The sequence below is a fragment of the Candoia aspera genome, chromosome 1 (assembly GCF_035149785.1).
Source record: "Candoia aspera isolate rCanAsp1 chromosome 1, rCanAsp1.hap2, whole genome shotgun sequence".
NCBI classification, from domain to species: Eukaryota; Metazoa; Chordata; class Lepidosauria; order Squamata; family Boidae; genus Candoia; species Candoia aspera.
In genome coordinates this window covers 50,806,860-50,878,948 of record NC_086153.1, presented here as the reverse complement: position 1 = coordinate 50,878,948, position 72,089 = coordinate 50,806,860, and the positions used below count along the sequence as shown (strand labels likewise).

The window sequence follows — 72,089 nt, the reverse complement described above, 5'->3', positions numbered from 1 at the left end:
TGACAGTTATTCATGCCCCCATCACTCTGCTGATGGATTATTATGTGTTCTATTTGGGGCTGCCTTTGAAAGCATCTGGAAATTTATTTATTTATTTTGTCAAATTTTTATCACTGCCAATCTCCCCCCTAAGGATTACTTTAGTAATGGTAATTACCAAATTACCATTGGTCTAAAGCACCTGCTAATGGGTTGGACCTGCTTTAGCAGAATCAGGCTTGTTTTGTGGGAGTGGCACTGGCTACTAAGAGTTTCAGTTCAGAGTGTAAGCCACCATCTGAAAAGCCCTTAGTGGCTCAAGTCCTCATTTTCTGAAGACTATCCTCTCTGTATTGAGTCTTCCCATCCAGTGTGCTCTACCTGGAAGGATATTGACTCTTCCTGGGTGGTTCTAGTGTTGGCTGGTGACCACTGTGGCCCTGTGGAAAGTTCTTTCTAAGCTTTGGGTGGCTCCCTCCTTTCTCCTCTTATCAGCAACAAGTTAAGACCATGCTCCCACCGAGGATAAGTTGGTATTGATCATGGCTGTTGTATACTGCCTCTGGTGCTTAGGGTGGTCAGGCTTATATCTGATTTATTAAGAATGTTTTATTATTTTGTGGTTTATGATATTATGTTTTATGGCTTGTTTTTTGGAGCAGGGTAGCTACCCAGAATCTTTTGACTTGATGGCATACAAATATTGTAACTTAAGACATCACTAATCTCTCCCAATGATTAGTATTCATTATCTAAATTTTCAGAATTTTCATGTTCAAGAACTTACTAGTGCATAATGCTTAAATAGAAATCCAAGTAATATTAAGAAAGTACATTCATTTGATTGTATTCTGCAGAGAGCAAGGGGTTATATAGCCATCCAGGAAAAGAAAACAGCACAACACAGAACCAATCACACTGCCATTTGTGGTTAATAATTTTTTAATAAAATGGTAGGCACTCATTATCTGGACATATTTCTTGGTTTGGGCTTAAGGGAATATCACTCTTACTGCATCATCTCCAGTTATTAGTGTCTTGTTTTGTTGGATCTATCCCTTTAGGGAGTGAGAGACAAGATACATGTGGGGTAAATGACCATAAATAAGCAAATACATTTTTGTACAATCCACAGTGCATGGCATATTGAACAAATCATGTTTCTTATTTCTCATCTTGCTATATTAGCAGGCAGTGATGTGTAACATTTCATGTTCTGTGTTCCATGAACCTTTCTGTTTTTTCCCCAGAATGTCCCAGTCTAGCCCCTTATCATTTCTAGAAGTTAATCCTCCAGAACAGGAAGTGGTTCACCATGTTCTGGACCATGCCTACTAACTAGAGTTCTGGAGCAAGATTTTGTTTCATCAGTCCAGTAGCCAATACTATGACCATAACACTGGTTATATTCTCTGGGAATAATGACAGTGGCCCTACACATCTGGAAGGCACCAGATTGAAGGATGATGATATACTGCATAGTTTTGGTTTGTGTATATGTCTTTCTGTGTGAACATAATCATAGAAGAATCCATACTTCACTGGTGATATAACTTGTAACAATGAGTTGGCATGGAATAAAGCAACATGTTTAGGGAAAAGCTTATCCTAAATTTTCTTATTCAATATTTGTTGAATTCATATGATGTTACTGTTTATTTTCTTGAGTTTATGTTATCCTTAGCACATTCCTGAAGAGGCCACAGTGTAAGAAATAGTTTCTTGATTCTTTGCTGGAGGCCCATTTTAAAGGAAGATATTGTTCTAAATTTCAGCACTCTGACAAATCACAGATATGCATGTTTACTCAGCAGTAATCCTCACAACGTTCCTTGATGCTTGTCCCCAGGAAAGGAACTATGTTAAACCCATTTTCTGAAGCTCTGAAGGCAAGTCTGAATCAGATCATATCATCAGCATAACACTTAGCAATAATTATGTTCTATTCAATATGCATTTTCGTTTATAATTCCTTAGGAAAATCCCAAAGTAGCTTCATGCTCAGTGTGGTAAAGAAAGCCATAAACTGAACTGTAAAGATCAGACGTTGAAGTGGCAGAATTGTGTCCTAAATCATACAATTTTAATTGTCTTGCTTACTGTTTTATGCAAAGTTGTAGGACTTCATCATAGTTGCTGTTTCTCATGACAGCATTAGGGCTAGTTTACTTCGTAGTGGTTTTCTAAAAGCTTATGCATGTTTGTAGTTCTCAATGTGAGATTTGTCATTTTTAGTTAAGATTAGCAAATTTCATGTTAAGCTGAAAAAACAAACAAATTCTATTAACAGCATTCTATAAGCCATCAAAGCTGATTTTAAGAATGGAACCAATCTAGGTATCCTTCCTACAATCATTTGCCTGCCCCCTCCAACCAAGACACAAGGTGGCTTGCAACACGATAAAACAATAAAACACGACAACCCAAACATCATACAATCTTGTGAGGTTTTAGCCGGCTTCTCACTCAGAAAATGAAACCTATTCTGAGTCAGGAGGAGAAACAGAAACTTAACCAGGCAGAATTCAGGAAAACAAAACTCAGAAGTGACTCATCAGAGCAAGGGAAGCTTGAGATGCTGATTGGCCAGACTTCGGAGGAGACTTTGAATCTGCCAATCAGCGCACAAGAAAGGCGTGCAGAAAAGCATGCAAAGGAAAAGGCAGCCCGATTGGCTGCAGAAGGAAACAGGTGTGCAAAGGATTGAATAAAAAGGCAAACACACTGACAGCAAGTTGTCAGAGACAACTGATCCTTCGAGCTCGCAGCCCTTACCTGCATTGGAAGCCTCACCTGTAGCCAGAGTGGAATCAGTGCCAGCATCTTCTACCTCCGAAGAACTGCCTTCTGCACAAGCTGCTTCAGAGGATTTTTTAGATCCTTTCCCTGCCATCCCTGACGAGCACAGCCTCGCATCCAGCTCTGGACTCATCGCCATGTTCCAGCCTGATCCAGGTTTGCACCCAGCCTTGCTCCTAGCTCCCAGTAGTGCCTAGGATTTCCAGTCCAATCCAGTCATGCTTCAGGTTCTCAGCCTCGCCCAGAATCTCCAGTCCAGTCGTGCTTCAAGCTGTCAGCGTTGCCTAGCATCTCCAGTCCAGTCTAGTAATGCCTCAAGTCCTCAGCCTCGCATAGGAACTCCAGTCCAGTCGTGTTCCAAGTGCTCAGCCTCGTCCAGGATCTCCAGTTCAGCCCAGCCTCATTTCAAGCTCTCAGCCTTGCCTGGAGTCTCCAGTACAGTTCAGCCTTGCCTCCAGTTCCCAGCCTTGCCTAGAGTGTCCAGTCCAGCCTAGCCTCCAGAGCCAAGCCTAGCCCAGTGGTTCCAGTTTGGTCTCGCCTAGCCTCCACGTGCCAGCCCAGTTTTTTCTGTGTGCCAGCTTGCAGGCTCCTGCCTTCAGTTCCTGCCTTGCCATGCACTCTCGCTTCATCAGGCCCAACAGCTTCGATCAGCAAGTTACTTGAATTCTGCCCTGATGTTCTGCCACAGCCTTACCTGTTCTTCCGTCATTGCCTGGGTGGTCTTGATTGAAACAGTCTTGCCTTATTATTCACCAGGACTTTATTACTGTAAATAGTTGCTTTAAATAAAGAGTTTTAATAATAATTCTGCCTGGCGGCCTCATAGTCTGAACAGGACAAATCTCAATATCCATATTTCAGCCATTTACAACAGTAAAACTGACCCTAAAAGCAGACAGCCTATGGACAACTGTTCCCAATTACATGGCATGTTATGCCCTGAAATCTGTACAAAAAGGGACTGTCTTAATGGTGTTTCTGAATGCGGGTAGGGAGGGAACCACTCTGACCTGGGGGTAGCAAGTTGTTTCAGAATGAGGCTACAGCTGGGAAGATCTGCCTCTGAACCCCTCCCCCCTCCAATATCTCAGGAATGGTATTCTCAGTATGTCCTCTCACCAGTACATATTGGATGGGGAGGTTCTTCTTGGAGCAGATGGTGTCAAATGTAACCAGGACCTGAGTCAGCAAGGACTTTATAGGTAATTACCTGCACCTTGAACTGAACCCAGAAGCATACTGGCAACCAGTGCAGCTCACACAATATAGGTATTACCTTGCAATAACAACTCATACCACCAGCAGGCAGATAGCTGCATTTTGAACCAGCAGTGGTTTCTGGATTGGTTTCAAGAACAGCTCCATGGCAAGCAAATAATAGTAGTCTCACTGTGAGATGATAAGAACATAAATAAGCCGCCCAGAGTCCCCCCCGTCGGGGAGAGATGGGCAGTGAATAAATTTATAAATAAACAAACAAACAAAAAATAAATCTATATTCTTATGTTAGAGCCTCCCACTCCAGAAAGGCCTGCATCAGCTGAAGCTGAGTAAAGCTCTCCTGGCCACGTTCCCCACCTACTTTTCCAGGAGGAGTTGTGAGTCTAGGAGCATCCTCAGATTGGCCACCTATTCCTTCAGGGTGGTATAATCCCAACTAGAGCTTCTGACAGAAATAACCTAGAAGACGACTTCCAGACAAACAGCAACTCTATCTTTCTGGAATTCAGTTGAATTCAAGAAGCAATGGTAACAAAGAGAAGAAACAATATTTTGAAACCCTCCAACATTTAGAACTAGAAAAAAAAAGTTGTAAAACCTGTATTCTCACCATGGAAAAGGAGGAGTCCCCATTCCATGCAATCCATTCCCGAAGCTCAGGACTCCTCATGTAAGGAAAATATAGCTGTTCTTGTCTTGTCCTGTACACTTTTCATTCTCTTTTAATATCCAGGCCAGTCCAGCCCCCAAATTGTAGTTTAATAAATGTATCCTTCATTATCCCAGTGACCATCCTGCTTCTGATCTGAACCTAATTCTAAATCTTCTTAACTACAATTCCCATCTCTTCAAAAATGGCATAAGATTTTTTTTAATAGTCCCAGAAGACTATTCCCAAATGGTCTGCATCATCAATGTTGATTATGCATTCCTACTCATATTGCAAGGTATTGCCTATTTTTATTTTGTTTGTTTTAGAGGGAACATTGATGTATCCTGGCATATAAGTTTGTGAATCATTGTCTTTGTTAGGTATAAAGTCATTATTTCCCTGAGTCAAGAGAAAACACAGTCCTTCTTCCAGAATGGCCCCACTTTCCTTTCACTATCCTTAATACTAATACGACTGCAAATGCATTTCTAGCGAGCAAGGATTTTCTTTTACAGGAGCCAAGTCTTAACAGTGCTGTAGGGGGAACGAAGGAATCTATATGACAAATCTTGTACTACAAGTTTTTGTGGTTAACCAGGAAACATGCTATGAGTCAATCCTTTGGAAAGAGTTTAGTAATTAAAGACAAATGCTATGACATAATCATTTACACACAGCAGAAAGGTTTTTAGATTAAATCTGCCCTGACCCCATTGCTCAGCAAGTGTTATCTGGTTTTCTGGAGAGTCACCCATTTATTGACGTTCTAATTTGGCCCACATGTTTTATTATAAACGCGAGCTTGTCTTTGCTCAATGGAACCTGCTCCAGAGTGCAGACCAATTCTTGTTAATGAGCTCAGCTGACCTAGATCTGTTCCAGTGGAGAAATCTATAAAATAACAGCTCCAGAATTAGGCTCTTTCCAACAACCAACGCTTGTATTCTCTCTGAAGGTGAGGTTAGTCAGCATGCATTATTCCAGATAAACAAAGCTGAAATTTAGCTCTTGTGTTTAATAAGACCAACTACTTCATCAGCTGCTTCTATTTTCACTGGCCTTTGATATGGCCTTATGCTTTTAATGGCTGAGGATTTGCTCCTGGAATATACCCCTACCTCCCTATATCACAGGCCTAGAAGAAAATGAAGTTGTCTAATGTCAGAATACTGTAGTCAAAATGCTAAGCATGACTTGAACCATTCATGAATCTGTGTTGTTTTGACATAATCTGTCAAAGGGAATCCTTCCCAACAATCCCCAAGATGATTACAAGAGCAGAATGTTAGGATTTTTATTGGACTCAATTCAGAACCCCTGAAATTAGAAGGGATTTTTGTTCATTATTGTAATTTTTAAACTCAATGTAGAATAACCATTATACTCATGGCTGGCCTTTGACAAATATGGCTCTTTTTTTATTAAAAAATGACATGATCGATTAACCTCCCACTTGTCATGCAAGATTCTGGGAAGCATTATTTCTCCAGTTTTCAGCAGAAAATGAACTTTTCAAGGAAATTCTGTGTTGGCCTGGAATAGGGCAACATTCAATATTCCTGTTGTCTATACCTGTTGGATCTCAAGGAGCCATGTATCTTCACAGGGAAATCTATAGCTTATCCATTATCTCATCTTAGATATGGAATGAGGTAGCACTGAAAGAAGAAAATGGGACCCCTTTAATGCTTTGTGTTTTCTTCCGCCATCCCCACCTACCTACCTGCCATACCATCCTGAAGGTATCCTGCCAGTTCTGCAAGGTAAATTTTGAATATGAATAATAGAGTGGAACAACAATACTGTATGTACTATACTGTATATGTTGACAGTAATGGTAAAGCTAAGTGCAGCAGGGACCATGCTACTGAAAAAGTGGTAATGTGATAGCATAGACTGAGCCTGTTTCAGTCTTGCTTTGTACCAGATCAGGCTCTTTGCTTATGTAGATCATAGATGCTACTGGTTCTTCTATCTCAGGCAGGCTCTGCTATATGTATCCCTCCTGATCAGAAACAATCTGGGACTTTCTGTGTGAAAAAAGCAAGACTTCTGACAATGAATTATGTTCTTCCTCACAGCTGAGTACTTCTCTTCAGCAACAACTTTGCACAGGATAATCCATCAGCCATGCCAATATATTCTCCTCTTTCTTGCCCCCAGCAGTATGCGCACAGTAGACCAAGGATGATTAGTCAAAGTATGGCATGGTATCTACTTAAACTACTTTTTCCCCTATTTCTGGTTCCCTCAAGTCAGTCTTGATTCCTGGCCTGGATAAGTTCATGAAGTTCTCTTGGCAACATTTTTCAGAAGTGGTTTGCCACTGCCTTCTTCTTAGGACTGAGAGTGATTGGCCAAAGTCCCCCGGCTGGCTTCATGCCTAAGATACGACTAGAACTCTCCTAGTTTCTAGCCTGGTACCTTTAACTGTTACACCCAACAGGGTCTCCTACTTAACTGTACACGTGAATATGGGTACTGAAGGAACTAGACATTACATCTATTGCCTTTCATTTTCAAAAACAGCTTCAACCACAATAGAACATTTTTCATTCCATCCAACAGTCAAGCAATAAAAGGATGTTGTCATGGATCTTACTAGAAGCGCATTTGATTCCTGCTACTCCCACCCCCCACAAGGATCTGTGGTGGAACGGACAGTAGCAGTTACCCTTTTTCTCTTCCCCAAATGTTGTTGTTTATTCGTTTAGTCACTTCCGACTCTTCATGACTTCATGGACCAGCCCACTCCAGAGCTTCCTGTTGGTCGTCAACACCCCCAGCTCCCCCAGGGACAAATCCATCACCTCTAGAATATCATCCATCCATCTTGCCCTTGGTCGGCCCCTCTTCCTTTTGCCTTCCACTATCCCTAGCATCAACATCTTCTCCAGGCTGTCCTGTCTTCTCATTATGTGCCAAAGTATTTCAGTTTTGCCTTTAATATCATTCCCTCAAGTGAGCAGTCTGGCTTTATTTCCTGGAGGATGGACTGGTTTGATCTTCTGGCAGTCCAAGGCACTCTCAGAATTTTCCTCCAACACCACAGTTCAAAAGCATCGATCTTCCTTCTCTCAGCCTTCCTTATGGTCCAGCTCTCGCAGCCATATGTTACTATGGGGAACACCATTGCTTTAACTATGCAGGCCTTTGTTGTCAGTGTGATGTCTCTGCTCTTAACTATTTGATCGAGATTTGTCATTGCTCTTCTCCCAAGGATTAAGCGTCTTCTGATTTCCTGACTGCAGTCAGCATCTGCAGTAATCTTCGCACCTAGAAATACAAAGTCTTTCACTGCTTCTACATTTTCTCCCTCTATTTGTCAGTTATCAATCAAGCTGGTTGCCATAATCTTGGTTTTTTTGAGGTTTAGCTGCAAACCAGCTTTTGCACTTTCTTCTTTCACCTTCATCATAAGGCTCCTCAGTTCCTCTTTGCTTTCAGCCATCAAAGTGGTATCATCTGCATATCTGAGATTGTTAATGTTTCTTCCAGCGATTTTAACTCCAGCCTTGGATTCCTCAAGCCCAGCATGTCGCATGATGTGTTCTGCGTACAAGTTGAATAGGTAGGGTGAGAGTATACAGCCCTGCCGTACTCCTTTCCCAATCTTAAACCAGTCTGTTGTTCCGTGGTCTGTTCTTACTGTTGCTACTTGGTCGTTATACAGATTCTTCAGGAGGCAGACAAGATGACTTGGTATCCCCATACCACGAAGAACTTGCCACAATTTGTTATGGTCCACACAGTCAAAGGCTTTAGAATAGTCAATAAAACAGAAATAGATGTTTTTCTGAAACTCCCTGGCTTTTTCCATTATCCAGCGGATATTGGCAATTTGGTCTCTAGTTCCTCTGCCTTTTCTAAACCCAGCTTGTACATCTGGCAATTCTCGCTCCATGAATTGCTGAAGTCTACCTTGCAGGATCTTGAGCATTACCTTACTGGCATGTGAAATGAGTGCCACTGTTCGATAGTTTGAACATTCTTTAGTGTTTCCCTTTTTTGGTATGGGGATATAAGTTGCTTTTTTTCCTATCTGATGGCCATTCTTGTGTTTTCTAAATTTGCTGGCATATAGCATGCATCACCTTGACAGCATCATCTTGCAAGATTTTGAACAGTTCAGCTGGGATGCCGTTGTCTCCTGCTGCCTTGTTATTAGCAATGCTTCTTAAGGCCCACTCAACCTCACTCTTCAGGATGTCTGGCTCTAGCTCACTGACCACACCGTCAAAGCTATCCCCGATATTGTTATCCTTCCTATGCAGGTCTTCCGTATATTCTTGGCACCTTTTCTTGATCTCTTCTTCTGTTAGGTCCTTGCCATCTTTTTGATCATACCCATTTTTGCCTGGAATTTACCTCCAATGTTTCTAATTTTCTGGAAGAGGTCTCTTGTCCTTCCTATTCTATGTCCTCTTCCACTTCTGTGCATTGCTTGTTTAAAAATAATTCCTTACTTCCCCAAATAATCTGACTCATTTTAAAAGAAGAAGCTAGAGCTCTTGCTATTCTTGATTCTCAGCAAAAGCATATTTTGTGTTCAGCGTAGTGTGAGATTTTCCACCAAGCTAATTTATTCTTTACAGTTCTCCTACAGTGGCCATCACCCACACAAATGTGCTGAAATTATCATCCCCTGAGGTACGACAAAAGAGAAATCTAGCCTGCAAAATGAGAGTTAAAATGGATTCAATTTACAGTGACCCAGTTCATTCCAACCTGACCTGCAGTTGTTTCAAAGTTCCCAATGCGTAGCTGTTCCAGTAGTCTTAACTACTTTAAGGAGTTTCTTTGAACTGACATATCATTAAGTAGCTACTGCTCACCCAGGCTTGATCATAGCTACTATGTATGCAAATGGCAGAGATGCAGCAGACAGGGCCGCATCCTTGGTAAAGCCTTTTGCAGTGCTCCCAGTATTAAGGCTGCACAGATACGTGTCCCCCTCGCTCTTGCAGCTGCACAAGGGTGACTTTTTGAGGACTTTGGTTGGCTCCAGTGGAGAACCCTTCGGGATCATCTCCATATGTAAGTCAGATCAGCTAAGATTTGGTGGGCAGGGATCAGATGGAGGAGACCAGCTTTACTGGTGCAAACTTTGGTTACTTCATGCTTAAATGACTGCAGTAGGGCTTATCTGTACTACCAGGTTGCCCTGTCACCAGTACTGTTTTTGGACAGCAGGAACAGATGATGTTGTCCTCTACTCACCCCTCCAGGCAAATTTCCTGCTCCATTTTCCTTCTGGTGGAAAGGAAGTACTAATTTCCTCTTTGTGTCTCCTCTGGCACTGCTGTTTGGCCTGCAAAACATTATTTTCTTCTAGGTCAGTTCCTGCCCTTTGATTAGCTACTTCCCAAAGGGATAATGCCTCCTCCACTGAGTTAATACTTACCATGGTCTCTAATGTCTTTTCGAGCTACATTTACTACCAGTCCTGTAGTAATACAGTGTCTGTAACCCTGGCTTAGCCAATAGAATATTGCTGCTTTGAAGCCTGGTAGAAATGGCCTTGACTGGTTTTTAGATTGCTCTTTTTCTTTCCCTACCTACTTTTCCACTGTTGGATGTTTTCTTTTTTTATATAAGTCCAGCAGCACATCATTGGATCATTTCTCCAGTCACATGAGCAAAAAGGGTGTGTGTGTATGAATACACACAGAGACATATATGTTTAGTGAAACCCTCCAGGAAGGAAGGCCATTGCTTTCCTGGAAAAGAAAGGTTAGTACTGTTCTGGAGCTTCTCTGTTATTCCCAGGTTTCATTATATTACAGCAGTGTTTTTCAACCTTGGCAACTTCAATGATGTGTGGACTTCAGCTCCCAGAATTTCCCCAGCCAGAATTCTGGGAGTTGAAGTCCACACAAGTTGCCAAGGTTGAAAACCACTGCATCTCAGGGTTCTTCACTGGCTTCTGACCCGATCCAGAGCCAGGTAAAACTCCTGGTGCTTGTATTCAGAGCCCTCTAGTCAGCCCTGTCTCCCTACAAGTCTGCTCGTTCCTTACATTTCATTAGGTGAGGTCTTATTTTTTTTTCCCCTACTCCAGGCTCATAATTTCCAGGCTTTAAAAGAATCTGGCCCTGCAACTCTGGAATCAGCTGCCTGTTTTCCTTTGCCTCTGTGAAAGTTTGGTGTCTTTTAAAAGGGGTTTAAAGACCATTATATTTGACTGGTATCTTAGTGCAGGGCCTGCTTATTTCATCCTATTCCCCCAAAGGTGGGCAATTTTCAGCTCAGTATTTGTTTTGTATTATTTATAGTTGTATGCATGCTTTGCAATATGTAAAGTGTTCCTTTAAGCATGTATGGTGAGTGTGTTAAATTTGTTTTAGTTCTACATGTTGGTTTTACTGGTTGGTATTAAGTTGCAAATTCATTTTATTGAATGGAACTGTGCAAGCATTGTTTTTCTTTTAATCTGTACCTTACTTTGGTAAAGGTGTATAGTATGATGATGATGATAAGGTAGTCCTTTGCTAGCGATTGTCTCAGGACCGTTTGCAGTTCCTACAGTGATGGAAAAGTAACTTTGCAACCAATGCCTGCATTTATGACCTTTGCAGCATCTCTCCCTCAGTCATGTGTTCGCCATTACAGTCAGTGAGTACACACTGTCCTGTGCCTGACCCATTTCTTTCTTTGCCCCCTGCCACAAAGCAGAGAGATTGCCTAACATGCTATCTCTTCCTGAGTGGCTTTTCACCACAGCACATCCCTAAAAAGTGCTAACTGCAAGTTAACAAGCTCAGCTTTGTGATCTTAATTAGTTGATTAGAATCCACTGGCAGCAGCTGCCTGAAATTGAACAGACCTTAATCAGTTTCACACTGTGGGCTTCTGTTTGCCTCCTAAGTGGCTGGTGGCTCACAGCCCCAAGCACCTAAGTAAACAGCAGGTGCTAGCACAGTCCTTTTGATGTACATTCCCCACTGTGTTCCTGCGTACTTCGTTGTAATCTCTTTCTCTCCAAACATTAATTCTCTTCTTAGTAATTATCCCAGCACCCAATTCCAAAGGGTGGGGGAGCGGGTGAAAAGGGCTAAAAGATTTGCCCTTTTACCTGGCTTTCCTGTGAGTCCAGTTCCAGAAACCTTCCTCATCTGTTTGGGGTTGTATCCTTCTGACACTGTAAAGCAAAGGAAAGCTGAAGTAAAATCATAAGCACAGTCACAGTGACATGATTTTTCACTTAGCGACTGCCTCACTTAATGACCAAGTTGCTTGTCCCAACAGCAGTTGTTAAACAAGGACTACCTGTAATAATAATGCGGAATATCACCCATTCTCTACAATTTTTCCCAAAGGAATGATAAATGAATAAGTATATGTACCTGAAACAGCCAGGATGCATCTAGATGGCCAAATTCTCTCTCTTGACATGGCCAGGATCTAAATGGCCAAAGCACGCAGCCAGAATTCCCTTCTGGCTTAGAGGAACGAGTTTTGTGTTTATTGCTGAAGGCAATGGGAATTTGCATGCCAGGGGCAACCTCATTTAAGTTGAATGTGAGCCAAAACAACTGAAACTAAAGCAGCACCAACTAAATTCTCAGTTGTCTTGTTTAAAAATATATCTGCTTAGGCCTGAATCAAAGACAGCAGTTGTTTGGGCGCTTATACGTACATAACACAATACCGATCTCTTCTGTCTCTGGCCATATTCACCTTTTCCGTAAACCTGTCAAGGCACAAGATTTACAAGGTAATCTGCTTCAAACAATCTGCAGAGGATGCCCATTGCACCATGTATTGCCGTTTTGGTGTATGGAATAACTCAACTCCTGCAGAGATTACACTCTTAAGCTGTCTGAAGGCAGGTTATCTGTTGAAATACTTACTCTTCTTTATGAGGGTGAATCCAGAGTGCATTATGTAATGTATAATAAAATTAGGGGGTAGGGGTGGGGGAAGAGGAAGGGAGCTGAACGACAGGAAAAGATAACGCAGTAAAATAAGCTCCAAATGACTTCACTATTCAGTAATGGCTCCTACCAAATAACAGCCCCGAAACTTTATCTTTCAAAACCAAGATTGTGTTAATGCTCTAAAATTAAATCTCTTGTGAAGTTATCTGGAATTTCTCAACAAGTTTAAAAGGGGGATTATTTTTTCATCCGAGGTCATGCCTCAAGAATTTGTAGGAATTCCGCCTGGAAAGTAATAATCAGTGGAAACTGGCAGTCAAAGCTAATTTATATTACTCTTCCAGATAAAAATTCCTTCCATCTTAGACCTGCATTTCAGAAGAAAAAGGGAAAGAAAGAAAAAGAAAAGATTATCATCACTCAGGAGAGAATACATCGATGAAAAAAATAGAAGAGAATGATTTAAGAGAAGGCTATGCTGCATTTGTAGCATTTAAAATAAAATAACATAAAGAACAGTCCTCCTGAAATGTTTGAGTAATGAATAGATTTGGCATGGGAAAGGGAACAATAAGTAGTGGGAGAAGAAAATGAGTCCTACATCAACCACAAGGCTACTTACATTGTACAATGTAAGGCTTACAGACAAACTCTGGGCCTGAAGTAATGAAATTATTTGAGTGTGTTGCAATGGCAAAGGAAAAAAAAAGTCTGTTAACTACAAATTGATCTCCTTTTCTGCATGGAGCCAGTTCACATAGGTACATTATGATGTTAAATTTATTACTTACTACTGAATATGTAATGGCATTTGCAACCTCATTCTGAGTCTGAGAGCAAAGTTTAAAAAGTCAGTTATAAATTAATAAAAATTGAGGGATTTATCCATTCAGTCATTCAGTGACTTTTCTTACATCTTGCATTTGTTCTATCATGGAACACCAAGTAGACACTCCAAAATTCCAAAAGGTTTCCAGGCATCCACCAAATATGGACAATAGCTTTCTTCACATGTTACTTTTGGGACGGTCACTGTTCTTGCCCTACCTGTTACAGTTCCCTACATCCCATCCCTACCATCCATGCCAACATGAGGATCCAAGAGATAGGAAGGCCTTTAGACAAAGGTCTTCATGCAGGCAGCTTCCATAGATTCCAAAACTCTGCATTATTTTTGTTAGCATCAGTCTTCCCAATTCAGAATTAAGGTGATAAAGGCCACCATAATGTCAGTCAATTAAGGAGAATAGATGGATTAATTCCTGAAGATGATAATTCTTTTTCACACAGATGATACATTACAGCATTTGGTAACATATTCCAATGATATTTTATAGCATCTAAAGCTGCTACATAGCTGACTTTAGACAGTCCTGGTGGAGGCCACATCTAATTTCCTGAACTGTTGATGATGTCATGAGCTGCCACCTGTATGTTTGGAACTGAAACTGATTTTAAAGAATAACATTGCTGAAGTTGCAACTACTTAAAGAACCACTGTGGACACCAACAGATTATTGATCTAAAACTTAGTTATTTGTTATCCCTAAACTGTTCAACCTGGAATTCGTGATCAAAATGTGACTTGTTCTAAAATCAGTAGTGTTTCAGATGTTTTTTCCTAGAAGCTAAAATGGCGTGATTTTTCATTATACTGATATTCTGCTGCAACTACACTAAGTAAATAAAAAGATAGGTAAATCACTCAATCAAATATTAGCAAATCACAGTTGCTACAAAGCACCTACAGAATTGTTTTGCATTTGTATATCTCCATTGATTCTACATATGCACAAAGGTTTCTGTGCATTTGAATGTACAGATAAGTATTCAGAATAAATATGCAATTACAGCTTCAGCAAAGGATTGTTACCTTGTTGTGCTGGAGCTTGAGCACCTCAGTGATGCCATGAGCTAAACCGTGAAGGGCCACCCAAGACGGGAAGGTCATGACAGAGAGGTCAGACTAAATGTGATCCCTGGGGAATGTAATGGCAACCCACCCCAATATTCTTGCCGTGAAAACTAAGTGGATCGGTACAACCAGAGATATGTTGGTAGATGAGATCCCCAGGTCGGAAGATGGTCAAAATGCTACTGGGGAGGGACAGGGATGAGTTCAATTAGCCCCAGACATGATGACGCAGCTAGCTCAAAGCCGAAAGGACGGATAGCGGCTGACGGTGCTGGTGGTGAACGGCAAATCCGATGTTCTAAGGATCAACACACCATTGGAACCTGGAATGTAAGATCTATGAGCCAGGGCAAATTGGATGTGGTTATTGGTGATATGTCAAGATTAAAGATAGACATTTTGGGCGTCAGTGAACTGAAATGGACTTGAATGGGCCACTTCACATCAAATGACCACCAGAACTACTACTGCGGACAAGAGAACCACAGAAGAAATGGAGTAGCCTTTATAATTAATAGTAAAGTGGCTAAAGCAGTGCTTGGATACAATACAAAAAACGACAGAATGATCTCAATTCGAATTCAGGGCAAGCCATCTAACATCACAGTGATCCAAATATATGCCCCAACCACAGATGCTGAAGAAGCTGAAGTAGAGCAGTTCTGTGAGGATCTGCAGCACCCTCTGGACAACACGCCTAAAAGAGATGTTATTTTCATCATGGGAGACTGGAATGCTAAGGTGGGCAGTCAAATGACACCTGGAATTACAGGTAAGCATGGCCTGGGAGAACAAAACGAAGCAGGACATAGGCTGATAGAATTTTGCCAAGACAACTCACTCTGCATAACAAACACTCTCTTCCAACAACCTAAGAGACGGCTTTATACATGGACTTCCCCAGATGGACAACACCGAAATCAGATTGACTACATCCTTCGCAGCCAAAGGTGGCGGACATCTATACAGTCGGTAAAAACAAGACCTGGAGCTGGCTGTAGTTCAGATCACGAACTTCTTATTGCACAATTTAGGATCAGACTCAAGAGATTAGGGAAGACTCACAGATCAGCTAGATATGAGCTCACTAATATTCCTAAGGAATATGCAGTGGAGGTGAAGAATAGATTTAAGGGACTGGACTTAGTAGATAGGGTCCCGGAAGAACTATGGACAGAAGTTCGCAACATTGTTCAGGAGGCGGCAACAAAATACATCCCAAAGAAAGAGAAAACCAAGAAGGCAAAATGGCTGTCTGCTGAGACACTAGAAGTAGCCCAAGAAAGAAGGAAAGCAAAAGGCAACAATGATAGGGGGAGATATGCCCAATTAAATGCAAAATTCCAGAGGTTAGCCAGAAGAGATAAGGAATTATTTTTAAACAAGCAATGGGCAGAAGTGGAAGAAGACAATAGAATAGGAAGGACAAGAGACCTCTTCCAGAAAATTAGGAACATTGGAGGTAAATTCCTGGCAAAAATGGGTATGATCAAAAACAAAGATGGCAAGGACCTAACAGAAGAAGAAGAGATCAAGAAAAGGTGGCAAGAATATACAGAAGACCTGTATAGGAAGGATAACAATATCGGGGATAGCTTTGACGGTGTGGTCAGTGAGCTAGAGCCAGACATCCTGAAGAGTGAGGTTGAGTGGGCCTTAAGAAGCATTGCTAATAACAAGGCAGCAGGAGACGACGGCATCCCAGCTCAACTGTTCAAAATCTTGCAAGATGATGCTGTCAAGGTAATGCATGCTATATGCCAGCAAATTTGGAAAACACAAGAATGGCTATCAGATGGAAAAAATCAACTTATATCCCTATACCAAAAAAGGGAAACACTAAAGAATGTTCAAACTATCAAACAGTGGCACTCATTTCACATGCCACTAAGGTAATGCTCAAGATCCTGCAAGGTAGACTTCAGCAGTTCATGGAGCGAGAATTGCCAGGCGTACAAGCTGGGTTTAGAAAAGGCAGAGGAACTAGGGACCAAATTGCCAATATCCGCTGGATAATGGAAAAAGCCAGGGAGTTTCAGAAAAACATCTATTTCTGTTTTATTGACTATTCTAAAGCCTTTGACTGTGTGGACCATAACAAATTGTGGCAAGTTCTTCGTGGTATGGGGATACCAAGTCATCGTGTATGCCTCCTGAAGAATCTGTATAAGGACCAAGTAGCAACAGTAAGAACAGACCACGGAACAATGGACTGGTTTATGATTGGGAAAGGAGTACGGCAGGGCTGTATATTCTCACCCTACCTATTCAACTTGTACGCAGAACACATCATGTGACGTGCTGGGCTTGAGGAATCCAAGACTGGAGTTAAAATCGCTGGAAGAAACATTAACAATCTCAGATATGCAGATGATACCACTTTGATGGCTGAAAGCGAAGAGGAACTCAGGAGCCTTATGATGAAGGTGAAAGAAGAAAGTGCAAAAGCTGGCTTGCAGCTAAACCTCAAAAAAAAGCAAGATTATGGCAACCAGCTTGATTGATAACTGGCAAATAGAGGGAGAAAACATAGAGGCAGTGAAAGACTTTGTATTTCCAGCTGCGAAGATTACTGCAGATGCTGACTGCAGTCAGGAAATCAGAAGACGCTTAATCCTTGGGAGAAGAGCAATGACAAATCTCGATCAAATAGTTAAGAGCAGAGACATCACACTGACAACAAAGGTCCACATAGTTAAAGCAATGGTGTTACCCGTAGTAACATATGACTGCGAGAGCTGGACCATAAGGAAGGCTGAGAGAAGGAAGATCGATGCTTTGGAACTGTGGTGTTGGAGCAAAATTCTGAGAGTGCCTTGGACTGCAAGAAGATCAAACCAGTCCGTCCTCCAGGAAATAAAGCCAGACTGCTCACTTGAGGGAATGATATTAAAGGCAAAACTGAAATACTTTGGCCACATAATGAGAAGACAGGACACCCTGGAGAAGATGTTGATGCTAGGGAGAGTGGAAGGCAAAAGGAAGAGGGGCCGACCAAGGGCAAGATGGATGGATGATACTCTAGAGGTGACGTACTTGTCCTTGGGGAGCTGGGTGTGGCCACGACCGACAGGAAGCTCTGGCGTGGGCTGGTCCATGAAGTCACGAAGAGTCGGAAGCGACTAAACGAATAAACAACAAGACATGCAATTACAGATAGAAACACAAACGCAGTTATACTGTATCATTTACTGCTAAGAGATTAACAATAGAAATGTATAAGGGGGGAGGGGGCAGTTTGCTAAACGTGTAAAAACTAGCCAGACTGAAACATATATATTGAAGTGTATGAAATTCTCTTCCCAGAAATGTTGCTAGTCTTGATATCAAAACGCCTCTGCAGGATACATCAATTAACACTAAATTTTGCTTTTAGCAGCTTATTTTAAATTAAAAAAATATTTTTCAATTACTCCAGAGTTACAGATATACACATAATATGTTCTATTTTTAATCACTGACTGATATTAAATACCCTAGAAGGTATATCCTCCCTTCTGCCTTATCCAAGAGGGAATGACTTTTTAAAGATTATGTCTGTTGTGACAAATGAACTTTATCCCATCTAAAGTGAATCCAGATCTTCCAAACTGGGAGCCTGAACTCAATATTGCCTTTTGTTTTCCTTAGTTCTTGCAAATAAAGACCATAAAAATTGAAGGGTGATTAAGGCATGCCACATATACTGTATATCAAAGCAAGCACCAACAAATCCAGAAGGAGACGAGACATGAATACAGAATCTTAAGCAATACATTCCAGGTTCAGAAGCTGAACAATTCCTATGCCTTCATCTGTGGATAGCCAGCAAGTTTACGATACTCAGAGACTGGGAAGAGCTGTAACTCAGATAGAAGTGCTATTGTAAAATTCTTCACCTGTACAATAGAGCTAAAAACTAAAGTGTCTTGCTAATCAGGGTCATGGTTGGCAGGATTCCCACTATTTGCTATGCCAAAAACTAAACAAATCATGTTACTAGCATGCTGTATGACCCAATCAGTATAAACTATATTAGTGGAGTAATGGTCTATTTCAGGGTAAGGTAGCTTTCTTGTTCCTAGAAAATATGAAATCATTTGTTGTGTTACTCAACAACTGGGGTCATAACTCATTAAGATTACAAATGTATTGATCATTGGATGTTTATGTAACATTAAAATTAAGTAAAAAACCCAAATTCATGCAACTAAGCAGTAATGTGGTTTACTTAGTTTTGGCTTAGTATGTTGTATGAATCCAGTCGTTGTGGTTTATAAACCACTGTTCAAGTTTCAGTATAATGTATAGATTGGCAAATTATGGTTCAGTTAATCAAACATTTTTAATCAAAACATGACTTAATACTAATTTATTAGTATTGCTATGCCACCCAATTCCTGAAGGCTCTGAGTGGTTTACATCAACCAATAACATAGATTTAAAAGTCAACAACAAAACCACAAATAGTAATCATTGCAATGTAACATCAACCAGATGTGCTATCAATTTGGGGATGACAAATCATCATTTTGCCTCAGACAGTTTCCCAGGACTCCTGGATTGAAAGCCAGCTCTGTTTGGGGGACCACAACCCAACCAGAGCTAAAGCTGGCCTAACTCCAGAGTCCACCACTCTTTGAATCCCCAGCTACCACATCTTCTTAGGATTCAGCCAAAGTCTAATTTTCTCCATCCATACCCTGACAGCCTCCACAAATATCTACCTTCAGCCTGGGATGGAGATATGTATAACTGGTATCAATTGCATGTAGGAATCCATCCACTTTCATATGGAACCTTTAATGCATCTGCAATTATTTGGGATTGTGATATTTAATCATCTGATATCAGATTTCAATTAAAATATGTGTGTATTTGCTTAATTTGAATCATTAATATAAAGTTTTGTTTTTTGAAATGTTAGTGTTTTGTAACTAGAGGCCTGCAGGCTATCTGGTCACTTTCTATCTGGTGGCTTGTTGCCTTGCTGACAATTCAATAGCCATTATCCTCTTTCAGAGAGAGACAGGGGGTGGAATTTATGGGGAAAGGAAGCTAGACATTCCTTTGTCTCCAGGTAGTCTGGTAAAAAAATCAAAAGCCTAGAGAGAGGCATTTTCCTAACTGGGCCTGGAGTGCAAATCCAGTACCCCAAAATGCCAAGACAACCAATAAGGTAAAATTGTCAGGGAAATCAGGAGCAGAAATACAATGGATCTTTTCTTTCTTTTCAGTACTGCTTTACACATAGTCTAAGCCAGTGTTTCTCAACCTTGGCCACTTGGAGATGTGTGGATTTCAACTCCCAGAATTCCCCAAGCACCCAATTCTGGGAGTTGAAGTCTACACATCTTCAAGTGGCTCAGGCTGAGAAACACCGTTCTAAGCTCTACATGGCATAGGGCCTGGTTACTTGAGGGACTGCCTGTCTGACCCTAGTGACCACTTTGATCTGGCAGGGTTAGCATGCTCCAGGTTCCTTTGATCAAACAATGGTGCCTACTGGGACCCTGGAAGCGCATCTTCCCTGTAGCAGGGCCTCCCCCCGGAACGAGGTTTCCCAGAGATGCAGATGGCCCTCACTCTGTTGTAGTTCAGAAGAGTGATAAAGACCTGGCTCTTCACCCAGGCCTTTGGTGAGAGAGAGTGAGACCCCTCACTTCATTCTATCTGGTTTGCTGCACTTGCCATCTTTTATCTTTCATTGATTTTATTGTAATTTCTTTGAATGTTATGAGCCACCCAGAGTCATTGGGAGTCAGGCAACATACAAACTTGATTAATAATAATTCAGTTTTACATTTTCATTTCCTCAGTTTGTGTTTGTTCAAGTTAATGAATGTTAGCTTCAGTATGCAGATCTCAGTCTAACGTACCTTGATGCAACTAACCTTTTTTAAAAACATCCTTATTTATTGCCTCTATTAAAATAAAAACAGTTCACACTTTATTACTCTAGTACTAGATTTACCATACATCAACTCCATTTGGTCCTAGTAAACAAAGGAAAATTGGAGCCATGTATTAAGGTTCATCCAGATTCCAAGTTGGGGACATCTGCCAATTTAAGAAAAGATGGTGGCAGCATAATTGCCTGTCTGGGTAGAAGTCTTTCACCTGGGGGAAAGCTATGCTGAGACACCTGGAACTCAGAGAGGTGGAGCTTTTGGGACAGGATCTGGCAGGCTTGTATGGATGTTGGTGACAGATACATTGCCTCCTCCCTGCTATAAGTCGCTCTTGAAGAAACAGTGGTATTTTACTTGGCATAAGATCCAAACTGTAGGGAACAAAATGTGCATTTCCCCCTTGATGGAAAAGAAAAAGAAAATACTTCAGAGGCTGGAAATATGATGGAGAGTGGGATTATCTAAGATAAAATCCTCCCCAGTTGCTTCTCACTGCAGATCCTTCTCTTTATGGATGAGCAACTGCAGCTTGGAGGATATCACATGGATGAAGTTCTTTAAACAAACCCTTTCATGCTCTTATCTCCTCCACAGCTGCTTTTTTGAAAGATTAGAGGGAAAATACTATTGTCAGAGAAGCTTGAGAAGGCCACCAGCAGCGTGAGGGAAGAACCATTATTTGAGGTGGGAAGGAGATCTTCCACCCATTGTTGGTCTTGTTCTTCTGCATCTCTTTCTTCCCCAAACACACTTGTCTAATTGGAAGCAGAGCTGCCATTCATCTCCCATCTCTTAGTCAGTGGCCAAGTGGCTTCCCTGCACATTGTGAGCTCACATTGTGCTGCATTGTGAGCTGGCCACAACAATTGTGTCAGGCATCCATAGTAGCCACCTCACCATGTATTGCTCTGGGGTCCACTCAGATAGCTGGTGGGAGAGCAAGTCCTTCAGAAGAGCAGCATGCTTTAGGTGCAATGTCACAGCTGGTCTGGAGCAAACTGGAAAGGCAGGGAGTTTGGGGTTGGCTGTTTTTGTGCATCACCCAGAAGCTGCTTCAAAACTGTCTAACAGTAGGGCTCTGACAATTCAATAACAAATATTGTTTGGCCTTCAAAACGTTCAGTTCGGTTTGCTGTTTTCTCACTTGTGTGTCTGTTTATTGTGATTCATGCCATAGCTCTGTATACTTGCACCTTATCTCTACCTCAATCCCACAGTGTTCCACATTGTTATTTTGATGAGCATCTACCTCTAAAACCAGGATTTTTCCAAGAGTGGGTATTAATTTGCTTCCAGTTGTGAGCTCATTCCTAGGCCAGTCTTGAGAACAGAAGAAAAGCAGAAAAGCTGGTTCAATTCAAGGATTCCTTCTTCCCCCATATCCTTGTTTTATTTTGCCATAGAGTCCCCCTCTTTAGATTAAGCTTTTTTCCCCCCAAGCTCAGGTTAGCAATTTGCACTTCTCCCAAGGACCCTTTCAGATGTTATATTTAGATGGCACACTAGTTTTGTGGTGATGCTCAAGGACAATTGCCTGGGTTCAGATTTACGCCAGTCCTCCTGCAATTTCATATTCTGATCTTATTCTGTGAAGTAGTTTAAACAGGTTTAAACAATCTCCCATAAAAATATTGTTAAGTCAAGACAAAGAGACAGATTAAACCCCTGATAATGCCACAATCTTTACTTTGCTTGTAATTTAGGATTCTGTGACATTATTAATGTTAACTAATGAATGAGCTAAGCATACAGTCCCTACCCTAAGCTTCTCTTTAAACAATTAACTGAAAGAAAACAAAGCAGAATAACAAACTCTTTCTAGGCAAAAATACTTAGCTGCTTTCTGATATTGTCATTACTAATAGCACTGAGTGTTGCACATATTTCTCTCACAAACTTCCTCAGTGATATTTCTGTTCCACTCATCCTAAGGAGAAAACACTCAAGTTGCTAAGTATGAGATAGATCTGCCTTTTCTTTTACATTTGTTTAATTCTATCCTGCCTTCTTCCAAGGAATTCAAGGTGATCCACAATGTCACGTTTCTATTTTACCCTCACAAGGATCCTGGGAAGGTTTGGTTGAGAGGCAGAGCTGTGTGCCCATTAAGAGCTAAGAACTCTTCATCCACACACATCATGTATTCTGCTGTTAATTTGGGTTCGTGTATCTTTTTTAACGTGATGCTTTTATCATATCGTGAGTCATTTCATGATTAAAGTAGCATATAAGGAGACAACAGACAGGCAGACACACTTGGGTTCTCGGGTCTTATAGTAAACTAATGTAAGACCCAACATATTGCTGTAACAATTACACCATCAAGACACATTCTAAAATTATGCAAGGCATATATTTTAACAAACTAGTAAATTATTCAAAATGGCATAGGGATGTGTGATAAATGTCAGAATGAAGTCATACTCACCAGTTGTTTCTTTCTTTTTGATAAACTAGAACAACGTGGGATGGATGCTTCTATTACTAGGTGGATTCACAGTTGGCTGAACAACCATAGCCAATGTGTGGTCCTTAATGGGTCTATGTACACAGGGAAGGAGGTATGCAGTGGGGTACCTCAAGGTTCTGTCCTGGGCCCAGTACTCTTCAACATATTTGTAAATCTTAGATGAGGGAACAGAAAGGATGCTCATAAAATTTGTGGATGACACAAAACTTCGGGGTGGGTGGGGAGAGATTGCTAATATCTCAGAAGACAGGATCAAAGTTCAGGAGGATCTTGATAGACTTGAACATTGGGCCCTGTCCAACAAAATATTGTTCAGTGGTGAGAAATGCAAGGAAAAACCAGATGCACAAGTACAAGATGGACAGAACCTGGCTCTGTAATAGTACATGTGAAAAGGATCTGGGTATCCTGGCAGACCACAGATTAAGGACAAGCCAGCATTGTGCTACAGCTGCCAAAAAAGCCAGTGCAGTTTTGGTTTACATCAATAGAGGTATAGTGTCAAGATCTTGAGAACTGATAGTACCACTCTGTGCTACACTAGTCAGGCCACACCTGGAATACTGTGTCCGGTTCTGGTCATCACAATACAGAAAGGTCACTGAGGAAGCAGGCAATGGCAAACCATTCTGAAATCTTGCCAAGAAAACTGAAGGGACTAGTCCAGGCCGTCTCCAGGAGTCAAAAACTGTTACCCCCCCAAAAAAAACCTGTATTAAGTATAAATGATATTATTTTACAGAGGTAATTACATGATTAGTCAATTCATTGGCTTTGTGCCCTACCATACATACAATAATTGCAAACATAAGTGAGTTGTATAATAGTAATTATATTAAACCAATTTAGTGGCTACATTAAATAAAAATTGGAGCCCCAAAGGCTTTTACCATCATAAACGGGCTCAAAAGCACATTTGTATATATGTGCTTGATGAGTTTTTATGGTATAGCTACTCAAGTTTCAGTAAATGTGTTACATGCATTTTTTACATCCTTTCCACCTTTAGGAGAAAAGGTTATTTCCATGGGCCCATGAAGTATGGCAGATTAATAAAAGATGACTATATGTACACACACACACACACACACACACAAACATTCATACAAGCTGATAATCAACATACTGAGCATGATCTTTGGAAAAAAAATTATTGTGTGGGTGCTTGAACATTTGCAAGGATGGACAATGGTAATAAAAGGTGCCATTTTTAAAATTTTAGTTAATTCAGTCTGTCTTACTGCATCCTCTGGCAAATGGGAACATTTTACAATCTCAAAAACAGAAATCAAGGCATAGAGTTTTTTGTTTTACAAACCAGACACACAATTGGGAAATTATTAAATGTAATTCATATCTTAACAAAAACTGACAACACAGAAGGAGAGAGACCTCTATTGGCAAACTTAGAGATCAGAACCATGCAGGCAATGATTTTGCCTATGACTCTATGGAAACAAAAGATGGATTTTGAAGAAGGATATAAACAGTATTGATACTTTTTTAACTTCAGTATTGGAGCAAACTCCAGAGAATATCATGGCTAGCCAAATGGATGATGGAACAAATTAATCCATAGTTTTCACTCGAGACATAAATGATGTGATAATATGATTTATAATCATATATTGAACACGTTATGGGAAGACCTAGAGAAGATGATAATGCTGGGAAAGGTGGAAGGAAGAAGAGGATGACTAACAGGAAAGATTCAGTTACAGTGGCAATGGACCCACCATTCCAAGACCTGAAGGGCAAGACTGGAGATGGATCATCCTAGAGAAGGTTCTACCTAATGTAGTCATTAAGAGTTAGCATGACTTGGTAGCAACAATCAGATCTTTTTTGAATTTTCCCTCTACTACAAGTCACTCACTGACTGACTTATTTAAAACATTTATATAGCTGCCCATCTTAAAACAGGCTTTGGGTGGCTTACAACCAGTAAAACAGCATGAAACAGTATAAAACCAACAGCAATAAAACTAAAAACAGAAAAACCTGGCGCCATAGCCACCTAATGCACCCACATTCTCATCCCACCCTGACCTTGCCCTATCCCAATGCTTGGGGGAAGAGCCAGGTTTTAAGTGCTCTTGGGAAGAAGGGAAGGGTAGAGGCCTGTCGAATATCAAGGGGGAGGGTTTGCCACAGGGCAGGGCCTGCAAAAGAAAAGGCAAGCTTCCAAGGACCCACAAGGTGTCAATGTTTAAGGGAAGGGACCTGGAGCATACCCATCCTATCTCCTCTGGTGGGATGGACAGATATCCTCAGGGAGAGGTGGTCCTGCAGATAACCTAGTCTCATACCATCTAGGGCTTTAAAGATAATAACCAGCACCTTGAACTGCACCTGGAAGAAAACTGGGAGCGGACTTCCAGGGGAGGTATGGCGAACTGACAACTGTGGCAAAGACCAAGTAACTAGTGAGTAGACTAGTTAAGGAGAGGATGGGAGAGGATGGGAGATTGCTGCTTCTTGCAAGGAGACTGCAGGGCAATGATTTTCCACAAGTTTGAGCACCGGGAGATGTAAGGATTAGCCATCTTGCTTGCAACCGCAGCAAAGACTTTTAAAGGACAGTAAGTTCACAAACCTCACTTTCAAATCACTTTTGTAAATTGCTCATTAACTACTTCTAAGCTATTAGAGACCTTTGGGACAAGTTTGGAAATGCCAGGGGAGTCTGCCTTGAATCCTGAACAAAAGAAAATTTTAATCATAAGCTTAAGAATTTAATCTGAAATAAACAGCAAAAAGCTAAATAAGATTTTGATCTTAGAAGTTATCAATGGATTAAGGGTCCAAATAAAATTGGAATATTGAAACTTTTACAGTAAGATTTTGGAATTAATTATAAAGAACAAACAGCTTCTCATGGGAAATAGATTCTGTTTTGGTTTTTACAAGACATAACAGAGATAAGCAATTTCATGATTTCAAAAACTGGACATTAGTGGGGATTAAAGTTTTCAGGTAGAGGAAAGATTTGCAAGCCTGCAAAATGTTGCAAAACATCGTAACAATAAAAATATTGAAGGAAACTTTTGAAGAATGGAATCATAAAATAGTAGCCATAATATCAACAAAGTTAGTAATGATGTCTGCTCCTATGGATAGACTACATCCAAAATATGTTATTGAAGAAATGACAGATGTAGAACAAATTTTATCTGACAAGATATAGATGGTATCAAAAGTGGATTTACAACTGACAGGCCAAGAGAATGACTTAGAAAAGGATGTTTCACTGGATTTACAAAAGAAACTGGCTAAATTTTTAAAATTTAAAAGGGAAATAAAAATGACAAACCAAGAGAGTGACCTGGATAATTTTTTCCTATTGGATTTACAAAAGAGGCTTGTTAAAGCCTTGAAGAACTCTGTGTGATGGGACAAAGAAGAAATGAAATTAAATTCTACAACAATATTTAAATGAACTAAAGATTAAGACTGTTAGAAGTAAAAGGAAGGAATATAAAATTGGTTTATTTGATCAAGGTTAAAACAAGGTATGTTGTCACTTCTGGCAACCCTTTACGGGCTTTCTCCTGACGCCAGGACTAAAAAAGTCATGTTTTATGGTTTTGTTTATAGATAAGAGATGGAATATGGGATGAAGAGATAAATGTCTGTAACCTTAGAGGGGGTGAAGAATCACTAAATTTGTTTATACTTGTGATGCAGGTTGGAAGGCACTTCTTTATATATTTTTCTTATTCTTTATTATATTCTTTTTTCTTCTCTTTTTTCTTGCACTTTTTACTCCTTTCTATTCTTTCTTTTGAGTTTACTATTATAATCAAAATTCTTAATAAAAATTATATTAAAAAAACTGGGAACTAGTGCAGCTCACACAACGGGGGTGTAATATGGGCGAACCTAGGGACGCCCAACGCTACACGTGCCACTGCATTCTGGACCAGTTGTAACTTCCAGATGGTCTTCAAGGGCAGCCCCATGTAGAGCATGTTGCAGTAATCCAAACAAGAAGTGACCAAGACTTCTTTGAAATTCTTCCCATTCCACTCACCAACCATTATTATTCATTCATGGCTGCCCAACTCCAGTTCTCCATACTATTCAAGAGTGTGCAAGCAATAAGAGGTCCACATATTTATTTAAGGTATGTTTTATACATACTGGTCTCTTGCAGGGCCTTTCCTAAGACTACAATGGACAAGACGAATGGTTTGCCTTGGTCTTATCATTCGTTCAGGAAATGTATTTTCCGCAAAAGGACAGATGCAAATCCTGGGGGAATTTTCTATAAAACAAGAAATAAAGAAATTTTTCTTTCCATCATTTTCAAGCCTTTCTGTCTGTGCATTTCACAGAATTTGGATGCTTTACAATATGAAGCATTAACATCTTTGTTTTTTGTTTTAGTGCGTTATTTAAGTGTGATCCATCAGCAGCAGACATTTAGATTTAAGCTTCTGCCAAATCTATCATGGTTGCCTCGCCAACTTGTCACAACTGCCATGGCACATGTCTACAAAAGCAGGCTTGTTGCAGGGGAGCAAAACCAGATTTGAGCACAGGAGTGTGCTCTTAGAGAATCTGACAGGTTGTCAAAGCTCCTGATTTTTTGGCTCTGAAGAAGATGACTATCTGTATTTCCAAGAGCCATGTAACATTGCTGATGGAAGGCAGGTTTACCTGGTGATTGAAGCACAAGCATGGAGCAATGTAGCAGTGTGAACCTTTCTTTCAAACCTTTTGTAGAGGAGACAGCCTTGACAAAGGAATGCAGGACTTGTTAGGAGAACTGGTAAGAGAAAATAAACAGCTTAGTCCTGGCAAAGGAGGGGGTGTGAGAAAGAGACTCAAAATAACCCTGCCTTGATTCTGTTTGGTATAAGAGGGAGCAGAGGTAAACTTTGGCAGACGTTCAAGATTCTGTTATTAAAATCTACAATAAAGCAGAATTCCTGTAATCCTTGTAGTGCCTGTTTTCTGACCTGGCCTACCACAAAGGGCTGACTTCTTTAATCTCTTGCACATTTCCTTGGCAGGCAGAGTGAAATGGAATAATACTATGCAAGACCATGGTTTATGTCCTCAAGGCCGCTTTCTGAATAATTTCAAAATCAGGGCTTTGGAGTTGGTCATGCCTAGTATACTAGAGAAGCATGCATTCTCTAGCCCAGAGCCAGTCAGTGGATCTGAACCTGCTGAAGTTTCAGATGTTTCTCAGAAGGTAATTCGAGTGCATTATGTAAGAGATGCTGTTAAATTGCAGATCTCTGTGGTCAGCTCTGACATTGCTAAGGACAGCATAGTTGGTGTTGGGTATGTTATCCCTACCTGCCAAATCGCTTCCTTCATGGTATAGAATAGAGATCTATTTTCCTACTTCCTGTATCTATTCTGCTGCCATTATGTACATAAAAGAGTTAAAGTTGGAATAACCAAAGACCATCCCTTTGGGACTATCCATGCTAATTACCCACAGTATTGTTTCCAGTGGCTCTGGAAAGTTCTGTGTCCTTCTGATATAGACATATATAGATAATGTAGATGCTTGCCTGTTGTTCGTATCTCTCTCCCCCTCTGCTTTTATCCTCTTTTGCCTGATGTTGACTGATATTTAATAAATAACAAACTATATTTTTGCTAGCTGAACTGATGTAATGTATGCTCGTTCTGATCTGCATAAAGGGATTGACTGGGTGCTGGGTGCAAACTAAACCTGAAATTACACACAGTAATTTTCCAAGAGTTAGCACAGAAGTATTGGCATTGTAAAAGTATTTGTGGTTGGTGCTGAAATCAGGGCATTTTGCATTGGTTATATATGGCAGCATATTTCACTGACCTCCTAAGCATACAGATAAATTGAAAGTTTTGACGGGACTTCCGGTGTGGACAATGGCAACTTGAGCTGTTTTTTTCTGCTGTCTGTAGACTGACTTGTCAGAGTAGCTTTTTTTCTTGGGCTCAGGCAGGCTTTCTTGGAGCCCAGAAGCATTCTCCAGATTAAGGAGAACCACAGGAATCACCCCATGTATTCTCCAGACAGCTGGTAACAGTCAGAAGATCGCAAAATGGCATTTTGCGATCAACTGGTAAGCGATCAGCTGGGTGGCGGGGCTGTCATCTTCTTCCCAAGCTGCTCTGAAGCCAAAATGGACCTTAAAGCTGCCCACAGCATTTCTACAGCCTTTTTGTTTGAATTTTACCAGAGAGGCTTTCTACAATAAAGAAATGCAGAATCTCTTGGTGATGCTCATTATTTTTAAAAATTATTAATTTGATAATTTGGTTTTTTATATATAATTTGTTAAATTGAGATTTAAAGATTTTCTTTTTTTATTGCTTTTTATTAAAGTGATTTTTGAGGAACATAAAACTTTCTCTTCTTCGTTGAATCTGCAGATTGGAGTTCTGATCTATTTGCTTTCACTTTCCCATGGGAATGCTGTTTGTTATTACTTTTTATTTTCCTGATTGGCCACAGGGGAAATAAAAAGGCTGGAGAGAGTGTTCAGTTATAGCCTTAATCACTTTACCTTCCTGAGACACTAGAGGGCACCATAATCTATCTTACTGTTAAGAAATATGGAGGAAATTAATTTGATGTTTAAAGATCTCTACAATGCTGTTATTCAAGTCTTGCAGCATTTCTCAGAATTTGTGGAGTCCAAATTGTCACAAGAATGGAGAGAAACTGATAAAGCTGAAAACTACCTTAAGAGTAAAGTGGTTTCTCCAAAGAAAAAGATGAGAATTGGTGAGTTACATTTAAATAGTCAAAAGAAAATTGAGTTGTCAAAAGTTGAAGATAAGAAGACAGTGTTGCCACCACACCATGATCAAGAAAGAGAATTAAACTCTAGAAGCTGGAAGATTTGAGGCAAATATTTGGGCTTTTTAAAGCTTCCAGAATTTGAAATTGACAAGAAGAAAGCTCTGTACATAATACTGAGACATGTAAATGCCTTGGTTTACTTTGAAGTGGGATAATTGTCTAAATGTGTTCATCAGGATGGTTTCTTATAACGGCATAAATGCTTATGCCATTTTGAAAATTCTTACATTTTTGGTAAATGCCTAGGTTATTGTTTATGGTTATCAGGTTAGTTTTTTAAGGGTTTAGAGAAATGTTTATGCTGTTTGGATAATTTTTATGTGTTGTTTATTCGTTTAGTCGCTTCCGACTCTTCGTGACTTCATGGACCAGCCCACGCCAGAGCTTCCTGTCGGTCGTCAACACCCCCAGCTCCCCCAGGGACGAGTCCGTCACCTCTAGAACATCATCTATCCATCTTGCCCTTGGTCGGCCCCTCTTCCTTTTGCCCTCCACTCTCCCTAGCATCAGCACCTTCTCCAGGGTGTCCTGTCTTCTCATTATGTGGCCAAAGTATTTCAGTTTTGCCTTTAATATCATTCCCTCAAGTGAGCAGTCTGGCTTTATTTCCTGGAGGATGGACTGGTTTGATCTTCGTGCAGTCCAAGGCACTCTCAGAATTTTCCTCCAACACCACAGTTCAAAAGCATCGATCTTCCTTCGCTCAGCCTTCCTTATGGTCCAGCTCTCGCAGCCATATGTTACTACGGGGAACACCATTGCTTTAACTATGCGGGCCTTTGTTGTCAGTGTGATGTCTCTGCTCTTAACTATTTTATCGAGATTGGTCATTGCTCTTCTCCCAAGGATTAAGCGTCTTCTGATTTCCTGACTGCAGTCAGCATCTGCAGTAATCTTCGCACCTAGGAATACAAAGTCTTTCACTGCTTCTACATTTTCTCCCTCTATTTGCCAGTTATCAATCAAGCTGGTTGCCATAATCTTGGTTTTTTTGAGGTTTAGCTGCAAGCCAGCTTTTGCACTTTCTTCTTTCACCTTCATCATAAGGCTCCTCAGTTCCTCTTCGCTTTCAGCCATCAAAGTGGTATCATCTGCATATCTGAGATTGTTAATGTTTCTTCCAGAGATTTTAACTCCAGCCTTGGATTCCTCAAGGCCAGCTTGTCGCATGATGTGTTCTGCATACAAGTTGAATAGGTAGGGTGAGAGGATACAGCCCTGCCGTACTCCTTTCCCAATCTTAAACCAGTCTGTTGTTCCGTGATCTGTTCTTACTGTTGCTACTTGGTCGTTATACAGATTCTTCAGGAGGCATACACGATGACTTGGTATCCCCATACCACTAAGAACTTGCCACAATTTGTTATGGTCCACACAGTCAAAGGCTTTAGAATAGTCAATAAAACAGAAATAGATGTTTTTCTGAAACTCCCTGGCTTTTTCAATTATCCAGCGGATATTGGCAATTTGGTCTCTAGTTCCTCTGCCTTTTCTAAACCCAGCTTGTACATCTGGCAATTCTCGCTCCATGAACTGCTGAAGTCTACCTTGCAGGATCTTGAGCATTACCTTACTGGCATGTGAAATGAGTGCCACTGTTCGATAGTTTGAACATTCTTTAGTGTTTCCCTTTTTTGGTATGGGGATATAAGTTGATTTTTTCCAGTCTGATGGCCATTCTTGTGTTTTCCAAATTTGCTGGCATATAGCATGCATTACCTTGACAGCATCATCTTGCAAGATTTTGAACAGTTCAGCTGGGATGCCGTCGTCTCCTGTTGCCTTGTTATTAGCAATGCTTCTTAAGGCCCACTCAACCTCACTCTTCAGGATGTCTGGCTCTAGCTCACTGACCACACCGTCAAAGCTATCCCCGATATTGTTATCCTTCCTATACAGGTCTTCTGTATATTCTTGCCACCTTTTCTTGATCTCTTCTTCTTCTGTTAGGTCCTTGCCATCTTTGTTTTTGATCATACCCATTTTTGCTTGGAATTTACCTCCAATGTTTCTAATTTTCTGGAAGAGGTCTCTTGTCCTTCCTATTCTATTGTCTTCTTCCACTTCCGCGCATTGCTTGTTTAAAAATAATTCCTTATCTCTCCTGGCTAACCTCTGGAATTTTGCATTTAAGTGGGCATATCTCCCCCTATCACTGTTGCCTTTTGCTTTCCTTCTTTCTTGGGCTAGTTCTAGTGTCTCAGCAGACAGCCATTTTGCCTTCTTGGTTTTCTCTTTCTTTGGGATGTATTTTGTTGCTGCCTCCTGAACAATGCTGCCAATTTCTGTCCAGAGTTCTTCCGGGACCCTATCTACTAAGTCCAGTCCCTTAAATCTATTCTTCACCTCCACTGCATATTCCTTAGGAATATTAGTGAGCTCATATCTAGCTGATCTGTGGGTCTTCCCTAATCTCTTTAGTCTGATCCTAAATTGTGCAAGAAGAAGTTCATGATCTGAACTACAGTCAGCTCCAGGCCTTGTTTTTACCGACTGTACAGATGTCCGCCACCTTTGGCTGCAAAGGATGTAATCAATCTGATTTCGGTGTTGTCCATCTGGTGAAGTCCATGTATAAAGCCGTCTCTTAGGTTGTTGGAAGAGAGTGTTTGTTATGCAGAGTGAATTGTCTTGGCAAAATTCTATCAGCCTATGTCCTGCTTCATTTTGTTCTCCCAGGCCATACTTACCTGTAATTCGAGGTGTCATTTGACTGCCCACCTTAGCATTCCAGTCTCCTGTGATGAAAATAACATCTCTTTTAGGCGTGTTGTCCAGTAGGTGCTGCAGATCCTCATAGAACTGCTCTACTTCAGCTTCTTCAGCATTTGTGGTTGGGGCGTATATTTGGATCACTGTGATGTTAGATGGCTTGCCCTGAATTCGAATTGAGATCATTCTGTCGTTTTTTGGGTTGTATCCAAGCACTGCTTTAGCCACTTTACTATTAATTATGAAGGCTACTCCATTTCTTCTGTGGTCCTCTTGTCCACAGTAGTAGATCTGGTGGTCATTTGATGTGAAGTGGCCCATTCCAGTCCATTTCAGTTCACTGACGCCCAGAATGTCTATCTTTAATCTTGACATCTCACCAATAACCACATCCAATTTGCCCTGGCTCATAGATCTTACATTCCAGGTTCCAATGGTGTGTTGATCCTTAGAACATCGGATTCGCCGTTCACCACCAGCACCGTCGGCCGCTAGCCGTCCTTTCGGCTTTGAGCTAGCTGCGTCATCACGTCTGGGGCTAGTTGAGCTCATCCTCTGTTCCTCCCCAGTAGCATTTTGACCATCTTCCGACCTGGGGGTCTCACCTTCCGATGGTATACCGACATATCTCTGGTTGTACTGATCCATTTAGTTTTCACGGCAAGAATACTGGGGTGGGTTGCCATTACCTTCCCCAGGGATCGCATTTAGTCTGACCTCTCTGTCATGACCTTCCCGTCTTGGGTGGCCCTTCACGGTTTAGCTCATGGCATCACTGAGGTGCTCAAGCTCCAGCACCACGACAAGGTAACGATCCTTTGCTGAAGGGATAATTTTTATATTTTTGGTTAGTTAGTTCAGTTGGCAGACAGGAGCAAATTATAGTGAAGAAGGGTAGTGTTTGTTACTATATTAGGTTCCAAATTATGTTTGAAGGGTTTTATGTTTTTCTTGAATTGGGAGGGTAATTTTGTTTTAGAAGGGAATGTAATAATGAGAATTTAAATGCTTTATAGAAATGTTTAATATTAATTGGAGTAAGAGATTGATATTGATTTATGTATATCTTTGTTATAGAAAGTTGGAAGTCACTTTGTAGTAGTTTACTGTTTTTTCACACCTTTTTAGTTCTGTTTCTTTTTCTTTGTAGGCTTCGTTTCAATCTTTTTAGTTTTTATGTATATTTTGAAAATGCTTTAATAAAGTTTTCTAAAAAAAAAGAGAAAGTTTTGACAATATAGTCAGCATTAGAAAAGGCATGTGTGCGCATGTGTGGAAATGGTGAAGTTTGCAGTTGAGGAAGGCTGGAAGAAAATACACTTCACACACTATTTTTCCACTGTAATCTCAACAGCATTACTTCATATGGTTCTGGACATATTTTGCCATATTGTAGTACTACAGTAGCTGGAGAAAGCAGCAGTATCTACAGATCTGAGTTGCCATTTGACAATTGTGGCCCCCCATCTCTGAATAGCCTTATTTCCTTATCCCTCATGTTGATCCTTTTCATTTCTCCTGTCCCTTTGGAAGCAGTCTACACTACTCTCCTGTTACTGCTTACTCACTTGGGGATCAGGTGAAAAATAGTTACAGAAATGGTAGTTGAGTGGTATGGACATGGGCAGATACTGACACCTGACAATGGTCCTAGGAAGAAGACTTAATCTCCTCAGTTGTGTTTCACACTGTATTTTGCAGTTCTTGGGTGATGACTTATGACCATGCTAAAAATGTCCATCTATTGTGTTTCTCACATTGCAATTTGCAATTTCAATTTGCTTATAATGCTATTCCAATATCAGTTTTCTAATTTCCTGGAATTTCTCTTCCCATGTGAAAGAGGCTGCTGTTTTATTATTGTATTCTCTGGATGCTCTAGAACAGAGGTCCCCAAACTCTTCATGAAGTTTCAGATCGTTCATCGACCCCCAAACATTTATTATATGAAACTAATTCAATAAATACTTTAACTAATGCTATGAATAACAAAAACAACATCAACCTCTTGGATAGTAGTCAGTATTGACCATTTTGGAGAACCTTGCTCTAGAAGGTTTTTTGCTGAAATTTGCATTTTTAATGCAAGGGGGCAGAGTGCTATTGGTGATTCTTCTAACTCTGCAACCTCCTTACTTGCCCACCCTATGGGAGATGCTGTTCATTATTATTTTCCCTCAGCTTTAACGGAATGGTGAAGAGTCAGCTTGACTAAAATTACTGGATAAAGAACAATACTAGGAAAGAAAGGACATTACACATATTCCTTGGGTATTTTGTAAGAGTCTTGGATCCCCCAAGAGTATTTAATGAAGATTTTCTTCTCTTTTGTCATTTTCTTTTCCACAATATCAAGTAAATAGCTCTAGAGCGACTAAGAAAAATGGGTAAATCCAACCTTTTTCAAAAGAATTCATGAGACCATACTTTTAGTGAGCAATCTAAGGGGTGCCATACAGCATTTTTACCATTGATATGAACACACTCATAAATCAGACAGACATTTCCATACTATATATTTTACTTTGCTAGAATGGAGAAAAACTGTATCAGAATGAGGTTTCTGAACATGGATTAATTACACTGAAAGAGATCCATGTGAAACCATTTAAGCCAATGGTGGTTCCACATGACATCACTGCAGAGATACATAACAGATTTTTTTTGTGGCTACAACCACTATTTACTTTCACTTGTGAGAGGTATCAGAGAAGTTATGTATCTTGCCTCTTGGATGTTAAATAATGTTTACTTTTTTCCAGGCAATTAGATCATGACTGTGTGTGTCAGAAAAATGACTTCATATAGGAGGTTAACATGCATTAAGTTGATTGACATGTTGGTATAAAAATACTAATTCAACATGAAATGGAATTGAAAGAGAGGACCTTTCAGGAACGATACAAAATATTGTTAATAAAAAGCATTTATACTATTTGTTTTTCTTAGCAACATGAGAACAGCCTTTTACTGTGTAACACCACTGATCCATCAAGCCAACTTCCAAGATTTCAAATGGGGCCAGGGGGCAGCCTACCTGAAAAAGCCGAAGATTGAAGTTGTACCATATTCAACATGTCAAGTAAATATTTTCAAGTTATCTGAAGTATGTGTTGGTCAACTGAGTAGGGTAAGGCTTTTGCAGTACCCCCAATGTTATATTCAATTAGCTACAACCCAGGAATCTGTTTTATTTACAACAGGTATTCCAAACTATTCCAGTGCCATAGTGACGGGATGGTTATAACCATTTATCAAGTGGTAACTTACCTCATATTACCAGCTCACAGGAATTGGAAATGTGGAGAAAACGGAGGGGTGCAAAATATTCAATAATATTTTATTACTGAGGGTACTTTAATACTGAGGGTACTTCCAGAAAGGCTTACTGAACAATAAAAACTCTTCAGTCACACAATTTTATAGGGTGTCCCAACAGTGTCATCTTTCACTGTAACCCTCAGATTTAATGTATAATGTATAATTTAATGTATAATGTATTTAATGTATTGAAAAAAAGAAAAGAAAAATCAATTCAGAATTTGCCAGCTTTTCCATTAATTGCTAACGCTAAGAGCTGTCCATTCGAAAGCACAGAGGCGACCGTCACATACAGCTTGGTCTGTGTGGCTCAGAAGCTTGCTTACCAGGTGATGATTTGCCATGGTGGTTATCTGAATTTGCCCAAAGCTTTATGTGCATCGGCTGATTGAATCAAATTATCACCTACATAGAAAAAAATATTTCAGTGGTACTCTTGAAGAAACACCAAATCCAGCAGCTCCTACTGAAGGAGTCTGCAAGGAAAATATTACAACTTATCTTTGTTGTAGGTTCATAACTGGAAAAAGCCTGAAAATCTCCTAACATACCAGCACCATTCAGAATTTGCCAGCTTTTCCATTATGAACACCAACTTTCATGAGCTTCTAATTTTTCCGCAAAAAGCAGTTTTCAAATCAAACTTGCATTTGTTCCTTCCCATTTCTTTTGCATTTTTCATTGGTGAGAAAATTTGAATTAATGTAATAGGAGACAAACTCAGTATCTGGTGCCTGGTTCTCTACTCTCTGTGGTCTGAGCAATGTTCTATTCAGAATTTGCTTTTGAAAGTGAAGGGTTTGTTCCCACTATATTAGTGAATTTCTAGAATGCTTACCTAAAACAAAATAAATCAGATCCTGGAGACTAGACATACAAGGAAAGTGGAATGGAGAAAAAAAGCTCAATGTCGGTCATCAGCCAGGCTGGAGTACTTAATCCCCTAAAATACCTCATCAGCAATCTTCCTGGAAGGATCAAAAATTCAGATTTTGCAGCTTAACAATTATACCACTGAAGACACGCTGTGACTATTCATCCAGGGAACCAAAATCTAATGCTACTTGGGCCTAGTTTCTAAATAACACGCTGGTGGGGAAGGGCTCCAAAGTATAAGTTGAAACATTCTCACTTGTTAACAAACTTGATAGATCTCTCCTTAGGCAGAACATAAATATGGTAAATACATACACACATCCATGGCTGTCCACACCATTTCTATTAGGATTGCCACAAAAAGTGAAATAGCTTAGAATGAAAAGTAGTGGTGTATCTGAGGATAACATGCTGCTTGATTCTCAATCTACCGACACATATTGTTATTGCTTTTGACCACCTGTCCTTAAATATCTCAAATATCCAAGAAAAGAGAGGTCTATGCTTTCAAAATCTCTCTTTACTAAATATCCATTGTTGGACAGACAGCAAGACCAAACAAATCTTTCCCAAATTAGATGTCCTCTAGCTAAGTCATCATGATGGACAAAATTGAATGGCAATTTTTTTCACTTGGTCCATTTAAAAAAAAAAGCAACAGGGTGTTAATATAACGACAGTTGTATAAAAATCTATTCCTAGTGGAAGGAAATACAATAGAAACTGAAAAATTCATAAACTCAGATGAAGATAGTCACAAGGCATGTAACATACATGGATCTGAAGAATTTTCTATCCTCATCTGTGTTAAACTCTGTATCTAATAGTCTCTTGTAATGTATTGGCTGTAAGTCTTACTGCTTTGTTATTTGAACAACCAACCTGAAAATCAACCAATTCCTAACCCAAAAAGGAAGGAACCATTCACATATTTACCTACATGATCCTAACAAATTCGGTTCTGTAGTCCTGACAGCAGGATCACAAATCCTTCTCTACCCTATGAAGAAATTAGAGGTGTCAGCAGTCTGGCATTAGTCAAATGCACTTTCAGAACATTTGTTTTTGCAGGGAGAAGCTTGCCATTTTCAGAATAGCACTGCCAGCCCTATAGGCAGCTTACGTATTTTGCTTACAGAACTACCATCATTTAAAAAAAAAATGACCTGAGAAGGAGCCAAAGATGATTTCATGATACATTTACAAAAGGTTTGCCTATTTTCTTTCTTTTTAATGTCAGCATGAATGTGTTTCAACCTTCAGAACCATTCCAATATCATTGTATCATCAGTGCTGAACTAACTCCTGAAAGTAAGTCACACTAACGTCAGTCACACTAAATTATATACTGCATGTTTCTTAAAAAAAAATCTACACATGGCAGTGATTAAGTTTCCCATCTCATCATCATGCTTTGAAATATTTTTAATAAATGCAACAATTAGAAGATTCCAAGCCACATATGGGTAAGTTGTAGTGTACAAGTGACTCCGTGCAATAAAACATTGTAGCCTAAGTGTTCCCACCAGCTAGTCATGCCACCTTTCTAGGTTTTTAATTCTCTTCTCTCTATTCCTCCCCCCACAAAGCATCCAAATGAGCTTGTTCAACCTCGGTGAGCTGCTTCCTTTTTTAAAAGAGTTTTTTGTAGTTCTGAGAACCATGGTATTTCCCAACCCCATTGATACCAGCCTCTTGTTCATGGATAGAGCTATTCTGGCACGGAAGGACTGATATTTGAAAAATGTATTTACTGTTAATGCACAGGGATTGGCAGACTTGGCTAAACTTACAGAATCCTCCAGCTGTACTTTCACCTATATACATTCTCTGTTATCTGCCAATTGTATATAATCTCCTTGTTCATCAAATTATACTATGTTTGCCCCTATTCATTTCCTTTAGGAGTGCTTTTCTTCAGCTTCAGATCTATCTGCTTCTCTTCCACAAAACCCTGGTTTCCTAGGCCCATCATATCTGGGCTGCAAAAATTCAGATGGCCACTAATGGGCAGACACGTCTCTCTCTTCACTGCCTTCTAGTGGTCAGTCCTGTTCTGGTAGCCTTACTGCTTCTACCACAAACAAGAGTTAGTGGCGGCGCAATGGTTAAGTTGTTGGACAAGGACTGGGGAAGCTCACCGGAGTGACTTTGGGCTAGTTGCTCTCTTTCACCCCAACTTATTTATTTATTTATTAAATTTATATCACCACCCATCTCCCCCAATGGAGGACTCTGGGTGGTTTACAATAAATAGCATTAAAACATAGCCACATAAAAATTACATTAAAATATACATAAAAACAAACGTAAAATCCAAGTGGAGATGGATCACTAAGCGGTGCTATGGCGCCAGCCATTCCCAGGTGGAGCTATCACGCTCCCCCTCCCAAGCAAGGCGGCAGAACCAGGTCTTAAGTTTCTTCTGGAAGTCCGAGAGTGAGGAAATCTGTCTCAACTCCGGGGGCAAGATGTTCCAAAGGGCGGGCGCCACTGCAGAGAAGGCTCGCCTCCTGGACCCCGCTAGATGAAATTCCTTTGCTGATGGGGTCCGTAACATGCCCTCCCTGCCTGACCGGGTGGGACGGGTCAATGTTATGGGAACGAGACGGTCCCTCAGGTACCCTGGTCCCATGCCATGTAGGGCTTTAAAGGTGATAACCAACACCTTGAATTGGACCCAGAAGCAAACTGGTACCCAATGCAGCTCGCCTAACAGTGGTGTCACATGGGCTCACTTATATGGTTTTCAGGTGTGGAGGGAAACCTTTACCCCAGGAAAGTTAAAGCCTACTTTGATGTCATTTTCTTTTGCCTGATGAATTAGGTACTTTGCCAATGTCAAGTGGCAACTTCAGAAGGTACCATGAAATGGGTCTGAAGCCCAAGCGTTTGTTTCATTCAGATCTGCCAGATGGTTTCCCTCTCTTAGACAAATGTATAGAAGGTAAGGCTACTGGCTTATTGTCATGATAGCTTGAAACATCAGAGCTGGTGTGTCTCTTAATACCAGAGGCTGGGGAACATTATAGCTTTGTTGTTCTGCTTTTGAATTTCTCCCTGACCGTATGAGAACAGAATACTAGGCCAGATGACTCTTTGGCTTGGCTATTCTCATATTTTCAGGAACCTACCCCTCCTGCTCATCCAATGGGCTTTCAAATCAGTTTCTCTCTCTCACACACAGACAATTTAGTCATGTCAATATGTGGAGTGAACAGAGGCATGTAAAACATTTCAGATTCAAAATGTTTTTAGCTTGGAATACTAGGGATGGAACAACCTGTTTCAAACTTGAAACATTTCAAATTCAAAATGTTTTGCACCCCATTAAAAATTAGCCACTGAGTCTGAATTTCTGAAAAAGCAGCTGTCTCCCCGTACTGCAGGACAACTGCATTTCAAAATTACCTTGCAACATTGCACTGTGAAATTAAAAAAGGAACGCTATACAAAAATATTTCATGTGGACTTGATTCTAGCTTTAGTTATTCCAAGCTCGGACTACCTTTAACTCTGCCTTTTTTTTTTTTGCTTCTTGGTTCTTAAGCACTCATTATTGTGATGGTTTTAAGACATACCACCCTCCCCATCACCACACACTCTTGCAAACTGGGCTCATCCAGGAGGAAGAATGGTACAGAAACAAACAAATGCTGCAATCTCAAGTATGTATACTAAAGAGTACTGTACATTGCAAAGATGCTCATGCCTGCATAAACATAGCTAATATAAAACCATTGACTAGTGATTTTTGATGGATTGTCCCAAGTACATCAAAATGATACACGGACCTGCTGGGAAATATCTAACTTGCTGCCATTCAACACGCAATGTAGATGAAGAAAACAACCACAAAATCTATCTCATTAAAATAAAATCATACAGTAAATCCACCTCAAGTGACTGAAATGTATAGACATGTCCTGGCACATACAACTTTCTCAACATGAGAAGGAGTATTTAACATCACTTGAGATATAGAACTAAGAAATGAAGAACTGAAATACACTGCATAAAATTAACAATACCTTATTTTATATATTTTGGAGAAAATATTGCATTCCCAGACAGTGCCACTTCCATACAGTAATAAGAGATAATCCTAATTTGCTTTATTATGGCATTTCCCATTATTGTTCTTTAATCAAGGCTCTTCGGGCAATTTTCTCAAAATCCAAGATCGCAGTTTTTCCAGTTCACTTTTGCTCAGTTCATGATAAAGGTTTGGCAGACTCAGGAATGTACTTGTTACTCCAAGAGCTTTCAACATCTTGTTGGTTTCTTCTCCCCAAGAATACAGAACCAGTTCATCAGCAGTTCCATGACACTGAAACAACTCTGGAAGTTCTCTTTCCTCCTTCTCCAGTGCCTAGTGGCAGAAGAGACATCTGCCATGTTAACAATCTTAAATCAAGTACATTGTTAACAAAAGGAAAACGGATGTCCAGACTGATACCTGAATTCATTATCTCCCCCATTTAAAGGGCAGACAGTTGGGCAATGAGAGAGTATACGAAGTTTCATGCAATGAAAATGGTATGAGCAGAAGTGTACGACCTGGCCCTGCCACCTCCATTCCTAACATTTTCCACATGTAGGACAAAGGTCTGCACTGGAGGGCCTCCTATTTACATACAAGTTCTCTATGCAATGTTCATCCTGCACAATCAAAGTTCTGCATCAGGCAAGGACTCGACAAAACTGCAGCAGGCTCCTTACTACAAACTCGTTTTCCAACACACAGGGACAAGGGGACAGGACAAGTATGTGACAGAGACATACACTCAGCTAGCAAGTCCCTATTATCTCTCACACTGTATGAAACTATGAGTGTTTGAGTCAGTAGTGCTAATGAGTTTTCAAAGAACTAGGCAAAGCAATTTACTAGGCTCTGTTCCTTGAAATGTTTCAATTGGAAATGTCCAGAAACAAAGACAAGGCTTCAGCTGCATTCACTTTGCCTCTGAGCTACATCTTCTCACCAAATATCTGCTGAAGAAAAACATACTGTGGAAGAAACTAGAATATATAACTCCATTAATGGAAAGAACCCTTCTGTCCCTCCTCTACTACATCGCACAGGATTATGACCATCATTTAATTGTGGCTGACTTACTACTATGGAAGCCTCTGTTCCTGTTCTTAACTTAATTGGTCAAAGATTATGGGATAGAGAAGGAAGCAAAGAAGTCATGTAACCAAGGAAAATTTTTACACGCTTATATGATTTTAAAAAACTTTTTTTTCTTTAAGTCATTTGGATTCCATAGAAAAATATAGCACTAGCCAATCCATATTTGGACAATCTACAAGGTTTACAGGATGAAAAGTGTGGTGGGCTTCTTGTGCAAGGTTCAGGTCTTACAGATAAATCTCCACATACTCCCCCAATTATTTATTTGATTTGTATCTTGCACCCAAGGTAAAAGAAGACCCAACGAACAAAAACAAATCACAGTAGATGAAATAAATATAGCTACTTCATAATGAATTTTACAGTCTGTTGATTTGCCAGTTCTGGGAATAATTTTATGAACACAAGTTATAGGTACACAGCTGGGGATTTTTCTGAAGTTAGTGAGCATCTACCTGGTAAACAGCTGAATTCTTATTGAGGAAACTTGAAAGAGCAAACACTCCAGCCACCTCTTGGTGATGTCTGTAAGCCAAATGCAATGCCATGCCTCCACCCATTGAAAAACCACCTGTGGATATATTTTCAAGAGAAGAAAAGGGGATTAAAACTTCAAATATTCAGAACATTTCAGGACTGTTTTCTTCTCTTTCCAAACAAATGTACTGAATATATTGTATATTTTTAAACAAGAGCTTTTTTTCCCCCCCTTAAAATAATTACTAGTGAGAAGAGAATCTTGGATTCCCTGATCATGAGGGCACAGAAAAATAAGCAATGGCAAGGAGATGCAAATAATGCAAGCAAATGGCTGAGAAGCAAGCAGGAGGCAACCAAAACTGCTGCTGCTTGCTTCAAGGGAAATGAGGTCCTACCCTCTTCTTGTTGCCATCCCCCTGTCTGCAACACGAGCTTCCCCTATTCATGGAGGATCTTAACATTAAGGGGGGGTGGGGGTCAGGAAAGTAAGAATCTTCCATTGATATACATGGATAGAGGGATTTCTCCACTGCAGGCATTTATATTCTAATGCGCTAATAATTCACACCTACACATGGATACATAAAAAATTATTTTTCAAAATAGCACACTGAACAAAAGGGGAGCCAGTTCTCAGATTCTTTCCCCCTTCTGCTCCCTTGATGCTGCTTCTGCTGTGACTCCTTTTATGATTTATGGAGTTCTAACTCTGCAATAGGTTCTTCACCCAGAAGATCTACTGAGGAATTTTTTGTGTATACAAAATTAAATCCACTTTTGAAGTTTCTAAGACAGAGGCAAAAGAGGGCACATTGAAAAGTCTCTGCTTACTTGTTAATGATTTAATCCCCTCCCCTCCCGCTCGCTCTCAGCATATGCTACTTCTTAATTGGCAAAACAACCTACGTATATTCACTAGCAGTGCCTGGGAAGACAGTCACTTTCTGTGGGGTGAACATATGGAGCTTTCATGTGGCTCCTGAATTCAGGGAAAACCAAATGCCTAATCATGGAAATTCAGCTTTGGAGAGGAAAACTATGAATCATAATTCTACAGTTTCTAATGAACGTCCTGAAGACCTGAGAAACACTAGCCCTGCATATTCTTTTCTTATTCGTAATACAGAAAACACATTGCAGTCAAGGGAAATTTTAGCCAACTTTCAATATCTAAAATGAAATCTATAAAATAAAATGTATGTTACAATAATGAAGCTGGATGAAGCATTTTACCAGAGTAACAAAATATACAACAGGCAAGAGCTTGACCAATGACATCATTTAAGAGCATATCAACTGAGAAATTCTAGGTTTAGCTTTTACAGAACTAATATATTCAAAACTACATGGTTTTCTGAGATAGCTAGTGCAGCTGGTCCAAACAAAGAGGACCACAAATGCTTTAATTGAATCTACTGCCATTCAGGTGTTTTTGGCAAATTTTATTCATACTGTAACCTTTTAAAAGTTTTTAAAATCTCATTAATAGTAAGCTGATTAATAGTAAGCTGATTATCCCATTTTCAGTCCATATGTTAAAGAAAATGTTTAAGTAAGGATTATTCTAAATCTTTCCATTTCTTACAAGAACAGGGATCAAATGTTAGTTTTTTACTCAGTATTGTCCAAATGTGTTTGTCTTCAAAGGTGGAAGACTTTGCCAAACTCTTAGTTTGGCAAGGTTTCTAAGCTGCTTGATATTAGTTCTCCCATATATAAGCCCATAATAGTATATAATCAAGGTCAATTCAAAGGTTAACAAGTTATGTTCAGTGATGTAACTAAAGAATAGGAAAAATCCCCACCTCCCCTATCAAAGGTTTAGTCATTAACATCACTTTGTTTAAAATAACTAAGCCAAATTAACTTAGATATCCCTCTTAAGATATTAATCATTTGGGTAATATTCATTTTCAGAACATTTATTCCTTCCATTGGCTCACAGGTATTTTCAACCATCTATTAATATCAGCATTCCAAATATACTGGTTACCATTCAAAATCTACAAGAAATTGGATTAACAGAACATGTGGGAATATCATTTCAATAGACTTAGTACAAGGTTTTAGATCTTCAGAACAAGTTTGAAAAGTCACCTGGTGAATTTACCTTCGTTCTTGAATAAAAGAACAATTAACTATAACTATAAGCTAAAGAACTTAAAAATTAGAAATAAAAGGCAAAAAGCTTAATAATCTGAATTAAGAAAGCTATAAACAAATTAAGGGACCAAACAAACTTGGAATAATGGACTTTTGCTACAAGATTTTGGAAATAATTATATAAATGAACAGTACATTTGTGGGAACCAAGTTGTTTAGTCCATCGGCTCACAATTATGACATTGCAGTGTCCTGCTTTGCTTTGACAAGCAAAGTCAATGGGGAAGCCAGCAGGAGGTCACAAATGGCAATCACATGACCACAGGATGCTGCAACTGCATGGGATACACCTAACAATGGCAACTGGGACTGCTGGAACTGCCATCCTAAGTCAGCACGGTCATGTGATGTTGCGCCTTATGACCCGCATCTCTTAGTGATGTAGTTCCTGGTCCCAATTACCAATGGTAAGTGAGGACTACCTGTAACACCTGAAGATCCACAACGCAAAAGTTGTACCCGTGCTAACATATGGTGCCAAATTGTGGGGCCTATCAAAGGCCTCCTTACTTGAACAAAATCAAGCACACTTTTTAAGAACCATTCTGGGGACCGAAAGGAATACACCTGCAGCAGCAGTAAGAGCTGAAACAGGCACCCATTCCATTTACAGTCTATCAGTAACCAAAGTTCTCAACTACTGGTGGTGGATTCTCCCAATGGAACATGATAGACTACCAAAAATGTGCCTTGAAGAACAGATGGGCACACCTCAACCCACCACATGGATCAATCAACTCCTCCAAACTATCACATTCCTCGGCTTTTCATCACAATACTTACTTTCAGCCAGAGACCAGGCCAAGGCAATATTCAAACAAAGAGTCTTGGATGTTAATGCCCAAACAGACATTGAGTCACGTGCACACAATAGGTCGTCAAAATGGCTGGCCAAGAATAAACTGTCCTTTCAAATAGAAAAATACCTGACAATGGGTCTGACTCAATACCATAGGATAGCTCTTACTAGAGCAAGATTTGAGCAGCTAGATTCTATGGTCAAATACGGACGATTCCACCAAGTGCCTTACCTTGAGAGGGCATGTGTTTGTGGAGCACCTGAAGTAGAAGACATTGCACATGTCCTATTTAACTGCCAATTATATGCCCCAGCAAGGGCTCAGTACTTTCAGACATCACTTGGCAGAACCACATACTGGGACTGTAACAAAAGACTATGTTACTTCCTCCAGGGCACAAATACATATGTGGTCAATAGAACTGTTAAGTTTATAGTTAGGGCTGTCCAACTGAGAACGCAATTTATAGCACACACTGGGGTGGCATGTAAAGGTGATGAATTCACTTAAACTCATATTGTTTCTGTATTTTATTACTTGTTTTATTACACCTTGCATTTTTATCTTACAATTTTATCGCTATTACCCTACTGTATTTTATCGTATTTTATCTCACCATAGTATATTTTAGCTAATTTTACTGTATTTTAGCTCTTTTATGGTATCATATTTTATATTTTATATCTTATAGTGGCTGATGCCCAACTTTCTGATATGGTCATTTGACTGATCAATAAAGTTACTACTACTGTAACATCTGGTTATCTGTGTCTGAAGAGTCCCAAAAAGGATGTAACTGGTTATGCGGTGCCTCCTGGTGGTCAGTATAACTGAAATAAAGCTAAAGAACTAAGCAGTTTGTTTTTGCAAAGGTACTAATTCATTTACTATTTAGTAAAGCAACTGAGGTGCAGTAAACAAACCTGTCATTTAAAGAACTCCAAAGAAACTGGAAATTAGCACGTGTGAAAATCAGTACTTTTTTATTTCCAAGTTCACCAGTGGGGCATATGTTTTCCTTGCACCCAGTTTAACTTTTGGACAAAGTAAAGCAGTCTTATCAATGCAATCTTTGTATAGGCATAAAATTAACTGAAAAGCTAAATAAGAACATTTTCCTAAACAACATTGTCAAAATTATGGAAGAAGACGATTATGATACCTTTCTGAAGCACAGCAACACTTGGCAATAGAGCCTGTCCAGCACATTGCCTAGGACAGAACAAAATTTAGCTGCTCCTATCCTAGAACTATCTGTCTTAGTTACTAATCCACCTGGCTAAGGATTAAGCAGGAATTTTCTAACTCAGCATCCTTCAACTGTGTTGGACTGCAGGATACATCATCCACAGCACGATGTGTTATCTAGTAATGGTGAGATTTGTAATCTAACAAATCTGGAGGACACCAGGGTGGGAAAGGTAGCATTAATGGGACAAAGAAAATCTGCATGTTTTGGCTCTCCCTTCCATTTTTCATCTTGTATCGTGTCTACTAGACTATAAGCCTTCAGGCAGATAAGATGTTGTTTTCTTAAGGGCTTAGAAAACACTTAAGGTATCTTAATAAATCAGTTGCATTCTTAGGCAATCTCTATTTCCAATGGAGATTTGTACAATGTAAGAGAGTTTTCAAAACAGCAACAACTCCTCCCTGGAGAATACTGTCCCAGTCATTACTATGTTAGTGCACAGAGGTGTTGAAGTGTTAGTTTTCTATGCCATCGTTTCTCTCCAAATTAAGTCAATAATGTTTCCTCTGCAACAGAAATCCAAGGTCACCAACTCTAGTTAGAATATAGGTTATTTCTAATAATAATTAATACTTAAAAACCATTAGTGAAAATTCTAGCTAAAGACTTACAAGCTCTTTGGCTGTTGAAACTTCCATAGCCATTCACATTTTTAGGCTTGCAGGATGAGTTCTCTTATAAATGTTATATATTTCTCCTTATAGATCTTACCCAAGAGTATCCTGTTTTTCCTGATGCCATTTTTAACTTCATCATCAATCAAACCTTTAAGTGCTTGACACATCACATCAATGGTTTCAGTATGTTCTGGGCAATCGTTAGAGATCTTGTATCTGTCAAACCAGACATTGGACAAAGACCCCCTCATTGGTGTATATGGTCTGGAAGAAAGATGGATGAGAAATGCATGAGCACAAAATCTTCATACAAAAGTTTGTGTGTTTTAGGATCATTCCATTTGTACCAGGGAGACTGTGGTGTGTAAAACTGCCATTCAACCATGGAGGTAAGACAAAACTACATGAAACAGCAGATGTTTGTTTAAACAAGGCCTGACCCTTAAAAAAAAGACTATATAAGTCTATAGAACATTAAGAGCAAACAGGCTGTTCATATGCAGGGACCTAATCTTTCTTATGTTTGACATTAACCCTCCTAAAGTTGGTTGTGTGTCTTTGCCTTAGATGTTCTCTTAGCACAGCCTACATGCATGATTAAAAAATAAAGACCAGAAAAGGCTATATTTAGATCAACTACTCAGGCCCCTAGGTAAAGCAACAGACCTTTAACTTTAAACTCAGAGAGTAGTTCCCCCTGCCCCCAATCGGCCTTGCTTTACTATTTATATCATACAACTCACAGCAACTTATCCTACAAGGTGGTTGTGAGAGAAAACAAGAATATAAAGGTAATGTCGGAAGACAGCAGCTGTTGTTGAACTACAGATGTTGCTGAGCTACAACTCCCAGTGTTCCTCACTACTGGCCATAACTGGGGCAACTAAGAGTTCAGCAAAAAATCTGACAAGACATAGGTTTCTGATACTATAAAGCATGTTGTTTTAATTAGTAATTATAGAGAACCAAAATAAACACTCCCATTCAAAATTAAAGAAACACTTGATTACAGAATAGTGTAGTCATATTAATTCTCTTAAATTATTGAGATTCTTCAGTTATCAATGTAACAGTTTCAACATCATCAACCAATATTAAATGCATTAACAAAGATTTCCTAAGCCTTAAAAAAGACAACACTGTACCCAGAGATTCATCACACAGCTTATACCCATTCTAGACTATATCCATTAATAGAAGACAACCCCATCACTTTGAACAAAACGATGTTTTTATGGAATGCAGATTTTTAAAAATAAAAGGCTGTTTAGGACGAGGGTACTAATCCCTTAAAAAAAGAACCTGTCAGAAAGAAGAATGTGTAATTCCATTTCTTGCAAAATGAAGCTCTGGAATCTAGCCCTTGGTCCCAGGACTGTCAATCCAGTTTAGTAGGAAAATAAACGTATGTCAGATAAGGGATGATACACTCTGAAGAATAATGTTAATGGGAAGTAAGGGGGGGCGGCAGTCTGAACAATGCACAATACACTGGTCTTTTTAAGTTAACAGTTTTTCTTGTCAAACTACTAGCAGTAAATCTAGGTAGATGTGTGTCTATAGGAATGATGCCATTCCTTCTACATTAGAATGAGAAGCTTGTTTTTTTCTTCCTGATACTCAGTTTGGTGTAGATCAGTCCACTGGTACTAGCTCCTGATGGCTCTTGGCTCCTAGTTCACTGGCACTCAGGGTTGGCATGGGTACCAATTGCCACTCTGAAGAATAAGCTGCACATATGCATGTTTAAAAAAAAAAACATTTTCTGCAGCTCAGCTTCTTTGTTTTAATAAATGCTGCCTTGAAGTTTCTTTTAATTCCATGAACATAATCCAACAAAGCTAAGCAAAGTTTTAAGTGTCCTCAGTTTCAACACAGGAGATTTAACCACTTGGCTAGCTCTTATCCTTTTAGATTCTATCCACTGAAGATGGATGTATATGCTTAATTATTTTCCTGAATCTGAGCCTCTGGCTGTGCAATAATGTTTCTCAGGCACTATATTCAATACTGCAAGACAGCCTTTCTCCCCAAACCTCAAAATGTACTCAATTTTCTAAATAAAGAAAATCTTTGCCTAATACAACAATGGTTTTAACACTTCTTCATAATCCATAAATTCATAATTGTGAACATAAGTACATCTGGGCAAGGAGTCTGGATATAGCTAGACAGGTGAAATCAGAAGTCAAACAAAACATGAGCAGAACCCACACCTGCAGTTCTGAAGATTCGAGGAATAAGATAGAAGGGAGAGCCATTAATTAAAGCCTTTAAAATGAAGCAGGCCCTAAAAGAGACCACTCTGGGGAATATTAATAAAGTTATTTTATTTGTGTGCAAAATGTAAATGGTGCAGTGAAGAAACTTAAGACCAGGTTGCCCAACTGAAGCACCATTTTGAGAACAGTTCCTACTTTTCAGACACAGGAGGCATGTTTGAATAGGCCCGATCTTCAGATTAGGGAATTTTTGTATAGCATCATTCTCTTTTATTCTTAAGGACTATTTGATCTGGACATAACTTATAGATCAGCTTTTGAAGTTACTACCAGCATTCTTATAAATGAACAAAAATACAACTGTTATCACATGATGGTAGTTTAATGGGAAACAGATATTCCTTTTACTGTTCCACTTTTGTCAATGCATGCATTCAGTAATGCTAAACAAGCATTAGACAGACTATCACCACTGACTTGTTTTTTTGATGCATCATTCCTCAAAATGAGATTCTGATGCTGTTTACCTGCACCTCCTTCAACATCAGTGTTACTGATGTAATGGTATTCAGAAGTCTCTGATAAAAAAGTTCTAACCATGTAATGTATGACAGAAAGACCTAGTATATCATTGACTAATTCCCCTATCTTCAGCAAAGGATCGTTACCTTGTCATGGTGCTGGAGCTTGAGCACCTCAATGATGCCATGAGCTAAACCGTGAAGGGCCACCCAAGACGGGAAGGTCATGACAGAGAGGTCAGACTAAATGCGATCCCTGGGGAAGGTAATGGCAACCCACCCCAGTATTCTTGCCGTGAAAACTCAATGGATCAGTACAACCAGAGATATGTCGGTATACCATCGGAAGATGAGACCCCCAGGTCGGAAGATGGTCAAAATGCTCCTGGGGAGGAACAGAGGATGAGTTCAACTAGCCCCAGACGCGATGATGCAGCTAGCTCAAAGCCGAACGGATGGCTAGCGGCCGACGGTGCTGGTGGTGAACAGCAAATCCGATGTTCTAAGGATCAACACACCATTGGAACCTGGAATGTAAGATCTATGAGCCAGGGCAAATGGGATGTGGTTATTGATGAGATGTCAAGATTAAAGATAGACAATTTGGGCGTCAGTGAACTGAAATGGACTGGAATGGGCCACTTCACATCAAATGACCACCAGATCTACTACTGTGGACAAGAGGACCACAGAAGAAATGGAGTAGCCTTCATAATTAATAGTAAAGTGGCTAAAGCAGTGCTTGGATACAATCCAAAAAACAATAGAATGATCTCAATTCGAATTCAGGGCAAGCCATCTAACATCACAGTGATCCAAATATGCTCCCCAACCACAGATGCTGAAGAAGCTGAAGTAGAGCAGTTCTATGAGGATCTGCAGCATCTACTGGACAACACGCCTAAAAGAGATGTTATTTTCATCACGGGAGACTGGAATGCTAAGGTGGGCAGTCAAATGACACCTGGAATTACAGGTAAGCATGGCCTGGGAGAACAAAATGAAGCAGGACATAGGCTGATAGAATTCTGCCAAGACAACTCACTCTGCATAACAAACACTCTCTTCCAACAACCTAAGAGACGGCTTTATACATGGACTTCACCAGATGGACAACACCGAAATCGGATTGACTACATCCTTTGCAGCCAAAGGTGGCAGACATCTATACAGTTGGTAAAAACAAGACCTGGAGCTGACTGTAGTTCAGATCATGAACTTCTTCTTGCACAATTTAGGATCACACTCAAGAGATTAGGGAAGACCCACAGATCAGCTAGATATGAGCTCACTAATATTCCTAAGGAATATGCAGTGGAGGTGAAGGATAGATTTAAGGGACTGGACTTAGTAGACAGGGTCCCGGAAGAACTATGGAGAGAAGTTCACAACATTGTTCAGGAGGCAGCAACAAAATACATCCCAAAGAAAGAGAAAACCAAGAAGGCAAAATGGCTGTCTGCTGAGATACTAGAAGTAGCCCAAGAAAGAAGGAAAGCAAAAGGCAACAGTGATAGGGGGAGATATGCCCAATTTAATGCAAAATTCCAGAGGTTAGCCAGAAGAGATAAGGAATTATTTTTAAACAAGCAATGCGTGGAAGTGGAAGAAGACAATAGAATAGGAAGGACAAGAGACCTCTTTCAGAAAATTAGAAACATCGGAGGTAAATTCCAGGCCAAAATGGGTATGATCAAAAACAAAGATGGCAAGCACCTAACAGAAGAAGAAGAGATCAAGAAAAGGTGGCAAAAATATACGGAAGACCTGTATAGGAAGGATAACAATATCGGGGATAGCTTTGACGGTGTGGTCAGTGAGCTAGAGCCAGACAGTGAGGTTGAATGGGCCTTGAGAAGCATTGCTAATAACAAGGCAGCAGGAGACGATGACATTCCAGCTGAACTGTTCAAAATCTTGCAAGATGATGCTGTCAAGGTAATGCATGCTATATGCCAGCAAATTTGGAAAACACAAGAATGGCCATCAGATTGGAAAAAATCAACTTATATCCCCATACCAAAAAAGGGAAACACTAAAGAATGTTCAAACTATCAAACAGTGGCACTCATTTCACATGCCAGTAAGGTAATGCTCACGATCCTGCAAGGTAGACTTCAGCAATTCATGGAGCGAGAATTGCCAGATGTATAAGCTGGGTTTAGAAAAGGCAGAGGAACTAGGGACCAAATTGCCAATATCCGCTGGATAATGGAAAAAGCCAGGGAGTTTCAGAAAAACATCTATTTCTGTTTTATTGACTATTCTAAAACCTTTGACTGTGTGGACCATAACAAATTGTGGCAAGTTCTTAGCGGTATGGGATACCAAGTCATCTTGTCTACCTCCTGAAGAATCTGTATAACAACCAAATAGCAACAGTAAGAACAGACCACGGAACAATGGACTGGTTTAAGATTGGGAAAGGAGTACGGCAGGGCTGTATACTCTCACCCTACCTATTCAACTTGTACGCAGGACACATCATGCGACATGCTGGGCTTGTGGAATCCAAGGCTGGAGTTAAAATCACTGGAAGAAACATTAACAATCTCAGATATGCAGATGATACCACTTTGATGGCTGAAAGCAAAGAGGAACTGAGCAGCCTTATGATGAAGATGAAAGAAGAAAGTGCAAAAGCTGGCTTGCAGCTAAACCTCAGAAAAACCAAGATTATGGCAACCAGCTTGATTGATAACTGGCAAATAGTGGGAGAAAATGTAGAGGCAGTGACAGACTTTGTATTTCTAGGCACAAAGATTACTGCAGACGCTGACTGCAGCCAGGAAATCAGAAGATGTTTAATCCTTGGGAGGAGAGCAATGACAAATCTTGATAAAATAGTTAAGAGCAGAGACATCACACTGACAACAAAGGTCCGCACAGTTAAAGCAATGGTGTTCCCCGTAGTAACATATGGCTGCGAGAGCTGGACCATAAGGAAGGCTGAGAGAAGGAAGATCGATGCTTTGGACCTGTGGTGTTGGAGAAAAATTCTGAGAATGCCTTGGACTGCAAGAAGATCCAACCAGTCCATCCTCCAGGAAATAAAGCCAGACTGCTCACTTGAGGGAATGATATTCAAGGCAAAACTGAAGTACTTTGGCCACATAATGAGAAGACAGGACACCCTGGAGAAGGTGCTGATGCTAGGGAGAGTGGAGGGCAAAAGGAAGAGGGGCCGATCAAGGGCAAGGTGGATGGATGATATTCTAGAGGTGACGGACTCGTCCCTGGGGGAGCTGGGGGTGTTGACGACCGACAGGAAGCTCTGGCGTGGGCTGGTCCATGAAGTCATGAAGAGTCAGAAGCGACTAAACGAATAAACAACAACAATTCCCCTATCCAGCTCCCCACCAAAAGAAGTACACCATAGAGTCAGGGGCATAACCAGGTGAGAGGAAGAAGCAGGCAATGAAAAAATTGTTTGGTTTGTTTATACAACTCTGCATATGTCTAAAAACATTTTCTTTGTTGACATGATGCAGTAAGTTCAACCAGGCAACAGTTGATCAAGCACAACAGATACTGCAGGGAAATGGTTGGATCAAATGTATAATAAAAGAAGTAAGCAATAATTTTCTAGAAGAGAATACTGTTACCTTGAGACTTGGTGAATGGAACAATATGTACAATGATTCTGTCATACGTGTTGGTGGAACAATAAAAAACAGAGAATCTTCTTACTAAAGGAACAATTGATACATGAAGAACTACACATAGCGCTGAATTTTAATAAATAGCTGCGGTAAAGCTGTAGCAAGCTGCCAAAATAATTTCAAAAGCTTAGAACATGACTTTGCACAGATAATCCTCCTTTCACATTAACTGTTGTGCAGAAACCACTCTGAAAAAAGCATGGGGAATCAAATTAACTCTCCCATGTTATATTTATACATACACAAAGGGGGGGAGGGTTCCTTTGATTGCTCTTTCATGACTGCTATCTTGCCGGTTTTGACTCCCCCCACCATGTTGCTGCCGTGCAGAAATTTAGAGGGAACTGAATATAATTATGAAAGTTTCTTGTGCAGAATTAGTTGAAACTATTTTTTTTTATTTTAAGAAATTGTAGAAGTGTTACTTCAAAATGCATTTGCTTCTTTTATGTTCAATCCATTTTTATCGCTTGTTGAAGAAAGCTAGCCAGAGCAAACAAGATGGTTAGCACAATTAAAAGGTGGTGAAGGATGTATCAATGCCAAACATACTTGTCAAACATCTAGCACAGTTAATTGAACTGGGGTTCATTCAGTGCCTAATAACTTTACCAGTATATATCTACATGTTTGATATTAAGATCAACATTCTGCTTTTTTGATTAAAATTATTCTGAAAAACTTCCAAATAATTACTTTGCATGGTTATGTACAGTCTATAATAAAGAAATGAATCCTGAAGAATGTATATTCAGGTTATTTTATATAGCAAGAATGCATTTTTCCTGGAAATGATGAGTTTAGAAACTTCTGACTACTGAATAAATTATGATTTAAATAATTATGCTGGGTCTTCTTGATGAACAATTCAAATCACTATTTAAATTGCTTACTTGTTGTATGACATTGTTTTTTCTTTATCTTTGATGACTGTTCATTTTTTATGTATCTTTGACCATGGGTTAATAAGAACTATTCATTTAAAAAAAAAAAAAGATTTATTTATATTAAGTCCACCCTGATCCCTGTATCAGCTGCATACTGTGCAGAGGTTCAAAGACTAACAAGCGTTAGATATCTCTAAATCAGAGCTCCACATGTTGAGGCCCTAAAGATCCATGCAAACTTTAAATGCAAACTCTATAGACTTCCAAAAGTTAGCTCACTTCTAAAAATGTTTTTATATTCCTTTCATTAAAAAAGCCCAAAGCAGTTTACAAAAGTCACACTATTATTCCAGAAAACAAAATAAAACAGTCTAACGTGAGATTAAACTGAAGAATAGCATAAACAAGGTAAAAAAAAGAATATAGAAGGTCTCCAAGTCAGTCTTGGAACATGATGGCTACACAGACATATCCAGGTTATTTTCTTTGCAATAATACCAAAATGATTTACTATTGCCTTTTACAGGTTATTCTTTATTTTCTAGGCTAAGTCTCCAAATCTGGAACTTCCAGTGATTTCCCATTCATATACTAACTGGGTCTGATCATGTTTGTCTTTTTCAGTATGAATCAAAGACATTTAAGTGAGAAAAAAACAACCACTACAATAGAACTATTAAGAAATTTTGTGGCTGGAGAAAGCCAACATAAAATGGGGAGATTATAGCTCCTTCAACTTCTGTTAACTTCAGGGAACATTAAAAAGCAGATACCTAGAGAGCTACATTTCTAAAAAAAGGAGATTTGGAATACAATACTAATATTTAAAATTACCAACTATAACTTTATTTAGAATGGAAAAAATGAACTCTGTACAAAAAGAGCGACATTTAGGGACTACTTCAATTTGAATATCTAATGAAATTCCAGCTTTTGATTGGATTTTCATTAGATTGCTTTGTACATGTAAACAAAAATACTGTGTGTTTAGAACATCAGAAACATGTGACCATAGTTAAAGCTGGTGAAAAAGGGTAGGAATCTTCTGGAGGTATTTGTGAGAGCTGTCCATAGCAAGTCTCCCAATACAATTCTATTGATTCATCTCCACTGCTATCAACAAGGATTTTGTGGATCAAGTATCTGCCAATCTATTTAAAATAGTGCCAAACTGACTGATGATTCTGTACCATAGCCAAAGGGGAGAGAACTGCTACAAGGAACTCAGGAAAAAAAATCTGCACTGAAAGCTTACAAAACAAAAAAGTCTGCACTATTCTACAAAGCCATTTTCCAGGGCTCCATAAATATTTTCTTAAATGGAAAGAGATCAACATTCTTCACAAAACATACAATAAAAACTGCGTATGTTATCTGCCCGCAATGGAAAAGGGTGCATGTAGAGTCCATGTATTGCTAGGTTCAGTTTGGATTTACAATGGGATGGATTGTGAGAAGGAAATGCTGCATAACATAAAGATTCCTTGACCTAGATTTAGTGAAGCATAACAAGATACAGTATAGTTATTTCAGAAAGTTGGGACAACATAATTTTAACTTGAACACGTTAGCTGCTACAATGCCAATTTAAACTATCACTTTCTATTTAAGAGAAATATAAGAAATATTCTCTCCTGATTTAGGCATTCAACAGAAAACAAATGTTTAAGTTGCTCCACTAGCAGCTGTAACAGTATTTAAAGTTGCAGCCATGCCTGCTCAAAAGGGAGAAAAAGCATTTTGGAAGACGTGGCAGCAGATGCTATTTTTAAAACTCTAACCAAAGTTGCAACACATTTAATCACAATAATCAAGGACTAAGGGAATTAAAAGATGAAATTATATATCCTAAGGGAAAGCTGAATCAGTTGTTTTTTCTGCATTGTAAATAATTAAATGACCTATGCAAACAGGAAGCAGGTTTTCTACCCAATCCTTAACCAATAGATTACCTAATCTTTGCAAGATTATTACTTGGCCACAAATATGAATCTTCTAGAAACTGGCCCTTGGAAAATACATCCCTTAAGCTTATCTTTTGCATTCGCCAGTGAGCACAAAGGAAGGGGCTAACATACCGTTCTTTTTCATGAAATGAATCAGTTGCTTCACTTGGTCACAAGCTAATGCACAAAACACTCTAACACTGACAGACTGGAGAACAGTGGAGGGAAATGAATGATGAACCTAACCCTCAAATCCTCCCTCCCTCCCAGTGCTTTAATAGGCATGACCACTGGCAGTCCGATTGTAACAGGAACTCCAAGAACAGAACTGTCTGTTACTAAAACGAGTACCTCCTCTGTTCTCTACCACGATCCAAGGATTTTTCCCCTTTTTTTAAGCACAGTTGTCAGATGCTATTCACTACAGCATGCAGGAGCTCATGAGAAACTTTATTGCACCCCTATTAGAATAACTGAATGCTGACTTCTAGCCTAATCAGTACTACTTAATCTGACTGGCAGAGGCTCTATACAGTTTTAAATGGAAGAAAATATCCTGCAACAGGAGTAGCATGATCCATTTTGAACCAGAGACCTTTTTCATATAAAATGCACACCAAATTGAGCTATGGTTTATCCTCCCGTATACCATTCCCCTTGTTCAAAGGACATAAACAATGGGTACAGGAAATGCTGTTACAGAGGAACATACAGTAGTTATTAAGCAGCTAAGCTCTGCACCCAGGCATTAAAATGAAATCCTCCAATACCTCTCCCCATGTGACCACAGTAAAGAAGTCTGTAGAGATCTTTGAAGGGGTGTTTTACCTCAACAAAGCAAAGTAAAAGACAAAGTAAGAGATACTGTTTTGAGGTGCCTCTACGAAATCCTGCAGTGTCTCACTTCTAGCTGGTATAGCAGCCATGGGCTTTGCTTGTCACCCTCACCTCAGTATCCTATCAAGATTGATCAGCTATGATCTATACGGGCCGAACAGGAAACCTCCGTAGTTCAGTAAATGAAACAAGGTGGCAAACATCACAGTTTGAGATCCCTGAGATCACACAAATGAGATCCCTGAGATCACACTGGCCATTTTTCAGAACTTACGATATCAAGAAGCACTTTTTTCTTCTTTTTTAAATTAAAACTGGAAATAAGATTCATTTTTAAATTCAGAAAGGCAGAAAAAAAGCCTTATCTGTTCCCTTGATCAGCTCCCAAGCCACTGCTGCCACTGTAGCACCATTAATGCTGGCATGGCATAGTCCAGTTTTGATGAGCTGATTTTGGTATGCCCTGGCTCCCTGCCTTTGGATTATGTCCCTATTCATAAGAGGGACAGCAGGCAGGCAAAATGTATGTTGTAAGTAGGCTCACCAATCAAATAAAATAGAAAGCAGCCATTTTTGGAAATCACAGATGGATATTAACTTCTAGCTTTGAGAAAAAGCATCCCCTATCTCAGTGTTTTTCAAACCTGCCAACTTTAAGATGCGTGGAGTTCAACCTCCAGAATTCCCCAGGCAGCATGCTGGCTGGGGAATTCTGGGAGTTGGGAGTCCATATATCTTAAAGTTGGCAAGTTTGAAAAACACTGCTCTATCAGAAGGATTCACAACAAATGTTCTTCTAATCAAAACTGAGCTTTTCAGCCAGATTCACCATGCTGGCCAAACACTGTTGCTGAAAGTACACTAAATTTCTAAGTATGTGGCACTTAGTAAAAGTCTAAGACCGCTTCTAAGAGACCCAGTCAGCCTCCTATCACTAAAAATATTTCCTCTCACAAATTATCATGTTATAGTTGGCCTGCTAAGTGTTGATTTGATGGTATAAGGCAAATTTTAGAATGAGATGGTTTACCCTCTTGGCATCAGGAAGACTGAATCAAACTTACTTCAGTAATTCCAATTAGTTTTGCAGTAGATCAAGTCTGAAGATTTTGAGAGCAAATGAAGGCAGCATTGACTATGACGGAAGCAGCATTTCTGTTCATACCATCCTTCCTCTGATTAGAATTGCCATTCCCAACATCCTTTCTAAAGCCTTTGAATGGAGAATATTTAATAGAAGGGAAAGAACGAAGTGCCTTTGGCAGCTCTCCTCCAGTAACTGGAATGTAAGTACAGCAAATCCACTGCAGATAAACCCAGGAAATACCAAGATTTGTGCTCTTCCTCCAGTGGCTCTGAATGCTTCTCTAACAAATAACATTTGTTGTTTTCTTGGTAGGAATATAGTAAAGCCTCTCAAGCTTTTCATTCCTATGTAGAGACACCAGTAACGTTCAACTGCATAGCATTGCTTCACTTCACAGAGTGATCTGGACTCCAACTGCTAAAGCCAACTGGGACTGTGCCAAAGGAAAGCATCGTGCCCCACTGTGATGCTGCCAACTGACATGTTGAGGTGGACTGCTCTGCTTTAATGGAAATTTGCACATGCACACAGAATACAATCAAACTCCAACGAAACAGCTGTCTTTCCTACCAGGACTGTTGTGACCACCTAGACACTTCATGTTTGAAGTTGTATCGAAGAGCACTTAGATGAAAGCCAACTGAAGTAGCTGTTTATACTCTAAAATCCTGAGATCATTTTAATTGCACTATATATGAGTTTTGTAGTGATACACTAAGGGTCTTGCAATCCTTACTTCATTATTTTCATAATCACCTGAAAGACTAATGCAAGAATTACTAAACAAATCATCGAAGGGAAAACTTAACTTCTTCCAGTGGTAACAGTTCTACCTATCTATCCATTTTATAATTGGAGAATGAGGCTGAGATTGTCTGTTACATTTGAATATAGGTTTGAAACTTGATCTTTCAGGCACAGATACAGAACTTGATCCATGAAAACACACCGACTTAAATGATTTTCTGCCAAAATCTGTTCTCTGTCCATTTACAAAACACTTGCAACCATACTTATCTGTTCTGTTTTAACTTGTTACTGAATTATACCCAGGAAGGTGAAGGCATAGTAATACGAGTCGCTTGTTGAGATGAGCGGTTATAGAAGTCAATCAATCAATCAATCAATCGATTAATTAAATAAAAATATTCTGTGATTTACTGCCCAGTTGCCAATGTCATGTGCAAAGCAGGTCTTTTAATTTGCATACCACAAATAAAAGAAGGTTGAGAAGAATAGCCTGCAAAATCTATTGCAGTTTCAAATCAAATTGCACAAACACTTTGCTGCAAAAACCAAGAAACAAATGCAGAAGAGTTAACCTGGCAGCTGAAGTTTAATTTGATAGATTGATTACGTGCCATCAAATCAGTGTCCACTCTTAGCAATCAGAGAGAGAGATTTTTTCCAGGACAGTTTGTCCCCAGTCTAGTTCTTCAGGTCTCCTAATGGTGCACTGCCTCTGTAATTGAGCCCATCTACCTTGCTGCTTCTCACTTCCTTCTCTTTTCTTCTACCTTTCCCAGCATTATAGCCTTGTCTAGAGAATTAGTCTTTGCATAGTGTGTATGAAGTATGATAATTTGAGCCTAGTCATTACTGCCTTGAGCAAGAGTTCTGGGTTGATTTGATTATACATTTTTTTTTGGCTATCCATAGTATTCTTAAAGGTCTTCTCTGTTGGCAGATGCTGGGAAAGCCTTTAGCCCAGGAGAGGTCAACAAAGTCACACACCAAGCATTTCTATAAAAATAATTTATTTACAGAAAGCAAAAACAAAAACAAAACATTTAAAGGACTTAGCTCCCTTTGGAGCAAGCCTTGCTGAGCTACATTTCCAGCAGAGAGAAAAAGAGGAAGAAGTGAGAACAAGTCCGGGCAGGATTCCTCCCACCCCCCAGGTGATTTGCATGAAGCACGTGAGAGGAGATAATCACTTGCAACCTTTTCACCCGGCCAAAATGACTAGGCACATATAGCAGTCTTAATCTGTTAGTAGGAAAACCTCAACATTCTCCAACACCAAAGTGTAAAAGTGTAACACTCTTTCTATCTTCAAAATTTAATCCAACCTTATGATCAATGCAAGCTGGGACAATAAGCCTTATTTTTAAGTTTTATAACAAGCTGGAACAATAAGCCTTATTTAAGCCATGGTTTCATAGCCTGGCATTTTTGAGTTTCCATGATCAGCTGCAACTACAAGCTGTAATTCCTTGGCTTACTTTGCCACTCAGCTGAAGGGACAAGGTTCATGCAGCTGAACACAGACACTTAAGATAGTTCATCCCTAAGGGGAAGAAAATGATGACACTTTGCAAGAGAATTATGATTGCAGGATAGGAAAACTTTAAGAATCAACAAGGACTAAAAAGAGTAGGCTGACAATCATACTTCAGAAAACGAGTAAGCCTTCTGTATATTCTGCCATGCAAGATAAAAGTGGCTGTGACCATTGGTAAGTAACTAAGGAAAAGCAGTTCTCTAAAATAAGCTTAGAACATCTGTGACTTGGATCTTCATCTTCATCAGATATGCACCCAGTTCAACTGGTTTGTTTATTTATTTTCTATCCCTTTATTATTTTTATAAATAACTCAAGGTGGAGAACATACCTATTACTCCTTCCTCCTATTTCCCCCAAAACAACAACCCTGTGAGGTGAGTTGGGCTGAGAGAGAGAGCGACTGGCCCAGGGTCACCCAGCTGGCTTTCATGCCTAAGGCGGGACTAGAACTCACTGTCTCCTGGTTTCTAGCCCGTTGCCTTAACCACTAGACCAAAGTGGCTCTCTTTTGTATTGGGTTCTGTTCAAACTGTATCCCTACTGGACTTGTTCTTGTTTCTATAGGTACCTTCACCTATTAAGGAAAGGAAGAGCAAGTCAGAGGGATACTGATTTCTGAAACATGTACCAAACTTCAAATCCTTACAAAACTTATCTACTGCCTTTTCAGTATGTCTGTAGGTTGAATCATGGCAACTCAACCTACAGACAATTCTACCTGGATGACTGAGAATCTTCATCAACATGTGTTTTCAATATCATTTTTTAGATTTTGAAAATTGGAGATAAGAACATGGATAACACAGTACCTGGCAGGAGCTGTTGGATAAATGACTTTTATATGTTGGAAAGACAAATCTTGCTTCAAAACCTGCTTGATCCAGTCTCTTACACCTTGACCAGTATCACCTGAATAATACAGAAAGATACCAGCTGAATTAGACATCTATGCAATACACAACATGAGCTGTCTTATGAACCTCTGAATTCATCTTGTCCACGCAACTCTCTCTTCCCAAACTTCACTTTAGTACAGCGTTAGTACTTTAGTACACTTTAGTACAGAAGGTGCAGCTGGTTGCTTATAGAAACTGAGTCTTAAGTGCAACTGGTTTTCAAAAGTCAACAAGAAATACACCTATCTCCGTTAAGGAAGCCAATCTGACCCCTTCATCAGACTAACTTCCAAGAATACTCGACTAGAGCATTCAACAGTCACAGCTCCCAGAGTTCTGTAAGGTTTACTTCAGGCAAGTGAAGACAGGATTTCAACCAAAGATTCACCATAGTGAGCAAGAAAACAAAAACTAGTTAATAGCTTGCAATTAATTTTCCTAACCCCTTTGGATCTGATGGAAGAAGAACACAGAGACCACCACCTGCTGGGTTTTGATGCTAGGCACTGAGGAAGAGCCAAACACTCCCATTCTTCATCTTCCAGTTGTTTCCTCTCCTGGGATTCAAAGCTACACAAATGACAGGGCATTTTGCAGGCCAAAGAAGGCTGTCTGAATCAGACCAACCAATCACAACCCACATCTACCTAAGTCACAGTGCATAGTACTCAAAGTTATTTTAGCATCCAAGGCAGAAAATCTCACAAGTTACTTTTAACTTCTGGCAGTAAAAATAGAATAAAAGCAAATTAATTAAATTAAATTACTAAGATGGAAGAAGCCATTTAGGCTACTGGATTTAACCTTCTGCTCCAAGGGTGTTTGTGGGGGGAGTCAAAGAAGTCAAGATGACAGCCACACTGTTTTTTTAAATGTGAGATACACATAAAAAAGAGGCAAGGCTTCAATTGTACAGTCACAGCTGCCATCTTTGGAATTTATCTCCCCTGCAGATGCTCCTGCCCTACTTAGTGCAGGAATCCAAACTATAAAGTCCTTGTCAGCTCTCTTGCCTCTGCATCCAATGAAGAACATACCACCTCCCTGAGAGCTGGTTGGTTCCACAACCGAACTGTTCTTACTGTTTGGAATTTCTCCCTTAATGTTTAACTGGAATTTGCCTACCTGCAATTAAGACCACAATTCTATGGTTTCCACTCTGGAGTGATAGACAACTGATCTTGGCCTTCTACTATGTGAGAGTTATTTTATATTTCAATCCCCAGTCATCTTTCCTTAAGGCTAAACTTATCAGGTTCTCTCAGTCTCTTCTCACAGGAAATAGGTTTCTAGTCCCATGATCATCTTTATTGCTCTTTTCTGATTCCATTCCAGTTTCTGATCCTTAATGTCTGATACACAGAACTAGACGAATCAGGGTTTGACCAATATTATCACAAACTACGACTTCTCATAATTTGGACCCTCTGCTTTGGCTGATCCAGTCCTAAAACAGTGCAGCCCTAAAAGTGTGCCTTTTTAAAAATTATGCCACTCTACTAACTGCTCACCTTAACTATGATAGGTCTGGCTCTGTTAAAGGAAAAAGAAACTACTGATGCTGCTTTTTACTGTAAAAGGGAAACATTCCAATATTTGAGTAGCAAACACAAACTTAAAACAGTGCTCCAAATCGTTGAGGATGAAAGGAGGAGCAATTCCATATTGTTATTAGTGAAGACTCAGTCACTTTCCAGTAGGGGCTTATAGCATATCAGTCAGGCAGCTATCTTCAACATAGCAACAAGAATGTTAGCTGTGGGGAAAGTCAACCGCCAAGAGCCTCCTTGATTGTGGGGAACATAATTTAAATCAATCAATTTTTCCAAGCAACAAGCATTGCTCTTTGTACAGCTTAACACTAGTGCTTATTTTCAGCTACTCTGCTATGTGGAGAAATGTTTAATGTGAATTAAGGCTGTTTACCCTGGGGCAGCCACTGCTATTTGCATGATTGTTAACAATTCGTAAAAGGAAAGCCACAAATACGGGAGCATCTATACAGCTGCCTATGCAAATAGGGGCCTCATACTGTATGAATGTTTGGGGGTTTATTTTTTTGCATATGTTAATCCAGTGTTTCCCAACCTGGGGTAAATTACCCAAAATTGGGTAAAAGTGGTTTTTCTTTGGGTAACGACACACGAACCCATTAAATTGACTTTTTACCTACATTGGGTAAAAAGGACTTTCTGATAAGTGGTTTTGGATAATGAAGGAAAAAGTTTTGGAAGCACTGCATTAATCTATACCAGTGTTTCTCAACCTTGGCAACTTTAAGATGTGTGGACTTCAACTTCCAGAATTCCCCAGTCAGCATGGTTGGTTGGAGAATTCTTAGAGCTTTAGTCTTAAAGTTGCCAAGGCTGAGAAATACTGATCTATACTGTGTAGAAGCGAGACGGAAAAATGAAAGGTGCGCATCTGTGTGAACCGGCCCAGATACAAAAAGTCTTTGGAAAACACAAAAACCCTGCAGTATGTTGTATGTGTCTGACCAGGGCTTCCACTGTCCTAGGTGTGAGGGAAAGGCAGTAATCTGATATTAGATTTGCAACTGCGCTGGATTTAATAACAAGCAACTGTAGTTGCATTCAGTTAGAATTATCCCACACAGAGCAACTAATGCACCAGGAGTTGGGACGCAGCTTTTTAAGAAAGGAAGAGAAACAGGGCGATATCATTCTTCCAGGGCAGCCTCTCCTTTCCCGGGTACCTCTCTGGGCGGGTTCACACAACTTGCTCAGCCATGGGTTTACTGAACAAACCAGGCGGGCTGGCTTCATTCCACACACAGTAAGCCAAAACGACCCGAACCGCGTTAGGGGCTTAGCGCGCGCGTGACCTCTTTCGGCGAAAAGGCCCCGGCAAGCTAGACCAGAGGTTCACGCGGTTGTCGCCCCCCAGCAGACCATCTGGGGATCGGGAGCCTCCACCTGAGCCGTGGAGAAAGATCACAGAAGCCGTGTGTCTCCCCGCGGGGCTCGCCGCTACCACGCTCTTCTGCAACGCCGCCTGAGCAGCCATATCCGCCGCTTCCTCCGGCCAAAGGGGAAAAGGAGGGCCGCCGCGTATAGCGCAGCCGCGCTCGGGAGGCGCGCGGAGCTTCTCGCTGCTAAGCGGCGGGCGACTCCGCCTCACCCGAGTTCAGCGAGGGTGGGGCGGAGAGGCGCAGGCGCCAGTTGCTCGTCTGGATGGGAGGTGGTCGGTCGTGGTGGGGTGATGCTCCGGGCAATGCCGGGTTAAGCCAATTTTAACCCCTTGAAACAGGTGGCTGTAAACGCGCTAAGTTATCTGAGTTTGCATCTTTCAGGGAAATACCAAGAGAAAAGAGCGTAAAGTCTGTTAAAGAAAATGTACTCCCAAACGCTCTAGTTTAGAGAGAATGACACTGTCGCTTGCTTCGGTACCTTTCTACCTGTTTTTTTCCGCACTCAGATTTTCCAAGAACCTGCTGTCTGATAACCGACCCTGTTCTAAACATGCATTAACCTTTATTTGGAGTTACTAGCCACGTTCGCTTTGAGAGAGTCAGTTCTGTCGCGTTCAATGAGATCCATTTCTGAGCAAACGTAATCGTGCAATAATTGAGCTTTGCGAGAGCTGGAAAAAAGAAAGAAGAAAACGGGAAGATAGGGATTGATAACAGAAAGAAGCGTTAAGTTGATTCTAAAACTGTTTAGGGTACAGAATTCCCATAGGAATTTGTTAATCAGTTAAAGCTGGGGATGTCCCCGCATCTCAAAGTGTGTCTACTTCTCCCTTTTGTTCCCAGAATGCAGACTTTTACGTTTTTCTCTCACACTTGCATCTAATTCCTGTACAAGTATGCCTGAGCTGTCACTTTTCTTCTATGCCCTTGTGATGTTTCATCTGATCCCTAGCCCTTATTTAAGGCAGGCTTAAGCCATCCTTTGCTGCAGCAGTGTTAAAAGCCATGTTTTCCCTTCTTCTGACACAGCTGTTGCCGTGGATACAATCTGACAGGCTTCACTTCACTGACCGTGCTTATCCCACTAACCCAAGACCGTGGTGTGGGATCAGCATAGCTGGATTTGTCAAGAAGTCTGCCTTTTTGCCTTCCGAGGTAGCCCGGTGGTGTCAGAAGTAGTGGGGGATGTTGTCCCATGGCCAGCATTGAAACATGACCCAGTACTCATTCTTGTCCAAGGTAAGTATGTGCAAGGGACCATCAGAATCTCCTATCAGGCAGCAAAATTTCTTGGCTGTTTTCACAATTGCCTCTTGCTATCCATAATTCTTCCTTCTTTCTTAACTTTGTTCAAACCTTCCTTGGCAACTCCTCGGATCTACTTACGAAGGCCTGGTGCTCATTTTGAGCATCACTGAAATTTATAGGAGGCATTTTAATCTCTTGCATGTGGGGATGAATTCAGTCAACACAGTGAAGTAAACAATTATCCACCCCTTCCCTCCCCAATTTCATTCTTAAACTGCTGGGGTCTCATGTTTGTGGCTTTCATATTTTGCCTAATAAAGACATAGGGTGGAGGTGTATTTGTCTCTCCAGTTTATGTGCTAGCATAATAGTAGCTTCCCATCCCATCCCTGCCCCATTTTTTCATCACTTATTAGTTCAGCTTCCCAGCTGTTCAGCATCACTTCTGGGTGTGAAGTCATAATTCTGATGAGTTTACTTTGGTCCAGATTTATGGCATGTCATATAGGTAAACATGTGTCTTGTTCACATTTACATTACAATATACTTATTTTTGCATGACAGCATCTGTCCACACAGCACAAGTAACACTGAAAATATAGCATTTTTGCCAGGTTAAAATGATATTTGAGGTACTGTAGCTTGCTTATAATTGGAACAAACTGACTGTCAACAAGAGGGAAATCAAACATGTTGGCTGAAGCATCAAATTCCTTGTTAACATCAGGCGTGATATCTCTTCCATAGAAAAAGGCTGCATGATTTTATTTAAAAGTGCAATATCACTGGGTTATAGCTAAAAGCTTCTAGAACCATCTGACAGAAAACACGTAATGCCATACATTATGGTTAGCCTCATTCTTAGAGTCCTAGGCAATATTGCAGTACTACCACCTCTTCCTGACATGTGCATATATGAGCACGCATGTGTGCACCACATGCTCTCTGAGGTGGCTTGCTTAGGCTTGGTCTAGAATACCCAGTAGCAGCATCAACAATATCCTTAGTTTATTGAAGGTTATTTTTTTCTGTCCTTGTAAGTCCCCTACAACCCAACTATGCCTCTGCACATGGCCCAAGCTGGACTGTGAACCACATTCTCAGTTCAGCAGCTCATTTCCCAGAGACTGCACATGCAGCAGGTTTATGTCCAGAAATTCTGAGACGAAAGCTTTGATGTTTTATGTTACTATCAAATCTGTGGCCGATGGGATGTGTGATCAATTGATGTGTCAGTGCAACAAGGGTTGACTGGCAGGGACAAACTGTCTTCCCTCTGTCCACATATGCACTGAATGAACAGAGAATGGTTATCTGAAATGGAGTCTAATATTGTTCTGCAATGTATCTGGAGGTTGGGGAAGATTGTCTATATAGTATTTTAAGGAAGACCACTTATGCCTCTCTCTTGCTTCAGTCCTTTAAAAAGAGAGAATCTCCTTGGCAGATTTAGAACTCTGAGCTGTTATGCAGGGATGGTTACTGAAGGAGAGCTGGATCAGGGCCACTCTGGATTTGGTTTGTGTGATTTCCTATGAGTCACAGTATTGGGGAATGGGAATATAAACAAAACTTACTAGCCTAGAAAAATCATAGAAAACATTTTAAATGGCTTCTCTGGAGACTTCTCACATTCCATCTCTTTTGTTCCAAGAATCAATTTAATATCCATTCTCTTATGAGAAAATCTGGCTTTGAAAGGTTTCTCACATTTTTATTAATATAATGGACCCAGGAAAATTCCTCAAGAGTTTCTTTTCCTTTTCTAAATAAATGCAGATACATTATTTCTAAATTTTGGTTAGCAAAACTCTGGAGTAACTTTCATAAATCAAAGATAAGTCTCTCCTTAACACCACTTAAATTTGGTTGTGGGAAAATAAAGTCCATTGACTTTTGCTGGAGGTTATCTGGTAACTTGTTTATTAACAAGTAATTTCATTAGTTTAGAATGTTTCCCCCAACGGAACAATAAGGCAAGCAGTGCCATTTTCATTAAAAAGTCACTGGGTGAAAATGCCTTTGAAGAACTGCAAACCCATGAATGGGTTTCATTATCTCCTGCACCCATCATAAATACAGCATGTGTCACTCTGATTCCATCAAACCTCTGAATCCTAGCCTATACTAATTCTGTTACCCATGGAGGTGAGTGGTGCAGGATATCAATTGCTTTTGTTTCCCATAATTCAGCCCACATCAGTCTGGTTTCTTTCAGATATAATGGGGAGAAACCCCAACGAGCATGAGAGAATCCTCCATTAGTCATGCTAGTTTGCAATTCTCAGAGCTGTAGCCCAGCACTTCTAAAGGGGAAGGCTGCAATAATGTTAGTTGTGTATGCATGTCTTGCTGAATTGATAGCTTGGCAATCAAGAATGTATCATTACCACTTTCATGGTAAGTATGTGTTGGTGTCTTAATTTGTCAGGAAGCTTAGCATCTGCATCAGTGTTTCTCAACCTTGGCAACTTTAAGAGGTGTGGACTTCAACTCCCAGAATTCCTCAGCCAGCATGCTGACTGGGGAATTCTGGGAGTTGAAGTCCACACCTCTTAAAGTTGCCAAGGTTGAGAAACACTAGTCTACATGTTACTTTGCATGACTCAACCTTGAGACCAATTGCATCACCCCATGCCCTTCAGGACAGTTTAACGTGTCACAGTGTGCCACCCTGCTGAAGCTGCTTCCTTGTCATTTCCTGGATGGATGCTTGTGCAAAAACACCTCATTATTTTTCTTTTGCTAGCAGCAGAAGAAACACCACATCTGAACAAAGATAATGCAAAGACCATGCAAATAAGAAACTAAAATAAGGAACAAGATCTCCATGATAGAAGTTATTATAGGTTTCTTTATAAAGAAGAAAAGTTGTCACTGTCTGGAGGTTGGAGGGAGGATTATCTGTTTCCCTTTCCCTTCCTATTCTCACTGTTTTGAGCCAAAGTTCTTTTTGTCCCTCCACAAACATTTGTTCACTTTTTATAAAAAATTATTTATTTTTATCCCGCCTTTATTATTTTCATAAATAGCTCAAGGCGACGAACATACCTAAAACTCCTTCCTCTTCCTGCTTTCCCCACAACAGCAACCCTGTGAGGTGAGTTGGGCTGAGAGAGAGTGATTGGCCCAAGTTCACCCAGCCAGCTTTCATGCCTAAGGTGGGACTAGAACTCTCTGTTTCCTGGTTTCTAGCTCGTTGCCTTAACCACTAGACCAAATTTAATAAACCTTTTTTATCAACAAATTCCTCCATAAATCTTTTTAGATACACATTTCTGTAATATCTTTTGTTGTTGTTTATTCATTTAGTCGCTTCCGACTCTTTGTGACCTCATGGACCAGCCCATGCCAGAGCTTCCTGTTGGTCGTCAACACCCCCAGCTCCCCCAGGCACGAGTCCGTCACCTCTAGAATATCATCCATCCACCTTGCCCGTGGTTGGCCCCTCTTCCTTTTGCCCTCCACTCTCCCTAGCATCAGCATCTTCTCCAGGGTGTCCTGTCTTCTCATTATGTGGCCAAAGTATTTCAGTTTTGCCTTTAATATCATTCCCTCAAGTGAGCAGTCTGGCTTTATTTCCTGGAGGATGGACTGGTTTGATCTTCTTGCAGTCCAAGGCACTCTCAGAATTTTCCTCCAACACCACAGTTCAAAAGCATCGATCTTCCTTCTCTCAGCCTTCCTTATGGTCCAGCTCTCGCAGCCATATGTTACTACGGGGAACACCATTGCTTTAACTATGCGGATCTTTGTTGTCAGTGTGATGTCTCTGCTCTTAATTATTTTATCGAGATTGGTCATTGCTCTCCTCCCAAGGATTAAGCGTCTTCTGATTTCCTGACTGCAGGCAGCATCTGCAGTAATCTTCATGCCTAGAAATACAAAGTCTTTTACTGCTTCTACATTTTCTCCCTCTATTTGCCAGTTATCAATCAAGCTGGCTGCCATAATCTTGGTTTTTTTGAGGTTTAGCTGCAAGCCAGCTTTTGCACTTTCTTCTTTCACCTTCATCATAAGGCTCCTGAGTTCCTCTTCGCTTTCAGCCATCAAAGTGGTATCATCTGCATATCTGAGATTGATAATGTTTCTTCCAGTGTTTTTAACTCCAGCCTTGGATTCCTCAGGCCCAGCATGTTGCATGATGTGTTCTGCATACAAGTTGAATAGGTAGGGTGAGAGTATACAGCCCTGCCGTACTCCTTTCCCAATCTTAAACCAGTCCGTTGTTCCGTGGTCTGTTCTTACTGTTGCTACTTGGTCGTTATACAGATTCTTCAGGAGGCAGACAAGATGACTTGGTATCCCCATACCACTAAGAACTTGCCACAATTTGTTATGGTCCACACAGTCAAAGGCTTTAGAATAGTCAATAAAACAGAAATAGATGTTTTTCTGAAACTCCCTGGCTTTTTCCATTATCCAGCGGATATTGGCAATTTGGTCCCTAGTTCCTCTGCCTTTTCTAAACCCAGCTTGTACGTCTGGCAATTCTCGCTCCATGAATTGCTGAAGTCTACCTTGCAGGATCTTGAGCATTACCTTACTGGCATGTGAAATGAGTGCCACTGTTCGATAGTTTGAACATTCTTTAGTGTTTCCCTTTTTTGGTATGGGGATATAAGTTGATTTTTTCCAATCTGATGGCCATTCTTGTGTTTTCCAAATTTGCTGGCATATAGCATGCATTACCTTGACAGCATCATCTTGCAAGATTTTGAACAGTTCAGCTGGGATGCCGTCATCTCCTGCTGCCTTGTTATTAGCAATGCTTCTTAAGGCCCGTTCAACCTCGCTCTTCAGGATGTCTGGCTCTAGCTCACTGACCACACCGTCAAAGCTATCCCTGATATTGTTATCCTTCCTATACAGGTCTTTTGTATATTCTTGCCACCTTTTCTTGATCTCTTCTTCTTCTGTTAGGTGCTTGCCATCTTTGTCTTTGATCATACCCATTTTGGCCTGGAATTTACCTCCGATGTTTCTAATTTTCTGGAAGAGGTCTCTTGTCCTTCCTATTTTATTGTCTTCTTCCACTTCCACGCATTGCTTGTTTAAAAATAATTCCTTATCTCTTCTGGCTAACCTCTGGAATTTTGCATTTAATTGGGCATATCTCCCCCTATCACTGTTGCCTTTTGCTTTGCTTCTTTCTTGGGCTACTTCTAGGGTCTCAGCAGACAGCCATATTGCCTTCTTGGTTTTCTCTTTCTTTGGGATGTATTTTGTTGCCGCCTCTTGGACAATGTTGCGGACTTCTGTCCATAGTTCTTCTGGGACCCTATCTACTAAGTCCAGTCCCTTAAATCTATTCTTCACCTCCACTGCATATTCCTTAGGAATATTAGTGAGCTCATATCTAGCTGATCTGTGGCTCTTCCCTAATCTCTTGAGTCTGATCCTAAATTGTGCAATAAGAAGTTCGTGATCTGAACTACAGTCAGCTCCAGGTCTTGTTTTTACCGACTGTATAGATGTCCGCCACCTTTGGCTGCAAAGGATGTAGTCAATCTGATTTCGGTGTTGTCCATCTGGTGAAGTCCATGTATAAAGCCGTCTCTTAGGTTGCTGGAAGAGAGTGTTTGTTATGCAGAGTGAGTTGTCTTGGAAGAATTCTATCAGCCTATGTCCTGCTTCGTTTTGTTCTCCCAGGCCATGCTTACCTGTAATTCCAGGTGTCATTTGACTGCCCACCTTAGCATTTCAGTCTCCTGTGATGAAAATAACATCTCTTTTAGGCGTGTTGTCCAGTAGGTGCTGCAGATCCTCATAGAACTGCTCTACTTCAGCTTCTTCAGCATCTGTGGTTGGGGCGTACATTTGGATCACTGTGATGTTAGATGGCTTGCCCTGAATTCGAATTGAGATCATTGTATTGTTTTTTGTATTGTATCCAAGCACTGCTTTAGCCACTTTACTATTAATTGTGAAGGCTACTCCATTTCTTCTGTGGTCCTCTTGTCCACAGTAGTAGATCTGGTGGTCATTTGATGTGAAGTGGCCCATTCCAGTCCATTTCAGTTCACTGACGCCCAAAATGTCTATCTTTAATCTTGACATCTCACCAATAACCACATCCAATTTGCCCTGGCTCATAGATCTTACATTCCAGGTTCCAATGGTTTGTTGATCCTTAGAACATCGGATTCGCCGTTCACCACCAGCACCGTCGGCCGCTAGCCGTCCTTTCGGCTTTGAGCTAGCTGCGTCATCACGTCTGGGGCTAGTTGAACTCATCCTCTGTTCCTCCCCAGTAGCATTTTGACCATCTTCCGACCTGGGGGGCTCATCTTCTGGTGGTATACCGACATATCTCTGGTTGTACTGATCCATTTAGTTTTCATGGCAAGAATACTGGGGTTGGTTGCCATTACATTCCCCAGGGATCGCATTTAGTCTGACCTCTCTGTCATGACCTTCCCGTCTTGGGTGGCCCTTCATGGTTTAGCTCATGGCATCATTGAGGTGCTCAAGCTCCAACACCACGACAAGGTAACGATCCTTTGCTGAAGCTGTAATATCCTACTCTTTCAATAAAAAAAACTATTACCTAAGTGCACTTCTTTTTTTTAATTTAATTTAATT

At 40.2% G+C, this 72,089-nt stretch overlaps 1 protein-coding gene across 2 annotated transcripts; it reads right to left on the bottom strand.

Annotated features, from left to right (window-relative positions):
• Positions 1–40,623: 40,623 nt before the first annotated feature.
• On the bottom strand, positions 40,624–64,392 carry LYPLAL1 (lysophospholipase like 1). 2 transcript variants are annotated; one of them, XM_063303697.1, is made up of 5 exons: positions 64,261–64,392; positions 61,238–61,337; positions 47,074–47,243; positions 42,123–42,238; positions 40,624–40,902 (listed from the first exon to the last, which is right to left on the bottom strand). In XM_063303697.1, exons 1-5 carry the CDS (start codon positions 64,349–64,351, stop codon positions 40,678–40,680), a joined length of 702 nt encoding a protein of 233 aa, XP_063159767.1. In that variant the 5' UTR covers positions 64,352–64,392; the 3' UTR covers positions 40,624–40,677. The 2 variants fall into 2 exon arrangements, with proteins under 2 accessions (XP_063159767.1, XP_063159775.1); XM_063303705.1 differs by lacking the exon at positions 64,261–64,392 and adding an exon at positions 64,041–64,221.
• Between the last annotated feature and the right edge of the window lie 7,697 nt (positions 64,393–72,089).

What these genes read in the sequence shown, in the direction of transcription:
- LYPLAL1 (XM_063303697.1), bottom strand. Translation starts at nt 64,351, where the DNA reads ATGGCTGCTCAGGCGGCGTTGCAGAAGAGCGTGGTAGCGGCGAGCCCC. An exon ending in GATCTTTCTCCACGGCTCAG is followed by an intron (nt 61,338 to 64,260) that starts GTGGAGGCTCCC and finishes TGTATTATTCAG; the next exon opens with GTGATACTGGTCAAGGTGTA. An exon ending in AGAATTCAGCTGTTTACCAG is followed by an intron (nt 40,903 to 42,122) that starts GTAGATGCTCAC and finishes TTCTGCCACTAG; the next exon opens with GCACTGGAGAAGGAGGAAAG.